Source organism: Jaculus jaculus, unplaced genomic scaffold (assembly GCF_020740685.1).
Source record: "Jaculus jaculus isolate mJacJac1 unplaced genomic scaffold, mJacJac1.mat.Y.cur mat_scaffold_37_1_1805170_arrow_ctg1, whole genome shotgun sequence".
NCBI classification, from domain to species: Eukaryota; Metazoa; Chordata; class Mammalia; order Rodentia; family Dipodidae; genus Jaculus; species Jaculus jaculus.
Genome location: NW_025423493.1, coordinates 801,565 through 873,653, shown reverse-complemented (window position 1 = coordinate 873,653; position 72,089 = coordinate 801,565). Strand labels below are relative to the sequence as shown.

At 41.2% G+C, this 72,089-nt stretch overlaps 2 pseudogenes; one reads left to right on the top strand and one right to left on the bottom strand.

Moving 5' to 3' along the window:
• Nucleotides 1-28,969: 28,969 nt before the first annotated feature.
• LOC123457347 lies at nt 28,970-29,704 on the top strand (annotated as a pseudogene).
• Nucleotides 29,705-40,870: 11,166 nt separating this feature from the next.
• Nucleotides 40,871-42,603, bottom strand: LOC123457345 (annotated as a pseudogene).
• Nucleotides 42,604-72,089: the final 29,486 nt, after the last annotated feature.

The following is a 72,089-nucleotide window of genomic DNA, read 5'->3' as shown; positions in this document are numbered from 1 at the left end:
AGTCCTTGTGTGGGAGCAGGCCTACTGCTTGGTGCTTTTTTTCAGTGTGTTCATGCTGCAGTATTTTTCTCTAGTTGGATCTGTGAAAGGGTTCCAGCTTTTCCCCCCCATCTGTAGAATGTCTCCTGGATCTGTAAACTGAAATAAATCCTGTTCCTCTCCAAAAGTATGTCTGGCTTGGATGTTCATCCTAGCATTGTGAAACTGACTACAACAATATTGGAATTCAATAGGGTTAAAGAGTGTGCCAATGGAACATAAGGTTTTATCAGAATCCTTAAACATATTTAAAAGTCCTACTCTTTGGTATTTACCAACAGAAAAACTATGAAATACAGCTGAAAGTTGCATCTGTCTTCAATTCATGCACTCCTCTAATAATGATACTTTTGGTGAGAGCTATACCTAAGAACCTTCTTCTTCCTAGTGTTTCATAAAAAAGGTCAAGTATTCCACATATGGCATACTGTGAGTATATTAATTCTGCTCCCCTTCTATTGTGGATAGACATGGCTCCTACTTGTGCTTTTTGTGACCTTGACAGGACCAGAATGTGCAACTGACTCTCAGGCCATGATTGGTTTTGATAAGCCAATTTGCTTTAGATTTGATTGGTCATGTCAGCAGCCATCACCTTCATAGCAATCTGAATGTAAAAGGTACCACATGGCCTCATGTGTTCATGGTTACACCTCAGACTTAATTTCAAGCTTTGGAAGGTAGACTCATAGTGGAGGAGGTGTGTTGCTGGGAGGAGCCTTGGGGTGTCACATTCCAGCCCCATTACTTCCTTCTTGCTGTTGTGGAGATGTGTCCCCCAACTTTACTTTTCCTTATCATGCTTTTCCTGTCATGATGAAATTTACTCTCAAAACTGTAAGAAAGACATAAATCCTTTCCTTCCACACAAGCTATTTAGGGTCAAGTGATTTGTCCCAACAATGAGACACTAATGACTACAACTTTGATGAATAATTTTTCTTAGAATTTTAGCCTGTGAACTTTGGAACTGACTTATTGTTGGATATCCAGGCAGACTGATGTCTATCTTGCTTCAAGGTCTGTGACCCTGACTAAACTGCACACATTGTGAACTACCTGGCTCCTAATCTATATCCACAGGATAATGCTCCAAGGAATGCACAATAAACTAGTTGGAATAATGAACTTAGACTGGAAATAGAAACATATTAAGAGCAGTGGATCCAGACCTGGTAGCACACACCTTTATCCCCAGCACTCTGGAAGCAAAGGTAGAAGCATGACTGTGAGGGTGTGGCCCACCAGGCACTAAAGAGTGAGATCCAGGACTGCCTCCAGTAGTGAGGTTCTACCTATATAAAAAAAAAATAGTAGAGAGAGAGATTTGAATGTTAAATGTCCCATAGCTTCAGGTATTGTTGTAGTCAGTTTCACATTGCTAGGATGAACATCCAAGCCAGACATCTTCTCCCTAGATGGTGTAGCTTTTGGGAAGTGAAACCCTGCTGGAGGAGTTGTATTGCTGGGGGTGGATCATGGCATTGATCAGCCCAGCCCTATTGGGTAATGAGACCTGACTCACTCATATGATTTCCTTCCTGCTTTGTGTGAAGATGTAATGCCCCAGCTACCTGCTCTGCATTCTTTCTCCACCATGATGAAACATCCCCTTGAAATTGTAAGACTTAAATGAGTCCTTTCTTCACATAGGCTGCTTCTGCATGGGTATTTTGTCTGTGTAACAATAATATATATGCTAAATTAAGTGAATTGGCCCATGTTTTCTATCATAGACAGATCTAAGCTTGTGATTTCCAAATATACCTAGAGAATAAAAGAAAGTAGATTGCAGGAAATCAGAAACAGTACCATGAAATGAAAATGAATAAATCTCAGTAAATGATATCTGTGCTTTATTTAAAACCATAAAAGGTCATGATTAATTGGATTAACTGCTGACCATTTATGAGACATTTTAAGTTCTTGATTATTTCATATTAGCAATTCCTACTTAAATTGACTTTGAGATACATTTCACCCTCTAATTTGTAATGCTACTAATAGTGCTGTGGCACTCTGTTTTGTTATACTTGTCAATATTAAACAATTTCTACTGAGGCTCATTTTTAATTATTTGATTTACTTATTTGAGAAAGAGGCAGAGACAGAAAGGGGCAGAGGGAATGAACCAGGGCCTGTAGCCATTGCAAACAAACTCCAGATGCATGTGCCACCTTGTGCATCTGGTTTATTTGGGTAAAGATGGCTTCTTAGGCTTTGTAGGCAAGGGTCCTAACCTATAAACCATCTCTCCAGCCCGTATTTCATTTTTACTTGGATAATTTTTATATTTCATTAGTTATCACTCAATAAAATAAAATCATGTAATTAGAACATTAATTTTTTTTAATGTTTTAGCTACTGGTAATTTGTTCATGCTCCAGTAAATAAGTCTCGAGCCACACTCATACACTAATTAAATTGTGTGCCACAGAAAATGGACATTAAAGTAAGAAGAGAAATAGTTGAGAAGGAAATGTGGCAGACAAGCATAGGGAGTAATTTAGCCAGTTATGACACTACATGGCTTCATCAGTAAATGCACCCTTCTCATACGTAATGTACCTGGCAACCTTTTGGCAACATGCCCCCCCCTCCATCTGTACATGTTTTCCACTCTGAACAGTACTAGTTTCATCCTCACCTTAGTGACCATTATTCATGGTCAGTACCTATTCAAACAAGTTCTTAGATGATCCAGAATCAGACCAGCAGGGGGCTATGCAGCCTGTACTGGTTTTGTGTATACATGCATAGTAAGGCAGACTGTTCCCTCTAAGTGAACTTTTAGGAAGAATCCTCTATTTACCATCTTGTTTCTATATATAAATGGGCACGTCTCTCATGAAAATTAGATGTATCATAGGAAGGAATATACTGAATCCATCACAGACGTGACCAGAAGTTTGTTTCCAAGGTGTTTGAGATCTAAAGTTGAGAATTAAGATTAACCATCAGAGATGGGAACTTCAGAAGATATGTAAAGTTAAACCTACATACATCTTCAGTCATGCATTTTGGGCTATTTAATTTACAAGTCACTCCAAAGCTGTGATAAGTACACAGTCATATATGTCCAAGTGGCTGGCTTGGGAAATACTCCCTCTCTTCCATGGCAGTACAGCACCAGGGACAAGTCCTGTGCATCATTCAGATGGTCAGGAATTGGCAGCATGCTCTGAAGCTCAACCTGAAGTATGAGGTGGTCAGCAGGAAACCACCACAGTGCCCACCACCAATAACTTAAGTTCAAAATATCCATTTTCAATTTCCAACTTTGGGTGCATCTGCTTTCATGGAGATCAGCCAAACCTTCAATGCTCATTAATTCTTGTCGATTTTGAGCATCTTGTTTAAATTCTTAATTTTAGTCTGTTCTTTTTTTAAAAAATACTTTGTTCATACTTTTATTCAGAAAGATGTTACTTCGTATAATTAATATTGCTTCTTAATTTTTCATAATAAAATCAGCTCTCAGTTTGGGTAAAACTTAACAACATGTTGTTATGTGATATAGTCAAATGAAGTATATTCCTTCATTACACAGGTAATTTCTGATTGTTCAAAGACAATACTGCAAAATGTATCTGTTGTAGGACAGTGCATGGAAGCATTCCTAGAATCATAGGCACAAATAGAACTTTTAATGCAGTGTAGGAACAAATACCCATCACATGACATTCAGACTTGTTTGTTTTCCTCTGTAACTTAATTTATTTCAAGAATGTTGTGGGCTGGAGTGATGGCTTAGCAGTTAATGTGCTTGCCTGCAAATCTAAAAGGCCCAAATTTAATTCCCCAGGAGCCATGTAAGCCAGATACAGAGGGTGGTACATGTGTCTGGAATTTGTTTGTAGTGGCTGAAGGCCCTGGCATGCCCATTTTCTCTCTCTCTTTCCCCCACCCCTGTGAAAAGAATAAGAAAAGAGGCTTCTGGGTAAGATGGTGGCTTAGGAGCCAGCCAAACCAGCCGAGGGAGGGATTTAAGCAAAACCCCAGAAAAATATACTCTTCTTCTGAAAAGTGAAGGTGGATATGTTATTCTTAGACAGAGCAGAGAAGCCGGAGAGACCAAGATCCACCATAAAGGAGGAAAACTGCCAGAGTCCCACAGAGGCCATTGCGGCTGGTGATCTGTGTGCCCGCCCAGCACAGTCCCACCAGGAGTGCCAGGCAGCAGCAGCAGCAGCAGACACCAAGCAACAGATTTTTCAACTCCATCAGCCTTGTTGCAATGTTAAGAAACCTGAAGGAAAGACAGCTTAGATCAACTAAAGAGCACAGAAAGTACAAGCAACTCCAGAAGTCTGAACTCTCCCATCCCCTACTATCAGAACCCCAAACCTCCATCATTCAGCCCCCAGTGGCAGCACAGCCAGCAGAGCAGATCAGAGGTACAGCTGCACAGCACAACATGGAGGGATCGAGGCAGGCACTCAGCATTGGTGAAATTGGAACCCACCTCAAAAGGTAATGAGGCTGGCTGACAAACAAACAAGTACAGTCCTGCAAGAGCTAATCTCTCTTTCCTTGTCAGGGCAGGTTATAGGGTATATATTTTTGGTCGGCCTTACCATTTTCAAATAACCTGTATTTGGGTGTTGAATATTGTTACCTTTGGTGCTTTTATATACATAGGGCCTTAGTTTTTTGCTTATGTCATTACTGGGGAAAGGGTCTGACCTGGAACCTAATTCAGAACAGAAATCTCTACCTCTGAGCTGACAAGATTAAGGGTATAGAACAATACACACCAGTAGGGATTTTGGCTTTACATGACTATCTGTTTCTTTTAATCCCCACAATTGCATTCTTTGTGATGGTTTTTATTGATTGTGTATGTTACTCCATTGAACTTTAGAATTTGCACTAAATTATTCCACCCAGTCTGCTAGAATACTTGTTTAGCAAACAAACTCAGCACTTACGATTACTTCTGTGGCATGACTGGGGGACCAGAGCTAATCCTGGCAACTTGAACTCATATCATGAGGGTATACAGAGGTGCATTGCAACATCTAAGAACAATGCAGATAAGTAGAAAACCCAAGCATCAAATAAATTCAGGATGCAAAAGTTGCTGCAATATAATACAAGAAACTCAGAGAATCAAGACAATACATTCCCACCGAAAACTCTAAATCCATCAAAAATGATCACCCATGAGACTGTTTTAGATGAAATGCCTGACAAAGATTTCAAGAAAATGATGGTATCTATGCTCAAAGAAATCAGAGAAGAAACTAAGGGAATCAAAAGAAGAAAACAAAGGTATTAAAGAAGAAAGCAAATTTCTGAAAGAGAATACAAGAAACCAGCTTAATGAAATAAAGAGGGCATTACAAGACATGAGTAAGGAAATAGAAATACTGAAGGAAAACCAGGGTGAAATCATGGCTCTGAAGAATACAGTCAGTGAAATAAAAATAAAATAAAATAAAATAAAATAAAATAAAATAAAATAAAATAAAAACTCTGTGGAAAGACTCTGCAGTAGAATGGATGAAGGAGAGAACAGAATATCTAAACTAGAAGACCAGGTGGCAGATCGAATACAGTCCAACAAAGGGAAAGACAAGCTAATAGCAAAGTATGAATGGGAATTTCAAGATATCTGGGACACTATGAAAAGATCAAACATAAGAATTCAGGGCTGGAGAGATGGATTAGAGGTTAAGAGCTTGCCTGTGAAGCCTAAGGACCCTGGTTCAAGGCTCAGTTCCCCAGGTCCCACATTAGCCAAATGCACAAGGGGGCGCACACATCTGGAGTTCATTTGCTGAGGCTGGAAGCCCTGACACGCTCATTCTCTCTCTCTCCCTCTATCTGTCTTTCTCTCTGTGTCTGTCGCTCTCAAATAAATAAATAAATAAATACTTTTTAAAAAAAGAATTCAGCATATAGCAGAAGGAGAAGAATTTCAATTCAGAGGCTTAGTACATGTTTTCAACAAAATTGCAGAAGAAAATGTTCTCCAAATTGGGAAAGAAATGCCAACAAGCTTTTAGAACACCAAACCTACAAACTATTGTGAGAACCTCTCCTTGCCATGTTATAATTAAACTACTAAACAAACAAAGCAAAGAAAATATATTGAAAGCAGTTAGAGAGAAGAAGTAAGTCACCTACAAAGGCAAGCCCATTAGAATAACTGCAGATTATTCAACACAAATTTTGAAAGCCAGAAGGGTTTGGAATGACATATTCCAAGTTCTAAAAGATAACAACTGTCAACCAACATCACTTTAGTATCCAAATTGATGGAGAAATAAGAACATTCCACAACAAAAACAGGCAAAAGGAACTTGTGACAATGAAACCAGCTTTACAGAAAATTCATGAAGGAATTCTTAAAACCAAGGAGAAAGCAAAACACACACAGGAGGCAATAGGAAAAAATAAATCACACTCAAGTAACAATTAAAAAAAAAAGCAAGACTTCCAGTTAAGATGGCGGCATACGTACCATGCCAAAGCAGCCTAGGGGGGAAAAAGGCCAAAAAAACTCAGCAAAATACACACTTTTATTAAAAGTGAGGTGTATAGGAAATTGAAGTGGCAGCAGAGAAGTAGAAGAGATCCAGAGCTTCCAGAGCCCACACAGGCCGGCAAAAGTGACCCGGGAAGCTCCGCCAAGGCGGCAGCGCAACAGAAAGCAGCCAGCTCGGCTCCAGCCACAGGAAAAGCCAGGTGCAGGAGCTTCCCTTCACACCGGAGCTCTCCGCAACTCAGGAAACATGAAGGGAGAGTGGCAGAGAGCAATGGAGGAGCAGACCATGAGGTAGAAGAACACGTGGAACAGCAAGAGAACCAAAGCAGCTGCAGCTCCCTCCCCTCCCCCACTGCCTGAGCCCAGCTCTGAGAACAGAGCAGCGGTCCCGGGACCCGGCCACACCAACTTGAGCCAACAGCGGGACCTAAGCAGGAGCAGAGTTTGGCAGTAACAAAAGTGGCTCGGGCACCGGTAACAGCGGCCCCAGCAGTGGCAGCTCCAGTCACGGCAGCAGCGGATGACCCAGCAGCAGCAGACTCAGGAGTGGCAGCAGTGGCAGATCCCGCAGCAGCAGATTCAGTGGCAGCAGCGGCAGTGGACACAACAGCAGCAGCTTCATTAGCAGCTTCAGCAGCAGCTTCAGCAGCAGTGGTGGCTAGAGCAGTGGCAGCTACAGCAGCAGCAGAGGCAGCAGCAGGGGTGGGCCCAGCAGCAGCAGCTTCACCAGCAGCGGCTACAGACCCAGCAGTGGCAGCTTTTAGCAGCAGCAGTCCCAGCAACAGGGGTGCTGATCTGCAGGGCCACACTTGCCAGGCTCAGTTTGCCCCACAGGAAAAGCCAGTGCCCAGCCCCAGAAATCAGAACAGCAGCCCGACAACCCAGGCAGCAACTTGACTGAGACTAAAATCATCCAAGGTAACTGGGATTGCACCGGGGAAGGGTCTCACTTGGTCACAAGCTCAGTTGGATCCCTCAACAGACCAGAAATCTCAACCTGTTTGTTGATAGAGGATCTGGTCATTATAATAACTACTCTTGCATACAACTGGGGGCTGTTTTTGATTGAATGTGTACAGCGTTTAGTTAAATTTTAGAATCTACCTGTATTTTATTCCACTCAGCCTGCTTGAATACTCCCATAGCAGAGACACTCAACCCCTAGGAACACCTTTGTAGATACTCTGAGAGTCTTAAAAGCCACACCTAACACGTTAAGCTCCTACCCTGAAAATATATAACATCAAATCAATTGATACAGCTAAGAATACCCAGCTAGCTAGAATCCAAGCATTAACTTAATCCAAGATGCAAAAATATATACATTATAACACAAGAAACACTAAAAAGCAAGACGATATAAATCCACCTAAAGTATTAATGCATCAGAAATGTCCTCCAAGGAGAACAAGTTAGAGGAAATGCCTGAGAAAGAGTTCAAAAGAATGATTATAAATATGTTCAAAGAGGTCAAAGAACAAATCAAAAGAATCAAAGAAGAAATCAAAGAGGAAATCAAAGGAATCAAAGAAGACGTAGGACACCAATTTAATGAAATAAAGAAGGCAATACAAGACATAAATAAGGAAATAGAAATAATTAAGAAAAACCAGTCAGAATTACTAGCAATGAAGAACACAGTTAATGAAATAAAAAACTCTGTGAAAATCTCAAGAGCAGGATGGATGAGGGAGAGGACAGAATATCTAAGCTAGAAGACCAGGTGGCAGATCTAATACAGTCCAACAAAGAGAAAGACAAACTTATAGAAAAGTATGAGTGGGAATTTCAAGATATTCGGGACACTATGAAAAGATCCAATATAAGAATTCAGGGCAAAGTAGAAGGAGAAGAATTCCACTCCAAAGGCATAGTAGGTGTCTTCAACAAAATCATACAAGAAAATTTCCCCCAAATTGGGAAAGAGATGCCAATGCAGATACAGGAAGCCTTTAGAACCCCAGCCAGACAAAACCCGGAAAGAACCTCTCCTTGCCATATTATAATCAAACTTCCAAACACACACACCAAAGAAAAAAATATTGAAAGCAGGTAGAGAGAAAAATAAAGTTACCTACAAACGCAAGGCCATTAGGATTACAGCAGATTATTCCACACAAACTTTTAAAGCCAGAAGGGCTTGGAGTGATATATTCCAAGTTCTGAAAGATAACAACTGTCAACTAAGGTTACTTTATCCTGCTAAGTTATCCATTCAAATAGACGGAGATATAAGGACATTCCATGACAAAAGCAGGTTAAAGGAGTTTTTGAAGACAAAACCAGCTATACAGAAAATACTTGATAGAATCCTCCATGCTGAAGAAAAGGAAAAGCACACATATAAGGAACCTAGAAAAACCAAGCAATACTCAAATACTAGTTAACAGAAGAGAGCACAGGTAGAACCGGAACCACACAAAAAATAGCAAACATAAATACACACCTTTCAATAATATCTCTTAATATCAACGGCCTCAATGCCCCAACGAAAAGACATAAGTTTGCAGACTGGGTAGAAAAGCAGGATCCTACAATTTGTTGTCTCCAAGAAACTCACCTTTCTACAAAGGATAGACATTATCTTAGGGTGAAAGGTTGGAAGACGGTGTTTCAAGCAAATGGGCCTAGAAAACAAGCAGGGGTTGCTATCCTAATATCTGACAAGGTACACTTTAGTGCAACATTAGTCAAGAAAGATAAGGAAGGTCGCTTTATATTGATTAAGGGCACACTCCAACAGGAGGATATTACAATCCTAAACATATATGCACCTAACATGGGGGCTCCCAAATTCATCAAACAAACACTATTAGAACTAAGGTCACAGATAACACCAAACACAGTGATGGTGGGTGACTTTAACACCCCACTCTCATCAATTGACAGGTCATCACAGGATAAAATAAACAGAGAGGCATCTGGACTAAATGAGGTCATAGAAGGAATGGACCTAACAGATATATACAGGAAATTTCATCCAAAGGCTGCAGAATATACATTCTTTTCAGCAGCACATGGAACATTCTCTAAAAAAGACCATATATTAGGACACAAAGCAAATTTTAACAAATTCAGGAAAATTGAAATAATTCCTTGCATTCTATCTGATGACAATGGAATTAAACTACAAATCAGTAGCAAGAAAGGCTGTAGAACATACACAAAATCATGGAAACTAAACAAAACACTACTAAATGATGAATGGGTCAATGAAGAAATCAAGAAGGAAATCAAAAAATTTATAGAGTCAAATGATAATGAGAACACAACATACCAAAATCTCTGGGACACAATGAAGGCAGTTCTAAGAGGTAAATTTATAGCCTTAAGTGCCTATATTAAGAAATTAGAAAGGTCACAAGTAAACGACCTAATGCTTCACCTTAAAGCCTTGGAAAAAGAAGAACAAGGCAAACCAAAAATCAGTAGACAGGAAGAAATAATAAAGATTAGGGCAGAAATTAATGAAATAGAATCAAACAAACAAAAAAACAACCCAAAGAATTAATGAAACAAAGAGTTGGTTCTTTGAAAGGATAAACCACATTGATAAACCCTTAGCAAATCTGACCAAAAGAAAGAGAGAAGAGACACAAATTAATAAAATCAGAGATGAACAAGGTAACATCACAACAGATTCCAGAAAACATTCAAAAAATCATAGGGACATACTATGAAAGCATATATTCCACAAAGTATGAAAATCTGAAAGAAATGGATGATTTCCTTGATTTATATGACCTACCTAAATTAAATCAAAATGAGATTAATCACTTAAATAAACCTATAACAAACATGGAGATCCGAACAGTTATCAACAATCTCCAAACTAAAAAAAGCCCAGGCTCCGATGGATACACTGCTGAATTTTACCAGACCTTTAAGGAAGAGTTAACACCATTGCTTCTTAAGCTTTTCTATAAAATAGAAAAAGAAGGAATTCTACCAAACTCCTTCTATGAGGCCAGCATCACCGTGACACCAAAACCAGGCAAAGATAGAACAAAAAAAGAAAATTACAGGCCAATCTCCCTCATGAACATAGATGCAAAAATTTTCAACAAAATATTGGCAAACAGAATACAAGAGTATATCAAAAAGATCATTCACCCTGACCAAGTATGCTTTATCCTAGAGATGCAGGGATGGTTCAACATACGCAAATCAATAAATGTGATACATTACATAAACATGTTGAAGGACAAAAATCACATGATCATCTCCTTAGAGGCAGAGAAAGCATTTGACAAAATCCAACATCCCTTCATAATAAAAGTCCTACAGAGACTGGGAATAGAAGGAACATATCTCAATATAATAAAGGCTATTTATGACAAGCCTACAGCCAACATATTACTAAATGGGGAAAAACTGGAAGCTTTTCCACTAAAATCAGGAACAAGACAAGGGTTTCCACTGTCCCTACTTTTATTTAATATAGTTTTGGAAGTCTTAGCCATAGCAATAAGGCAAGAGACACACATAAAAGGGATACAAATTGGAAAGGAAGAGATCAAGTTATCATTATTTGCAGATGACATGATTCTATATAAAGGACCCTAAAGACTCTACTAGCAAACTGTTAGAGCTAATCAAAACCTACAGCCATGTAGCAGGATACAAAATAAATACACAGAAAGCAGTAGCCTTCATATATGCTAACAACAAACACACAGAGGATGAAATCAGAGAACCACTCCCATTCACAATTGCATCAAAAAAATAAAGTACCTTGGAATAAACCTAACCAAGGAAGTAAAGAATCTCCAATGAGAACTTTAAAACACTCATGCGAGGAATTGCAGAAGACACGAGAAAGTGGAGAAACATCCCTTGTTCCTGGATTGGAAGAATCAATATTGTGAAAATGGCAACCTTACCTAAAGCAATCTACACATTTAATGCAATCATCAAAATTCCAAAGGCTTTCTTCATGGAAATAGAAAAAACAATTCAAAAATTCATTTGGAATCACAAAATCCTTGAATATCTAAAATAATACTGAGCAACAAATATAAGGCTGGTGGTATCACCATACCTGATTTTAACCTATACTACAGAGCCATAGTAACAAAAACAGCATGGTACTGGCACAAAAACAGACATGTAGATCAGTGAAACAGAGTAGAGGACCCAGATGTACACCCAAGTAGCTATAGCCAGTCCTAAGAGGGAAATTTATAGTTCTAAGTGTGTATATTAATAAATTAGAGAGTTCACAAATAAACAATTTAATGTTCCATTAGGCCGTGGAAAAAGAACAAGGCGAACCAAACATGAGTAGATGAGAACAAATCATAAATATTAGGGCAGAAATTAATGAAATATAAATAAACAAACAAAATAAAAACAATCCCAAGAATCAATGAAACAAAGAGTTGGTGTTTTGAAAGGATAAACAAGATTGATAAACCCTTAGCCAATTTGACCAGAAGAGAGAAGAGACAAAAATTAATAAAATTAGAGATGAAAAAGGCACCATTGCAACAGATACCAATGAAATTCAAACAATTATAAGGATATTCTTTAAGAATAAATATACCACTAAAAGTTAAAAATCCAAAAGAAGTGGATGATTTCCTTGATTCGTATGACCTACCAAAATTAAATCAAGTTGAGATAAACCGTTTAAATAGACCTATAACAAATACAGAGATCCAAGCAGTTATAAAAATTCTCCCAACTAAAAAGCCCAGGCCCAGATGGGTTCACTGGCAAATTTACCAGACCTTCATGGAAAAATTAACACCAATGCTTCTCAAACTTTTCCATAAAATAGAAAAGGAAGGAATTCTACTGAACTTGTTCTATGAAGCCAGCATCAACCTCATACCAAAACCAGGCAAAGGCAGAACAAAAAAAGAAAATTACAGAGCAATCTCCCTCATGAACATAGATGCAAAAATTCTTAACAAAATATTGGCAAACAGAATACAAGAATATATCTAAAAGATCATTTACCCTGACCAAGTTGACTTTATCATAGGGATGCAGGGATGGTTCAACATATGAAAATCAATAAATTTAATATATCATATAAATGGTCTGAATGACAAAAAAAAATTGCATGATTGTATGCATAGATGCAGAAAAGGCATTCGAGAAAAGCCAACATCCTTTCATTGTAAAAGTATTACAGAAACTGGGAATAGAAGGAACATATCTCAACATAATAAAAGCTATTTATGACAAACCTACAGCCAAAATAATACTAAATGGTGAAGAACTGGAAGCTTTTCCACTAAACTCAGGAACAAAACAAGGATATCCACTGTCCCCACTTTTATTTAATATAGTCCTAGAAGTCTTAGCTATATCAATAAGGCAAGAGGAACTCATGAAAGGGATACAAATTGGAAAGGACAAGATCAAGTTATCACTATGTGCAGATGATAAGATTCTATACATAAAACACCATAAAAACTCGATCAGCAAACTGTTAGAGCTAACAAACACTTTCAGCAATGTAGCAGGATACAAAATCAATACACAGAAATCAGTAGCTTTCCTATATACTAACAACAAACTTACAGAGAATGAAATCAGGGAATCTTTCCCATTCACAATTTCCTCAAATAAAATAAAGTACCTTGGAATAAACATAACTAAGGAAGTGAAGGAGCTCTACAACGAGAACTTTAAAACACTGAAGCGAGAAATTGCAGAAGACACAAGGAAATGGAAAGATATCCCATGCTCTTGGATTGAAAGAATTAATATTGTGAAGATGTCAATCTTACCAAAAGCAATGTACACATTTAATGCAATCCCCACTAAAATTCCAATGGCATTCTTCACAGGAATAGAAAAAAAAAAAAACCTAAATTTCATTTGGAAACACACATAAAAGAAGCCCTCAAATAGCCAAGAATAAGGCTGATGGTATCACCATACACAATTTTAAGCTATATTACAATGCCATGGTAACAAAAATAGCATGGCATTGGCACAAAGACAGACATGTACATTAATGGAACAGAATAGAGGATCCAGATGTTAAGACAGGCAGATACAGCTATCTGATTTTTAACAAAAATGCCAAAAATATTCATTGGAGAAAATACAGCCTCTTCAACAAGTGCTGTGGGAAAACTGGACATCTATATGTAGAAAGATGAAAATAGATCCTGGTCTTTCTTCATGTACAAGACTCAAATCCAAGTGGATCAGGGACCTTAATATCAGACCTAAAACTCTGAAGTTGCTAGAGGAAAAGGGAGGGAAACCCTTCAACATATTGGCAGAGGTAATGACTTTCTGAATATAATCCCAATTGCTCAGAAAATGAAACCACTAATCAATTACTGGAATCTCATGAAATTACAAAGCTTTTGTACAGCAAAGGACACTGTTAATAGAGCAAAGGCATAACCTAGGGAATGGGAGAAAATCTTTGCCACTTACACATCTGACAGAGGATTAATATCCAGAATATACAAAGAACTCAAAAAAAAAAAAAAAACAGAACAATAAGAAATCAAACAACCCAATAAAAAAATGGGCTATGGAAGTAAATAGAGAGTTCTCACAAGAAGAAACACAGGTAGTATATCAACATCTAAAAAATGTGTTCTACATCATTAGCCATCATGGAAATACAAATTAAAACTACCTTGAGATTCCATCTCTCTCCTGTCAGAATGGCTGCCATTAAGAAAACAAATGACAACAAATGTTGGCGAGGTTGTGGGAAAAGGGGAACCCTTCTGCGCTGTTGAATGAAATAAATGTACAGCCATTGTGGAAATCATTGTGGAGGTTCTTGAGACAGCTAAAAACAGGTTTGCCAGATGATCCAGTTTTAGCACTTCTAGGCATATATCCTAATGACTCTTCTCACTACCTTAGAGATACGTGCACAACCATGTTTATTGCTGCTCTATTCACAATATATAGGAAATGGAACCAGCTTAGATGTCCATCCACAGATGAATGGATAATATAGATGTCATACATCTACACAATGGAGTTGTATTCAGTGGTAAAGAAAAATGTAATGAAATTTGCAGGGAAATGGATAGATCTGGAAAGGATTTTACTAAGTGAGGTAACCCATGCCCAGAAAGCAAAACGCCACATGTTCTCTCTTATTTGTGGATCCTAGCTACAAATATATAGACTTGTGTGTGATCTGGAACCAATAATTACTAGCAGAGGCCCATGAGCTAGAAAAAGGCTATAAGGAGAGAGGAGAGGGAAGGTCTTAAGAAAATGGTATTGTATATATGTAACTAAAACAGATTACAGGGATGGGAAAAGCCTAAGTGAGGTCAGGGGAAAAAAATGTATAAAAGAATGGTGGGGGGGGGGAGGATCAATCAACATTCAAGATAGTCTGAATAAGACATATGAAAGTCTAGTTTCTTAAATAATGGTACATCCAGAAGCCATAGATTGTTACTAGAAAATTTTCCTTACCTAATATGGGATACCTACCAGTGAGTTGTTGGCCAGGAAGGTCCCTGTTGCCTCCCAAACATTACAGGCTATTGCCAAGGCCCTTGGTTCCCTATGAGAAAGAGATGGTAAGACCCTATTGCTGAAGACTTCACATGCCTGAGCAGCAAAGTCACTGAGAAATCAAGTTGTGGCTGAGCAGGAAACCTTCTCCCTGTAGCCCAGCCACTTGAAAGCTGGAAAAAGCTGTACTGTATGCAGTCTTATGGGAGACAGAAGGCGTCAGAGAAAAAGAAAGAAAATAATGAGTACTGCTTTAATACTACAGGTACATATGCGTCAAAAAACTCCAGAGGTTTTTTTTGGTAGACAGTGGGCCACATTAGAAGATCACAAACCTGCCCAGCAGACAACTCCAAAGGAAGCTGATGACTATATGTAGGAGACTAATGGAGAGTGGGAGGAGATATGATGGAGAGTGGAGTTATGAAGGGAAAAGCAGTGGAGGGGAGGGAAATACCATGGTTTGTTATCTGTAAGTACAGAAATTGCCAATTAAATATATAATTTTAAAGAGAAAAAGAAATGAATAGGAAAGGGGAGTGTCCCAAGCTACACAGGGTAAGGGGAGAGTGATGCATGAGGAGAGGGACAGGCAGTCAATACCCAACACAAAGATCTGTGAGGAAAATGTCTTATTATAGTAGGATGGCAGGACTGACCAACTGGACCCTGTATGGATGACAATTGAGATAGGCCTTCCTTCCATCTGGACTGTGACCTGGAGCTCCTCCTTTGTGATATGGAAAGTGTTGGTGGGTGTCAAAATCCCAGGGCACTGTCAATCTTCAGCTGCCAGTCCCAGAAGATCAACAATTGCCTTTTGTGGTTGACAAGTGGAAGGGGCTGGCCTACCTTGTCAAGGCACAGGACAATCAACTCTGCATAAGTTTGGAAGGGACCCAAAACACACCTTTGGGCTGGGTCCCAGGATATGCTTCCAGTGACACCTTCTCCAGCCAGGGGACTAAATATCCACATTGCAAGCTTTGAAGAAACACCTCAGTCTATGTGGAACATACATTCAAACTAGCTCAGATTGCTTATAATTTCATTTAAAATGATCATTTTGTAATTATAGTTTGATCAGTTCATTTTATTTATGAAGTCACTAATATTTGTTCCATTTTCATGGTCTGTGAAACACTGAGAGTATGAGGTGAACAAAATGACACTGTCCTGCTTTCCTGGAGAACATATTCTAAGGTGACAGGCAAGCAGCAAACTAATCAGCAAGTAAAATGCAGCACTAATAAAGTGATAGCCAATTAGTGTGAAAGATGAAAATAGAGGGATGCGGGGTGTTAACAAGGCTCCTGTGCTTGGCTGCTCAGGGTCTGACACTGTCAGCAGGTGGCATTTATACTGACCCTGCCAAGGGGAAGCAGTGAACATTGCAAGAGATAAGGTGAGTCAGCAGATGATGTTGCTGCTGAGTGGTAAGAAAGGCCAGGTGAGACATAACCATTGCATGAGAAGGTATAAAGCCCTGCACCCTCTAAAGGTCAGTCAGTAGAAGCATGGAGAAGGCTTTGGGGAAGTCAAGTAATACAGCTATCAGCAGCAGTACTTGGTAGAAGCAGCTCAGAAAGAGAGGTTTGATGTGGTATCTAGAGGACATGGAGTTTTAGGTAGAGGTTTTGTTTGTTATAGGAAAAGAAAAATAATCACTTGAACGCTCTGTCTTGTGCATCAGATGGCACACAGGGAATGTATTAGATTTCAAGATTTCCCCTTCTCTCTCTCATAACAGCTGTGTGCAGACAAGGCCCAAGATATTTGAATAAACAACTTGCAATTTTCAAAATTGATTAAGCCCTACTGCACCAGAGCTCAAAGGAGAAATGTTACTTGCCCCTAGTGATAGATCCCCTCCCTGGGTCTTTCTGAAAAGCCTCTGTATATCAAAGCATTTCCAACTCCATTCCCTTACTAGGGAACCTGAATCCTCCTGCCTCACTCTCATTTCCACCATTCTCTTACCTCATGTTAAGCAATCTCTTAGGCCTAGGAAACAGACTGTCTAAATCCTTTATTCTCAGGCCCAAAACTTTTTCTGCTATAATTGTCCTTAATTCCTCACGAGGTACTTAGTAATTTGGCAGAATGAATGAAATAGACCATCTCATAAGTGATCCCTGGTTTTCATCATTTAAAAAAATGGCTACTTCCCTTGAAAATAGATTCTTCTTGGCACTCTGGAGAAGTTGAGGTACTCACAATTCCTGGGGTTGGGATCCTAAGGAAATGGGACCAGAGTAGTGTGTCATGGCGTGTTAGGTGACCATTTTTATGGGGTCTAGGTGAGGGAATTGTACACTTTACTAGAATTGTGTCCAGTATGCTCTTGGACCTGGTTTTCCTGATATGACTTTACTATTCTCATATGCCTGTGCAGTCCCAATTCATTGCAATAAATGTACAGACTAGTACCATTTATACTTCCAGGAATAATTTACTTGCCATTTCATAATGTACATGTGATAGCAGACAGATGATACAATTTATGCATCCACCCAAACACACAGATATCCATAAGAGCAAGTCAAAAAGTGGCATGTAAAATTGAGTTTCTCAATAAAGGTAAGTCTAAAAAAACACAATTATTTTACAAAATATGAAATAACTGAAGTCAGGGCACAGTATTATTTCAATATAATTACAATGTATTATCAGTATATTTAGTCTACTTTAATCTTTTATAATAATCACTTGGGTTTGAATTTTACACATAGGATAATAGTTTTAAGGCATACTAACTTTCTCAAAATTTCCAGTAACAAACAAATGGGTAAACCCCTGCCAGTGAATACTTTAAAAAGCTACTTCATTTACTAGTGATAAATAAAGTTCAAGATTAAGTCAACCCTATTGCTAGTGCTGTTCATGACACATTCTGGTACCTCTGCCCCCTGAGGAAGGACAACAGACACAAGGAAGGTCTCTTTCTTACTGTTCCCAAATGTCTGTTAGAAGTCCACCTACCCAAGGACATGGGCAGTTGTTGATTGCATTATGGACTTGTACCTTCTTTGAAGACATGATGAACTGAAATAGGAGCAACTAGTGACTCCTTTAGAAGATTGATGACTGAGTCTCATATCTAAAGAACTGCTTGGCTCTTCAAAGATAAAAGCAAGGTGGCATTAGCTATTTGTGCATTGTCAGAACATGTTGGGCCTTGAGAGGCCTGGGTGTGAGGCCTAGTGAACTTCCTGAGTCTAGCTAAAGTTTGGTGACCTGTCTCCGGCCAGCTAGGACTCAGCAAGAAACCTAATGGCTTCTTACCTGCTACTTCCATGCAGGAGTTGGAATTATCATTTCAATAGTCACAGTTAACTATTGGCCCTTACCTCTTCCCCCATCCTAAAATCCCCGCCTTCGTCCCCAACATTATATAGGCAACTGCTTGTAACAATAAAGCAAGTTCCTATGAGTTCCTGCTTCCACAAGACTCCCGACTCAGTGTGGTTTTTCTCCGGAGAATAGGAGAGGTTTTGAGTTGTCTGACATCCACCCTTCTCCTCACCCCCTTGGGAGGAACCAGCTGGCCTGGTCCCTCCTCAGAACTACCTGCCCACTGGGGAGGAGCCCGGCAAGAACATTTTTCCAGCTTATTTTATAGAACACACTCTACTGGCTTTTTTATTAGTTTTTTTTTTTCTCTTTTTGTTTTATATTCTATTCTTAGTTCTTTTTACTTTTCTTTCCTTGGTTCCCTTTCATCTGCCTGTGCCTCACATGCTGCTGTCCATGGACTCCACTGATGGACAGATTTAGATGGGTTTTCATCAGCATGGGGAGGGGGTGACCATGCCATGTCAGAAGGAGGATAATGACTGGAAGTTAGATGAGCCACCTCAGATTCGCTGGGAGACAGGATGTCAGTAAGTGGAAAATGGTCAGTCACCATTTGTTGCCATCCTTTTAATATTAACATTTACTGGGCTATGAATGCAAATATGTGATGTTTTGAGAGACACAGATCCAGAAGGAGAAATGACCCTTAATTTATTGACATTTTGTTATATTTTGAACTCCAACCCAAAATAATATGCATTATTCCAGGCTGCTTTGTGAAAAAAGTATAATAGCAATGCATTTTCCTTTACTTTGATGCATGGTCTTCAGTTCCTTGGATGTAGCAGAATACAGCTCCTCAATTACATCATTCCACATTGTGGCTCCTGGGGAAATTCACTTTATTCTAATAATATTTGGGCTACAGTGGGAGCTAGCTTAAGATATAATTTTGTTGGATTCAAAAAGAGTGTTTAATTAGTAAAATATGAATTACAGTTTCATAGCGACCCTAAGTGAAGATTTTTTCCATTGCCATGCTTTTTAATGTTAAATAAATATTTAAAATAAAAATATGCTATATTTGTGAATGTTTCCTTTTCTCTAATTTTAAAATTTCTATATTGATGATCCATAATCAGTCACCAGAAATGAAGAGATGGCTGTTAAAGTGTTTTATGTGCAAGCCTAAAGAACAAAATTCAGATGACCAGGACCCATGTAAAGCCAAATACAGTGGCACATGCTTCTGCAATCCCAATATGGCAAGAGGAGGCAGAACTGGGTAAGTCCAGAAGCTTGTGGGTCAGATATCCTGGCATACTCAGAGGTGAACAAGAGAGATCCTGCATGAAGCCAGGTAAAAAGCAAGGACCAACATCCTGAGGTTGTTCTCTGACATCCCCATGGCACACACATGTTCATATACACAAACACTCTTTTTAAAATGTCATTAATGGGTTGGTGTTTTAGCTCAGAGGATGAGCACTTCCCTAGCAAACACAAGGCTCTGGGTTTGGTCCTTATCACCAGAAAAAAAAAAAAAAAAAGATAATATGTCATTAAGCAAATGGTATTCTAGCTCAGGGTACAGAGCTTGCCTAACAATGCAGGGTATATATTATGCTACATGGAAACAAAATTAATTGACATGAACATGAAGTGTGTTTACAAGTGGCATTCATTCGTAACTTAGTAGAACACCTTTCTGGAACTGTATATCCACCACAAGCAGCAAAACCCTAGCTCTAAAATGCTCTTTCGAGTAGTTTCTCCTTCTCAGTTCATCACTGTCCTGTTTGGGACAGATAAAATAGGCATTAGGGGGCTGGAGACATGGTTTAGCAGCAGTCGCTTGCCTGAAAAATCAAAGGACCCAGGTTCTTCTCTTCCCCAAGACCCACATAAGCCAGATGCACAAGGTGGTGCATGCATCTGACTTTTTTGTTGGTGGTGTTGTGGCTGGAGGCCCTCACGTGCCCATGTTCTCCCTGTCTTCCATATTTCTTTTGCCTTTTTCACAAATAAATAAATATTTTTTTTTAATAAGAAATAGGCATTAGGAGTCCTGAGGGCTTGAAGAAGCTAAAGGAGAAAATATGGGCGAAAAGTGCTGCAGAAAGCTAGATCTTTACTGCTATGTAGCGATTAAATTGTATCTTTTCCTTTATTCAGTGACTCCATTCTAGGCTTTATCTACCAACATTTCCAACATTGATATAGAATTTAGCTATATTATCACCAATATGTCAAGTTAAAAGTGTCAAATAAAGTTGAAAATATGACAAATTATCATTATTTTATTTATTCAGGTGCGTGTATGCATGTGTCAGGGAGGCACACATACCATGGTGTATGTATGAAAGTCAGAGGACAATTTCTAGGTCTGTTTTCCACCTTCTTTGAGACAAGGTGTCTTGCCACTGAGAACAAACTTACAGATTGCAAAGAACTTTTACAGCAGCTGGCCCATTAGCTCCTGACTCTGCCTCCCATTTGCACAGGCATCGGGGCATCACAGTTGCTTGCATCAATTTCCATCTGGCTTTATGTGGGTGCCAGGGAACTGAACCTGGGCCAGTACACTTTGCAAGAAAGCACCTGAATCACCTCCCAAGCCCTTATCCATATTGTCTTTATAGAATTTTACTTCAATCTTTTTTTTTAATTGTTTGTATGTTTGTTTCAAGGTAGGGTCTCACTCTAGCCTAGGCTGACCTGATACTCATTTTGTAGTCCCAGGCTTGTCTTGAACTCATGGTGATCCTCCTACCTCTGCCTCCCAAGTGCTGGGATTAAAGACATGTGCCACTATTATGCTCCTATGTTTATAGGTATTTTTATAGTTTATTTTTTATTTATGTGATTTATTTCAGGAAAGGAGAATGGGTGTGCTGGTGTCTTCAGCCAATGAAAATGAATTCCAGATGCATGCACAAACTTGTACATCTGGCTTACATGGGACCTGGGGAATTGAACCTGGGTCCTTTAGCTTCACAGGCAAATGCCTTTACCACAAATTGATCTCTCCAGCCCTTTATAAATTTTAATAGATAGCTAGCCACATGTTTTAATGCATACAAATAACTGGTGGATCTTGGAATATAATCATGCTCTTTTTTAATAAGCATAAATTTAGTCATACAGAAGGACAGACTACATAAAACATAGAACACACGACATGAGATGGTTGGCCAACGTTAGACATAATAACATGAATCATGGAGAGACATCCTTTTAAGATTATAGTTACATTTTAAATTGGTGAGGAGTTAATCTTAACAGAGCAATAGCCAGTGGTTTGATTTTTTGACTTTTTTTTTTTTTTTTGGTGGCTTGTAATGAAAAAAAAAAGGAGGAAAGGTAAAAGGAAGGAAATACCCTAAATGCTGTTGAATGACTTTAACTTTTAGCAAAGAGAGAAAAATTAGATGTCCATATGTACAAGAAGTTAAAGAGGTGCAGTAAAGACAGTAGCTTCTTTAAGAGAGTAGAGTTTGTATTTGATTTAGTGAGATGGTTTAAATTTGGAGTGAGAGATGCTGTAAAGTCATAGCCAGAAGGCAGAACTGTGTGTGAGAGGTAGAGTTTTAGAAGGGGCAGGATTTTAGAAGGTTTTTGGTGACAAGGGAGAATTTGGTAGGTAGAACAAGAAGTACAAAAGGAAGAGTGGGAACTGAAAGAAACAAGCCCTGAAGACCACTTGCTATATCTTAGGAGGAAGTTATCAAGATCAATAAGAATACTAAAATAAAAAGTACCAAATTTAGGCCAGTGATAGCTATTAATCATGCTCTCTTGAATATACACTCAGGCATGTATATACTACAGACTAAAGACATGTAAATACTACAGGATAAAGTCAAAATAAAGAACATATCATATTTGAGTATCAGGGCCTCCTGGAGCTGCAAATGAACTTCAGTACACACACTACTTTGTGCACCTGGCTTTACATGGGTACTAGGGAATCAAACTCAGGCTTTGCATGCAAGTGCCTTAATGACTGAGACATCTCACCAGCTCCCTCACTTTCAGTAACTAAATAGTTCGTTTGGGGCTGCAGAGATAGCTAAGTGGTTGAGGGACTTGCCTGCAAATCCTAATATATTGAGTTCAATTCCCCAGTGCTCACATAAAGCCAGATGCAAAGAGTGGTCCATGAATCTGCAGTTTGTTTGCAGTGGCAGGAGTCCCTGGCACACCCATTCACTCTCATTCTCTTTTTGTCTCTCTGCACTTGCAAATAATTAAGTAATTAATTAAAATATAGTTTGTTTTCATTAAGGGGTCTTGTATGATGCCAAGTACCATGAAGACCATATTCTCCTTTGTTTTATGTGGGTTCTAGGCAATCAAACTCAGGTCCTTAGGCTTAACAGGCAAACACCTTAACCACTGAACCATCTCTCCAGCCCAGGATGATCTTTCAAGGTATTCCCTCCCATGTTCTGTCCTCTCATTCGTTTTGTACCCTCCATCCTCCTTGTCACAACGTTGATGGGCTCACCACCTTGCTAGCCTTGTGCAGGTTCCAGTAACCATGGTGGAGTCATGAATGCCCCAAGCTACTCCTAACCACACAGGGCTGCTCACATTCTTTCTGCCTAGCAGTGTTCGCTGAGTCCTACAGAGTGTGGGAAAAATCACTTTTACTATTAAGACATTCACAGCCTTGGATTTTCTGCTTTATTGGGGTATTCTTAATATTTTATTTATTTGCAAGCAGAGAGAGACAGGGGGAAGACAGAGAGAATAGGCACCCCAGGGCATCTAGCCACTGCAAATGAACTCCAGACTTATGCACCACCTTGTGTATCTGGCTTATGTGGGTACAGGGAAATCCAACCTGGCTCTTTTGTCTTTGCTGGCAAGCACCTTAAATGCTAAACACATTTCTCCAACCAAGGACCATCTTCTTTAAAGGTGTCCCCTCCTGTGCCACTGAGCCATCTCTCCAGCCCCAAGATTTCCTATTTCTAACTACTTTTCAGAAATTTTCACTCAAATGATTATTCTATGCAATCACAAGAGTGAGGAGTCATTTTTTGAAGTTTTACAAAATAGATAAAAGACGCTACCTCTTCACTACCTCTGTACACTACCTCTGTACTTCATTACCTCTGTAGTTTATTGTGAACAACAACAGAAGGTCAATTCATTATTTCATTCACTTTGAGGTAGAATTTCACTCTACTCTGGACTGACCTGGCTCTCAATTTGCAGTCCTGGCTGGCCTTGAACTCATGACACTCCTGCTACTTCAATGTTGCCAAGTACTCATATCATAATTGTGTGCCAGCATCAATACCAGCTTTCCCTTTATAATCTTAAAGTAATGTAAAACAGAATAGCAGTGAGTTTTATATGTTAATTTAAGAAAATTGTATTTATTGTTAAAATTACTTTATTTATTTGAGACAGAGAGAGTGAGTGTATGTGTATGGAGGCAAAGGCAGAGAGAGAATAGGCATACCAGGGCCTCTAGCCATTGCAAAGGAACTCCAGACTCATGTGCCACCTTGTGCATCAGGCTTTACATGGATCCTGGGAAATTGAATCCAGGTCCTTTTGGCTTTGCAGGCAAGTGCCTTAACTGCTGAGTCATCTCTCCAGGGCCTGATGAAGGATAATAAATCATACATGGATTATTTAAAAATGAGAGGATATGTGTCGGTTTTGTAGAAATATCCCATTTTGCATGAAGGACTTGAACTTTTGTGGATTTTTGTACCAGTGGTATTTTGAGGGGTACTAACAATCATCCTCAGGGAGGGTGTGGTCTCCCAAGTCTACTGCTGTGGTCACTGCGAACTGTCAATCATCCTCAGGGAGGACGTCGACACATGATTCTGTCCCTCATACTTGATGCAGTGCTGACAGGCCCATGATGTGCACAAAAACTGCACCCATGTCCTATGTAGAAGCAGTTCAGCATGAAGATATTAAAGCGTACTTGGGTAATAGCCCTAAATTTTCCACAGACATTGCTCAATGATCAGTGGAGGCAAAAATCGACCTTCCTGGAGTATAAAATAGACATCTCAGGGGAACCACATTGGAATAAGAACTGTTGCATTTTCTGCTTGATATTCTACAAATCTAACATCATAGACAATACACAGGAGTGTCTTGGGATACTTTTATGGTTAAATGAAAAAGGCATTGGAAAGTGGATAATACAGACAATTTATAACAGTATGTCTGATTTACCCCAATTATTCAGCTATCAATACATCCATGTATATAAGAATCGATCTACATCCTTACCCACCATATTAAATATGGCCTGTCTATGATCTACCTACCTATGTACCCATTCAAATGCCAATGCATTCATCCACACATCTATATTCCCATGCACACATCCGTTTTACTATCCATCCTTCTGTCTCTGCCTCTTTTAAACCAATTGATATCTATCTATCTATCTCTCATCTATCTACACACCCAAATGCCAACATATCCACGTACACATCTAAATACCTATGTACCAATCCCTTCATCTATCCACCCTTCTGTCTCTGTCCTGAACCCATTGACATTTATCTATCTATCTGCCTATCTATCTATCTATCTATCATATATCTATCTGCTTATATACCCAAATAACAGTGCATCCATGTACACATCTATATCTATCAATCCATCCACCTACCTGAATACCAATGTATTCATGTACACACCTATATAATCATGCTCCCATCCTTTCATCTATATCTTCTTCTGGCTCTGCCTCTCTCGAACCAGTTGATATTGATCTATCTCGACATCTATCCATGGTTCTCTCTAAGAGAAGGTAAGGCAAGCACAAGGTCACACATGCCCACTAGATGGCACAAGCATCTAGAGTTTGACTGCAATGGCTGAGGCCCTGGCATTCAAATTCTCCCACCCCCATTTCTTTCACACTCACTAAATATATATTCAGGAGGCAGAGGTAGGAGAGTCACAGAGTTTGAGGCCTACCTGAGACTACAGAGTGAATACCAGGTCAGCCTGACCTACAGCAAGACCTGAATTTATAAAATAGAAACAACAACAACAACAACAAAAAGAGTATTTTAATTTTTTCCTTGGCATCATGGTGCATGCTTTTGATCCCAGTACTAGGGAGTCAAAGGTAGTAGGTGCATGGCTGTGAGTTTGAGGCCACACAGAGACTACATAGTGAATTTCAGGTCAGCCTGGGATAGAGTGAAACCCTATCTCAACCCTCCCGCCCTGCAAAAATTAGGAGAGTATCTTCATTTAATTTGTGTTTCTCACTAGAGCCCAACATGTGATGGAGAGACTTGTTGAGTTTTGTGCCTAAGAGCTTTGGAAAATGAGTACTGGGAGACAGTGTGTGAGTATGTGAGGCTGTTGAAATTGCGAGTGACATGTCTCTGGGTGAGGGATGAAGAATGTGGGTGGCATCTGTCTGTGGGCACTGCTGTTATCAACTCACTTTACAAATTATTCAATATTTCCAGGCAAGGCACTGGATCTACACTTTACATTCCAAAATTAGTTACCATTTATCCAGAACCTTACCTCTTCCACAAACTCTCTTAGCATCCAAGACTTTGTTTTTTTGTACAGCCTGAAGCATTTCTGGAACTGCAGATGTCTAGTAAATTTCTAGTAATTCAGAAATAAAATTAAACACACACACACCCCCTCTGAGCTTTGAAGAAAAGAAGAAAATGGCACATTAGATACCAACTTGCTTACCTAGCAATAGCCATGGGGCATTAAAGAATTTAATCTAAGGGCTGGAAAGATGGCTTAGCAGTTAAAGTACTTCCCTGTTCCAGAGACGGCAAGCATGCCATTTCAGGATCACAAGGAATCAAGTGCTGAAGAGTTGCATGACACAGTTCCAGCCCAGTTATCTCTTCCTTGGAGTCCAATGTGGCCCCTCTATAGAAACATCTTTGGCTCTCTGCTCTATAGATATCTATGGTTTTTTGGTATAATGTTTGTCTTTTTCTGTCTTTCACTTGGTGTACCAATCTCTAAGTTTACTTTTCCAGCAAAAATGGATGTTAGAGCCTGGCACGGTGGTTTATGCCTTTAATCCCAGCACTTAGGAGGCAGAGGTAAGTAGATCACTGTGAGTTCGAGGCCACCCTGAGACTATTGCCAGGGTGGCCTGGACTAGAGCGAGACCCTACCTTGAAAAAAAAGAAAAAGATGTTAATGAAGTGTTGGTCAATGTATCTGAAAGATGCTGTGGCATAGAATTGGAAAAACAAGAAAATAGGTCAGAAATAATTGTTTTCTTTAAAGGCCTTAAAGGAAGTTGGGTATGGAGTACTGTACACTGAGGAGGAAACAATGAACCTCCTGGAACAGTATAAGAATTGTTCTATGACTAACTTTTCTGAATTGTGGCAATTGCAGCAAACTATGACTCTTTACAAGAATCCTTACAGGAAAAACAACTGAGGTCAGAAAGAGTTCAATTGGCAGGACCAAGGCCTTAGTATTGGAGGGACATGGATAGGGGAATTCAAAAGAAATGGTGTGTGGGGGGGGGGTAAATGTGTTTATTGGATCAATGGTAGGAACCCCCCACTTTGTGGTTGTTCTGTCTCTCAGCATTAATACAGTCATTGAAAGTAGGAGTTCAGGAAATTGCAAGTTCTTAACTGCATATACATGGGGAAAGTGTGAAAATAGTTAATCATTATAGGGCCCTGATGATTGTACTTGAGGTAAATAATTATGAGATTGTTTGATGTAAAGAAATAGCAAAGTTTCTATGAATTCTGTGGAACTGTACCTTTCTTGAAGTTTGCTGTTGCATGACATGATCAGAAAATAAAAGACTAAGGTTAAGAGCTGTGGCAGAAGAGAGAGAGAGAAAGAGAAAGAGAGAGAGAGAGAGAGAGACAGAGAGAGAGACAGAGAGACAGAGAAACTCAGCTGCTTTCAGCATTAGCCTGTCAGCTTGCACCAGAACTTGACTTCCAGTCATCATTGTACTGTTCCCTTTCACACCTCTCTCCAGGGACCCTCCTACAGGCTGGGGCTGGACCCCGGCATCCCTGCAAAGCTGAAGGCGGCTTGTTCAATTCTCCAGGACCCACGTAATCCACATGCACAAGGAGGTACATGAGTCTGGAGCTCATCTGCAGTGGCTGGAGGTACTGACATGCCCATTATATCTCTATCTGCTCTCTCTCCCTCTCAAATAAGTAAATAATTAAAAATAACAAAAGATATGGACTATTAACTTCCTTGACTTGTAGATCTTTGCCTAAATATTCCCAAGCGCCAATGTTAATATGGTAGTCCTTTCTAAAAACATTGTATTTATTTATTTTTGTTTAACAGAGAAGGTGGGGGGGAGAAGAAGATAGAGACAGAATGGGCACCCTAGGGCCTCCAGCCACTGCAAATGACAATTCTAGACACATGTGCCAGCTGTGTATCTGTCTTGTGTGTGTACTGGGGAATTGAAGCCTGAGTCCTTAGGCTTTGTAGGAAAGTACTTAACCACTAACCCATCTCCCCACTCCCCTCATGTGACACTTCTATCACAATGCCCATGTGTGTTATTCTGATGTTGTTTCCCTGAGCCTTCCTTACCATTATCCAGAAGGTTCATTCTTACAATTCTATCTCTCTCAGTTCCCTTCCACTCAGAATGCAATAAAAACCAATGGACAATAAAAACATAGACAAGAGGGCTGGAGATATTGCTCAGTGGTTACGGTATTTGCCTGCAAAGCCTAAGAACCCAGGTTTGATAACCCAGTACCCATGTAAAGCCATATTCACAAGGTGGTACATGTGGCTGGAGGCCCTGGTGTGCCATTCTCCCTTCCTCTCCCCCCACTCTCTCTCTCTCTAACAAATAAATAAAATATTTAGGAAAACGATATTTAAAAAAATAGGCATAGGTACATGACAAAAAGTCTCCAGGTATGTCCTGTCAACTTGTTTTTCCTTGAAAATGTTTACATAGGTAGGCCAGAACCATGGGGCATGGTAGAGAAGCATCATTAGATGGAAGATAGAGAAATAGACATTTAAGGGATAAAGGACAGGGCATTAGAATGAATCAACTGTTTTGTTTTGAGGGGAAAAAGAGCCATGATTTATTTATTTTTATTTTAGAGAGAAAAAATTTGTGTACCAGAGCCTCAGCCAATACAATCAAACTCCAGATGCTTGCACCACATAGTGGGCATTTGGGAATTTGAACTTGCCTCACCCTACGGTGTCTGCCTTACATGGGATCTGGGAGAGTCGAACATGAGTTCTTAGGCTTTGCAGGCAACCACGTAACTGCTAAGCTATCTCTCCAGCCCAGGAACCATGATTTAGAAAATCACTCCAGGCAAGCATCGAAGGGCCGCGGGAGGGGGGAAGGAGGAGGAGGAGGGAGGAGCGGGGCCACGAGGGGGGGGGGTGAGGAGGAGGAGGAGGAAGAGGAAGAGGCCTGGCGCCCAGGAGGGAGCAATAGAATTTCAAACTCAAAAAACCCGCAGGAGCAGCGCAGCTCCGTGCCCCGCGGGGCCGCCTCCCCTCCGTCCCTACCTCCCATCCGAGACGCTGCGGCAGCGCCGGAGCTCGGGCCGGGGCCACCACCGGATGGCGGAGTGGGGGTAGTACCGAACGATTGCGCTTCGCGCCCTGTGCGGGCTCCGGCAACCCCGCCATGTCACGATCCACCCGCAAAAGGAGTACAAATGCGGGGACCTGGTGTTCGCCAAGATGAAGGGTTACCTGCACTGGCCGGCCCGGATTGATGAGATGCCTGAGGCAGCCATGAAATCCACAGCCAACAAATAACAAGTCTTTTTGGGGGGGACCCATGAGAAGGCATTCCTGGGCCCCAAAGACCTCTTCCCTTACGAGGAGTCCAAGGAGAAGTTTAGGCAAGCCCAGCAAGAGGAAAGGGCCTCCTCTGGTTACCAGTCTTCCCAGAAAATCAGCAGAGTGGAAGAGCCGGAGCTGGAGCCAGATCTGGAAGCCCCCCAAGGGTGATGGCGATAAGAAGGGCAATAGGGAGGGCAGCAGTGAGGAAGAAGGGAAGCTGGCCATCGATGAGCCGGCCAAGAAGAATGAGAAGGGGGCGCTGAAGAGGAGAGCAGGGGACCTGTTGGAGGACTCCCCGAAACGTCCCAAGGAGTCAGAAGACCCTGAAGGAGAGGATAAGGAAGTGGCCACCCTGGAGGGTGAGAGACCCCTTCCGGTGGAGGTAAAGAAGAATGGCACCCCCTCTGACGCCGTCTCTGGCCGGGGGCCTCTGGAGGAAGAGGAAGAGGAGGAAGAGGCTGAGGCACCTGGCGTCAGAGATCATGAGAGCCTGTAGCCACCAATGTTTCAAGAGGAGCCCCTGCCCCGTTCCTGCTGCTGTCTGGATGCTACTGGGGAAACTGGCCATGGCCTGCAAACTGGGAAATCTTTTCCCACCCAACCTGCTTTTGACCTGCCCGCACCCTCAGGTCCCTCCTCTACCCCACGATCCGATCCCAGTCTGGGCCATGCCTTTTGTGCCCTGAGATGAGGTGAGGCCATTGTGTCTCCTGCTTAGACTTGTCTCCCAGGGCTTCTGTTGGGGGTCTAGGCTCCTATTTCCATTTCCTGATTTCTCCCGTCCCACACAGGCATTCTATGCTTTGGGCTGGGTTGGGCCAGGAGTGGAAGTGACTGAGCGTAAACTCCAGTGTGTGTGTGTGGGGGGGGGGTTCCAGGTGGTTTCTCCTCAGCTCCTGTCCCCTGTTCCCGTAACTATTGTCCCGTCTGCCTAGATTCAGGAAATAGGGGACAGGTGTGGGAAAGGGCCTCTGTTCTATAAATTCTTATTGACAATTCCCATTCTTCTTTTGCTGACCCCAGGAGTTCTGGGAGTAGTTTGTCATCAGAAGACTTTGAGGCTTCCCAGTTGTTAGGGCCAAGGACCTGGAGAGAGCTGACACCTGAAGGGCTGACTCACCTATTCTGTGGGAGCTTTGAACATCTAACCCTCTTGAGGTGGGGTGACCTAGGGAAGGGACCCTGCTGCCCTCTTCCTTCTTCCCACAGTGCTCTGCAGTCAGATAGATCACCCAGACATAAAGACACATTTTTTAGAAAATGTTTTTATTTAATAAAAGAAAATTCCAACAAAAAAAAAAATTAACCCCCAGCCCGCTGTGTGCTCCCCATTCTGCTCCTTCCTCCACCATAGCCCCAGGTGCTGGGAGGCACCCTTCTGTTCTGGGCTCAATGTCTTTCTTCTCCAAGCTGAGCTGGGGCTTGCCTCATGCTCCTTCCTTGCTGGCAGGCTGCCCTGCTGTCTGGAGCTTGATGACTTTTCTCCTCGCTGGGGCTTCAATGTTCCTCCAGTCACCCCCACACTTGGTCCCCTTGGTATTGTCTCCCATCCAGTTTGTAGCTCACTGGAAGGAAGAGGGAAAGTGACCCTGCCAGCCTCTTCCTGGTGGCTCAGACATGCTCTTCATCTTGTCTCTTGCTCCTGCCCCTCCCTTGGGCTCTGAAGAAAAATGCTGACTAGCTTTGGACCTTTAGCTCTGAGAACCATAGACAGTTTCAGTTTCAGTAGGAAAATAAAACCTGTTGATTACTAAAAAAGAAAATCACTCCAGTGAGCTATAGGAGATAAAGAAATCAGATGAGGTCATAGAGAAAGAAAACTTTCCCCTGTGCTTTCATCCAAGAGGACTGAAGCTAATTTGACACCAGGAGAGGGAGGATGCTGAAACCCACCTGTGCAAGGGCGGCTGAAGAGAGAAATTGATAAATAAATATTTGTCTAAGAAAATCCCATGTCTTTTTTGCCATTTTGTGCAATGTGGGATATAGAGGTAGGTGCATTTGTGAGTGTGTTCTTTATACATAAATTCCAAGAGCAAAAATGTTACATCTTGGGCTGGAGAAATGGCTTAGCGGTTAAGCTCTTGCCTGTGAAGCCTAAGGATCCTGGTTCGAGGCTTGAGTCTCCAGGACCCACGTTAGCCAGATTCACAAGGGGGTGCGCATCTGGCCTTCATTTGCAGTGTCTGGAAGCTCTGGCACGCCAAGTCTCTCTCTATCTGCCTCTTTCTGTCTCTGTCTGTTGCTCTCAAATAAATACAAAATTTTTTAAAAAATGTTACATCTTGCTGGGTATGGTAGCACATGTCTTTAATCCCACTACATGGGCAAGAGAGGTAGGAGGATTACCATGAGTCCGAAGCCACCCTGAGACTACCTAGTGAATTTCCAGGTCATCCTTGGCTACAGCAAGATTCTAGTTTAAAAAAGAAAAAGAGTTACTACTTTTTAAAAATATCTTTTTTTTTTCCAAATTTTTCTGTTTTTTTGTTTTTTTTTTTTTTCTTATCAAGGTAGGGTCTCACTCTAGCACAGACCCACCTGGAATTCACTATGTAGTCTCAATGTGGCCTCAAACTCTCAGCGATCCTCCTACTTCTGCCTCATGAGTGCTGGAAATAAGGGTATGCACCACCACGCCTGGCTCCATTTTTTTTTTTTTAACTAACAACTTCCATGATTATAAAAAATATCCGATAGTAATGCTCTCCCTCCGGCCCCCACCTTTCCCCTTTGAAATTCCATTCTCCATCATATCCCCTCCCCCCCTCAATCAGTCTCTCTTTTATTTTGATGTCATGATCTTTTCCTCCTATTATGATGGTCTTGTGTAGGTAGTGTCAGACACTGTGAGATCATGGATAACCAGGCCATTTTGTGTCTGGGGGAGCACGTTGGAAGGACATTCTTTCCGCCACCTCTTCTGCAATAGACCATGAGCCTTGGAAGGTGTGCTAGAGATATTGCAGTACGGAGCACTTCTGTCACTGCCATCTTAAAAGAGAAGATTCTCTACCAAAAGTGAGAGTAGCATTAATATAAGGGTATTAAACATTAAGAGAAGTGCTTACTAGTTAGTTTGATAAGCATAGTATATACATTTAGCCAGACAGCAGCAGACATCAGAAAACAATGGAAAGAGTACTTCTTGACTTATTTCAGAAGGCCTGCATAATCTTGTTTGCCAAATCCCTCTCATAAACCTTACAAGAAAAGAAAACTTCTGGTCAATATCTCTCATGAGCGCGCGCGCGCACACACACACACACACACACACACACACACACACACACACACACACCCCTAGGGCTTATGACTAACCCTGTTTTAAGTTTTCAGTATCAGGGATGTATTCCCTCCCATGGAGCAGGCACCCAGTCCAATTAGACGGCAGTTGGTTTCCACCATTACAGACATGCCACTATTGTCCTTGTTGCCTCATTTGGCCTGGCTAGCAAAATATAAGGCTTGCAGTGTCCACTGTTGAAGATCTTCACTGGTGATTTCTCTTTCTCCCATTGAACTGCATGCAGAATGGCTTCTTTCAGCTTTCTGTCAGCTGGTCTACATGGAGGAGGTTATCAGCTCAGTTCCAGCAAGATTTTTCAGTGGCCTTGCAGCCCAAGTATGTGGAGTCTTCAGCAATAGGGTCTTACCATCTATTACCATCTATTCCTGGTGGGAAACCCAGGGCCTCGGCAATAGCCTATAACGTTTGGGGGCATCAGGGACCTCCCTGCCAACAACTCACTGGTAGGTATCCCATCCCCGGCACTGAAAATTTTTTAGCAACAATCTACTGCTCCTTAGTGTTCCATTATCCAAAAAGTAGGTTTCCATATGATTTTTTTTTAAATTCTCTTAGATTTTGATTAGCCTTCTCTCTACCTTTCCTTTACTCAATCTCTTCCCCTGACCTCACTTGGACCTTTTCACCCCCATTAATCTGTTCTTCTACTTACATATATACAACACCATCCTATTAAGTAACCCCTCCCTACCTTTGTCTTCTCTTTATATCTCTTTTCTAGCTTACTGGACTTTGCTACTGAGTTTTCTTCCTACCCATACAGAAGTCCAATCATCTGTAGCTAGGATGCACATATGAGAGAGCACATATGGCATTTGGCTTTCTGGGCCTGGGTTACCTCACTTAGTATAATCCTTTCCAGACCCATCCATTTTCCTACAAATATCATAAATAAAAATTTCTATTTTTATTATTTATTAGATAGAAAATGGGCACACCAGGCCCTCCAGCCACTGAAAACTATCTCCAGATGCAATCGCCCCCTCATGCATCTGGCTTTACATGGGGACTGGGGAATCAGGTCTGGGTCCTTAGGCTTTGCAGACAAGTACCTTAAATGTTCAGCCTTCTCTCTAGCCTAGGATTTTTCTTGAATTAGTTAAATGAAAAAGAAGGTGTGGGAGCAAAATTACTCATCAAGCCACAGCTGTTATCAGCTCCATACCCAATATCCTTAATCATCACTTCTTTGACCTCACATATAGGTGAAAAGGAATGGAATCTAGCATTGAAATCATTCAAATACATGTGGAATAACCAAGTAAGAAATAGCATATGGACTGGAGAGAAGGTTCAGTAGTTAAGGCTCTTGCCTGGCAAGAATAAGGACCCAGTTTCAATTCCCTAGGATCCATGCAAAGCCAGATGTACAAGGTGACACATGCATCTGGAGTTTGTTTGCAATGGCTGAAGGTGCTGATGTGCCCATTTTCTTGTCACTATCTGCCTCTTAATCTCTCTTTCTCTCTGACACAAACATTTTAAAACAGACATAGAAAATGTACATTTTCTGGTATATATATCCTCCTAAACCTTACTGGGATTTCAAGGAAAAATGTGTACCTGAGTATTTGTTGTAGCAACAGGCACAGCCAATGAACATGGAAAGAAAATTGTATATCAACAGATAATTAAGAAAAGGTGGTTTGGTTTGAGCTAGAGAGATGGGTTAGCAGTTAAGGCACTTGCCTGCACAGCCTTAGGACCCATGTTCAATGATCTAGATGCCACTTAGCCAGATGCACAAAGGTGAGACACGTGCAAGACTGCACATGCCCACGAAGTGGCACAAGGTTCTGGAGTTCAGTTGCAGTGACTGGGGCCCTGGCATGCCAATTCTCTGTCCTCTCACTCTAAAAAAGAAAAAGGAGGAAAAAGAAAAGGTGGTTCATCTATGCACTGAAATATAGAAATAAAGAAATGGAGCCGGGCGTGGTGGCGCATGCCTTTAATCCCAGCACTCGAGAGGAAGAGGTAGAAGGATTGCCATGAGTTCGAGGCCACCCTGAGACTCCATAGTGAATTCCAGGTCAGCCTGGACCCTACCTTGAAAAACCAAAAACAAAACAAACAAACAAACAAAAAACCCACAAAGAAAAGAAATGGTTGATGTACAACATGGGTGAGTGTTGAATGCATGAAGTCAAACAGAAAATGTCATGAAGTGTTTTATTTCATTTATATAGATAATATAAAACAGGTATGTTCACTGAGACAGAAAGAACATTTGAAATTAAAATGAAATGATAGCCAGGCATAGACCTTTCATTCTAGCACAGGGTGGACAGAGGTAGGATGATTGTGGCTGTGAGTTTGAGGCCATCCTTAGGGTATACATAATGAATTCCACATCGGCCTTACTAGAGTGAGACCTGAAGTAGAAAAAAATTGTAAAATAAAAATAAAATGAGATGGTCAATAGTGTCTTAGGGGTGGAGGAGGAAAGTCTACATTCTAGAGAGGACATCTACATAATAACAATGGGTTTCTGAAAAGGTCTCTTTTAATATCTTATTTACTTATATGAAATAAAGGAGGAGAGAGGGAGGGAAGGAAGGAAGAGAGAGAATGAGCGGGTGTGCCAAGGGCTATAGCTGCTGCAAATGAACTCCAGACCCATGTGCCGTGTTGTGGATCTGGCTTTATATGGGAACTTGGAAATCAAATCTTGGTCTTCTGGATTTGCAGGTAAGCCCCTTAACTGCTGAGCCATCTCTCCCACCTTGAGAATGTCTTTTGATGTTCATGTCACATATAACATGAAGTTATGAGCCCAGAGATGCCATACCAAGTTTTCAGGTGCAGACAGAACACTTCTTCAAGGCAGAAATGAAGGACACAGTAAGTTTGTAGGCAGAAATGTACAGACATGTGGGTGGGAAATGTGGTAAACCCTTTCTTTTTCTTTATTTTCCAGGAGATAGAGAAAGAGTCAGATAGAGAAAAAATGTGTGCACCATGGCCTCCAGCCACTGCAAATGAACTCTAGATACATGCACTACCTTGTGCATCTGCCTTTAATATGGGTCCTGAGGAAGCAAACCTGGGTCCTTAGGCTTTGCAGACCAGTGCCCTAACTGTTGAGAAATCTCTCCAGCAAGACCTGCAACTCTTGACTCTTCTCCCACCTGCCAAATGCTGAGATTACTGGCACATAACACTACACCCAGATCAGGTGATGATGATGACAGAAGCCAGGGTTTTGTACATGCTAACAAGTATGCTACCCAGGGAGACATATGCTCAACCCAGAATGCATCTTATAAGACTGACATGCTGCCTTGGACATCAGAGCAGATGTCCACATCATTTTCTCCCAACCATACCACTATGGTAAACAGCATAAGGCTCTGCTCATCTCATCTCCTTTTTTTTTTTTTTGGAGAAAGTGAATGAGAGTGAGAGAGACGGGGGAGGAGAGAGAACTGGTGCACCAGGGCCTCAGCCAATGCAATTGAACTCCAGATGCTTGCAGTGCCTAGCTGGCACGTGTGACTCTGCACTTGTCTCACCTTTGTGCATCTAGCTAACATAGAATTAGGAGAGTTGAACATGGGTCATTAGGTTTGTGAGACAAGTGCCTCAACTGCTGTGCCATCTCTGCAGTCCCTTTGTTTTGGACAAATTTGTACCTGTGTTGGTTCTCGTGCAAAATGTTGAGTTTCTGTGTGACACTGTAATTAATTTTTGTTGTTGTTGTTTTGGTTTGTTTGTTTGTTTTTCTTAGTTTGGGAACTCAGTAAAATCCAAGTCATGTGGCACATGGGTGGGTGACAGCAGATGATGGAGAAAATGTGTAAATCGTGCATGATCCTCTCCTAAGACATGTTGGGTGGGCAATCTGGTCAGCTTGGCCATACTACACACTATCTGGATTCTGAGAAGAAGCTGACATATGGCACTCATTTTTTTTCATAAAATTTATGCCTGTCTCTCAGTATGAGAAAAAAAAAAAAAACCCAATTTGTTAAAGTATATTTTCACCTCTCAGTTATTCCATCACAAACCTCTCATCCCAGCACTTGGGAGGGGAATTCCAGGTCAGCCTAGGCTAGAGCTAGAACCTGCCACACACAAAAAAAAAAATCATACCTTCCCAGTCTGGGTTCCATGCAAAAACTGTGGGTGGATGCGGCGATCTGGAGTGAGTAGGCCAGACCCATTTGTCCAGGATATTCCCACCTCCCAAGTCTGGGTTCCCTGCACAGACAGTATGTGGTCGGTGCTGCAGTATGGAGTGAGTAGGCCAGACACCTGTCTCCGGGCTCCTTCCACCTCACTGATCTGGGTTCCCTGTGCCTGTCAGTGTGTGGGCGGACATGGCAGTGTAGAGTGAGTAGGCCAGACCCCTGCTTTGGGCTTCTCCAAACTCCTAGGGCTGGGTACCCTGTGCCAGTCTGTGTGTAGTCAGGCACTGCAGTGTGGAGTAAGTAGGCCAGGCCCCTGTTTCTGGGCTCCTCTCACCTCCTTGGTCTCCATTCCCTGTGTCAGTCTGTGTGCTGGAGTGCACAGCATAGAGTAAGTAAGAAAGATCCCTGTTCACTGGCTCCTCCCAGTCCCCTGGTCCTGGTAGGTTCCAATGTGTCTTGCTTGTGTAGGCTTGTGGTCCCAGTGGGAGCTGCAGAATCAGGCATTTTGCTCTGATATCATGACTGGCAACTGGGTACCAACATCCCTGTTAACCTGAGTCAGAAGGTGCATGGGTTAAAGGACAAATATTTGCTTCCTCCTCAATAAAATAGAGTCTTCCCAAAATGGGTAGACAACAATGCAAAAAAAGCAACAAAAGTCAGAAGACAGAAAGATCTCTACCAAGAATGTCTAGTCTTAACAATGGTAGCAACCAAAGAAATCAACAAAAATTCAATCACAAAATGAAAACACAACAACCAATGAGACCCTGATCAAAAAAAAAAAAAAAAAATCACTGAATTAGAAGCAAACCATCAAAGAACCAACAATTAAATCAATAATATTGAGCAGAAATGTCTCCTAGGGTGTTCAGGTTTTGGAAGTAGGCTTAACTTGATTGAAAAAAAAAAACATTAGAACCCTCCAAATATATATGAATAAACTGAAGGTACATCAATAAATGGAAGCTCTCAATCACATGTTCATTAAAGAATGAACTCCAGGAAGTATCAAGAAAATCACAACTAGAATTGAAATCATACCACAAAAAAAGAGATGGTTATGATGCAAAATAACACAGCAGAAAGCAAAAATCAAAGAGAAATTATAAAAGCCTCTCTAGAACCTCTCACCAACACAGTTACTCATGTGGAAGACAGAACCTCTGACCTGGAACACAAGACATAAGGAATTAATTGGGAGGGCAAAAACTTTGCTAAGTTCAAAAACATCAAGTGAAAGGAATATGATGGAACTGTGGGACACCCTAAAATGGTCAAACCTCCAGATCATGGATATTCCAGAAAGGAGAGTATTCAGGCCAGAGGCAAAGAGACCACATTAAACAAAATTATTGCAAAAAAATTTTCTGAACCTCTCAAAAGAGAGGCCTATCCAGATACAAGAAGCCCACAGAAGATCAGACAGAACCAAAGAAGAAACTCTCCAAGACACATCATCATTAAAACTCTCAACAAAGAAAACAAAGAGAGAGTATCAAAAGCAGGAAAAGAGAAAGAATTCACAACATACAAAGGCAATCCCATCAGAATGACATCAGATTTCTCAGTGGAAAACCTAAAAGCCAGAAGGGCCTAGAATGAAACATTTCAAATATGAAAAAACTATGGCTTCCACCCTAAGCTCCTCTACCCAGCAAAATTATGCCTGAAAATAGATAGTGAAAGACAATTTTTTTCATGAAAAAAGTCAACTCTATGATTATATGAACATAAAGCCAAACCTACAGAGAATGATTGAGGGAATACACACAGAATAAATAGTCAAACAAAGAATCTCAAGAGGCAACAGGAGAAGATCACAATAACCAAAATAGACCAGACTCTACATAGTATAAAACACAAGAAAGTACTAAATGCCATAAAATACCTCATCATGGCAGGGATTAATTCAAACCTCATAGTAATAACTTTATGTGTTATTATGGGTCTTAACTCACCTATCAAAATACACAGGTTATCAAGATGGATAAAAACAATGGAACTTCCTATCTGCTATCTTCAAGAAACTGACCTCACCACTAAAGATAGATCCCTCTTCAGGGTGAAAGGTTGGAACATGATATTCCACGCAAATAGAAATAAAAAACAAGCTGGTGTTGCTATAGTAATATCTGATAAAATAGACTTCAAACCAAAAGTAATCAAAAAGACAAAGAAGACTACTTCTTACTCATCGAGGGAATGATCCAACATGAGCACGTCACAACCATAAATATATATGCACCAAACACAGGTGCATCACAGTTTTTTTTAATCTACTCAACAATAAAACAGAAGTAAACACCAACACCATTATAATTGGATATTACAATACCCCAGTATCATCAACAGAAAGATCATACAAGCAGAAAATCAAAAGGAAATAATAGAGCTCAACAAAATCAAAGAACTAGACCTAATAGATATCTACAGAATATTCCACCCCAACTCCACAGAATACACATTCTTCTCAGCAACCCGAGAAACCTTCTCCAAAATTGACCATGTATTAGGCCATAAAGAGTGCCTTCATAAAGTCAGGAACATTGAGATAACTTCCTGCATCATGTCAGATTGCAATGCTATGAAGCTTGAAATCAACAAGAGACATATCCAAAACTCCCCCAGCTCCTGATGACTAAACAATGCACTTTTAAATAATGAATGGGTCATGGAAGAAATCAAAAAATAAATTATAAAATTCCTAGAATTGAATGATAATGAAAACACAACATAACAAAACTTATGGGGAAAAAATGAAGGCAGTCATAAAGCAAAAATTCATAGCTCTAAATCCCTTCCTTACAGAGAGGGAGAGATCCTAAGTTAATAAGCTGACTGTCACCTAAAGGCACAGAAGAAACAAGAAGAATCCAACCTAAATAGTTCCAGATGGAGGGCTGGAGAGATGGCTTAGTGGTCAAGCCCACTTGTCTGTGAAGCCTAAGGACCCTGGTTCAAGGCTCGATTCCCCAGGACCCATGTTAGCCAGATGCACAAGGGGGCGCACGCGTCTAGAGTTCATTTGCAGTGGCTGGAAGCCCTGGCACACCCATTCTCTCTCTCTCTCTGCCTGTTTCTCTCTCTGTCTGTTGCTCTCAAATAAATAAACAAAAATAAATTAAAATTAAAAAGAGTTCCAGATGGAAAGAAATAATCAAGATTAGAACGGAAATTAATGAATTTGAAACTAGGAACACATTTTAAAAAAATTCAACGAAACGAAGGGCTGGTTCGTTGAAAAAATAAACAAGGTTGACAAAGCTCTAGCCAAATTGGTCAAGCAAAAGAAAAACAAACAAAATAAGTCTCAAATTAACAAAATCAGAAATGAACAAGGAGAGATCACAACAGACATTAATGAAATTGGAGGAATCATCAGGCCATACTTCCAAAATCTCTCCTTCACAAAACTAAATAATACAGAAGAAATGGATGAATTCCTAGACATGTACCACCTACAAAAACTAGCCTCAGAGGAGATTAATCTCCTAAACAAATCTATCACATCCATGAATATTGAAAAGGTAATCTAGGCACCGGCGGGCTGGGGGGCTGGAGGAAGGAGAGGGCAGGTGGTGCGGACGGACGCCAGCTACCCTGGACAGCGCATCAGCACCTGTGTGAAGGCATTGCTGTCCTGGAAGACGTTGTGGAGGGCGTGGACAGCACAGAGCTCCCAGCACTGCTTCTCATGGTAGATTTTTGGGGGTGCCACCTGGGGCAGCTCCAAGGATTCGGATTTGGCCTTGTTGCCTTTCCATGGCATGCAACTCATGTTTTTCGCCTTGGGTTCCAGAGAGGGCTGAGAACACCCCACTCTTCCCTCGTGAGGGAGAGGAAGACTTTTTAGTCTCTTCACCCCTGGTACAGGAGCCAACCACTTGTTTCCTGAGCGTGAGCCATGGACTCTCATTCTGGGAGTCTCCAATAACCTTTCATGGTTGGCCCCCATCTACCATTTCCTCCTTCCCACCCAGAGCCCCACTAGCTCTGCCAATTCACTACAGTCTATATATCCTAGGCAGCCCTGGGTGGCCAAGTAGGAACTGTGAGTTGGGACAGTGGACATTTCAGTACTTCCTTCCCAGAAGCAGGTCCTCACCATCAGATAAGACCACCACCCACTGAGAGTAACAGGCAAGATGCTGCCCAGTCTCTCCTAGACATGGAGCTCCTACCAAGCATCACCTGTCTGTATCTGGGCATACAGCAAACAGCCAGGAGTCAGCTGGGGGAGCCAAGGGCACAGGCTGGACCTCTCAGTTCACTATTGATAGATGACTCAGGAAGATGCACAGGAATGTGCTGGGCACGCCCTCAGGGCTTGCATTATTTGCTCTGCCCCTCCACAGCTGCTGGGGTAGTCCTCTTATTGCAGTGGTGGGGGAAGGTGGGCATGAGCTCTGGCTCACAGGCTGTGGGAGAGGGGCATCTCAGTGTTGTGCTTGGGGATGACTTCCCAGGCAATAGGCTTCCAGGTCATGATGGGGTTCCTCATTTGGGCATGCACTGGGCTAGTCCTTCCTCCCTGGTGACCATTTTGTGTGTCCCTGAGATGCCTGTGTCCCTCTTGCACAGGCCTGTGCTGGAAACCCACACAGCATTTACAGAGGTGCTGGCCAAGCCGTCAAAGAGGAAAGCTTGAAGGGGGTCTGGCAAACTCACGTAGGGGTTTCCCCTTGAAATAGGAGCTCTCCAGGCAGTCCCCTGCTGCTTCCCTGAAGAACAATAGCCCATTAGTGGAAACTATGGTCTCAACAGCCCTCAATTCAACTTCCAATAACTGAAGTCTGGGACCTAGAAACTGATAGGAAGCTCAGAGTGGCTTTAATACCTAAGAGAGCAGAATCCACTCTGGACACCTAGTTGCCGAGTGTCTACTATGTCTGGGACAAGAACACCTATAGCTCATGCTCTGAGAAGCCATCTTCAAAAAATTCCAGTTGAGCTGAGGTACAGTCAGTGGTACAGGGCTTGCTTGGCACACACGAAGCCCTAGGACACCCCTCCCCCAACCACAAAAAGTATTAAGGATTTGGGTTCAAGGTGTCCTTGCACAGAGAGAGGTCAGTGTTCTCTCCTAAGAGGCATATAGGGACCTGTAGGTTAGGTCTGCACCTTTTCTTGGGGTCATACATGAAGAGGAAATTGAGCAAGTGCAGTCCAGCCCCTGAGAGCCATGGGAACTTGTGCTTGAGGTTTTTGTAAGGCTGTTTCCTCAAGCTCTACTGGTCAGCCAGGGGCAGCTTGGAAAAGCCTGGCCAGATGTTCTCACTTGGCGTCCCCAGCAGCTGCACAATCAAGTCAATCTGGTGGGTCTCAAGACGTGCCAGGGAGGAGGGGCTTGTGAGCCAGTAGTTCTGCCAGGATGCAGCCCACAGCCCACATGTCGATGCTGGTAGTCTGGGTGGTAGTTTCCAGCATCAGCTCAGGGGCTTGTTACCACAGTGTAACCACCTTGGGGGTCACTGGCTTTACTGGGACACCATAGGCCCGGGCCAGACCAAAGTCCACTGTCTTCACACAGCCCCTATCCATCATGAGCAAGTTTGAGGACTTCACGTCCCTGTGCATGATGAGGTTGCTGTGCAGGTACTGAAGGCACTAAAGCACCTGCAGCATGATGCCCTTGACCTGGGCCTCAGAGCAGGGCACTGACATATTCTCCAGGAGACTGGCCAGATCTTGCTCACAGTAAGCCATGACCAGGAAGATGCTCTCCAGGTGGTTACCAACCACCACCTCCTTCAGTTCCACGATGTTCAGGTGGCGGAGACGCAGGAGCAGTGTGATCTCCCGCAGGCTGCTGATGGGAATACCATCTTTCTCCTTGTCCATCTGCACCTTCTTCAGGGCAACAATTTCATCTGTCTGAGTGCCCCGGGCCCGATACACTATGCCACAGGTGCCCTCGCCAGTGCATTTCAGCTTCTCAATTCCTTCACGCTCTGGCATCACCCCAGCCTGTGTTCTGGTGGCACTGTGAAGAAACCTTCCTTACGGATACACTTCAGACGGATCTGATCCAACTCGGGGTCTGCCTCCGCCATGCCCAGCGCTGGTGCCCCCCACTCATTGTGTGTCCATGAATAACTTCTTAAGCAAACTATAAAACATGATGCTTAGGCTGGGGCTGTAGCTCAGTATGGCCAGCATGCTTGAGAGGGGAGGGGAAGATTGAACCCCTGCAAGGTGAGGACTTTGAAATGACAGAAGACTCTGTTCATGTCTGCTTTGTGTCCAGAGTTGATGTGGACAGTTCTACAATGAGGGAATCACTTAACCTTCCCAGCCACACCGATGGTAAGAGGAGAACAAGATACACCCAGAGGGAACATTTACCTGAGAGTGTGCTCTCCCTGGTGTCAGAGTCAAGCCTGGAAGTCCAGGATGCTAAAGCCTGGAAGCCTCTTTGTGCTGCCTGCCCACACTGCCCGCTTTATGTTCAGGGGCTGCTGGACCTTCCCCTGGGGCAGGGTGGATGATATAGACGAAGGACCACCTAACAATTTCTGTGGAATATGTAGGTGGGAAATTTGAACATTTGCCTACAACAGACTCACCAGGCTTCTCCCAAAACCTCTCCAAAAAGCCAATCTAGGTCAAAATCCTTCTTGAGTTTTGTACTTTGGTTTTGAAGTCATCATAACTCCACACATGCTGGTTGCTGGTCTTTGGTTGGCGATCTTGACAAATTTGTCACTGTGCCTCCCTGCTTTGAGACCATGGAACAGAAGCTAGAGCAGGAGGGACAGGAGGCTGGGAGGCTCACTGCCACTGCTTCTCTTTGTAAATACTCCATCATGTTTATAGAGGAATAATTCAGTGTAGGAGTATGTCAGTTCTCCCTGTTTGGTCTATAAGTTCACTGTCATCATCTCTTTAAACTACAGAGCTAGGAATGCCCTTGGAGTGCATGTTATTCAATAACAATAAATTCTTGTACAGTAAAAAAAAAAAAAAAAAAAGGAAAAGGTAATCTAAAATCTCCCCCCACTACTCCCCCTGCCATAAAAAGTCCATGACCAGATAGCTTCTCAGCTAAATTCTATCAAACTGCATTCAAGAATTGAAACAAATTTTTCTCAGACTGTTCTGCATAATCAGAGACCAGGGAATCCTCAACAACTCCTTTGATGAAGCTAGAAACACCCTACTGCAAAAAGAGACAGATATGCAACAAGGAAAAAAAAACAACTATAAACCTATATTGCTTATGAACTTAAATGCATAGATCCTGAATAAAATCCATGCAAACTGAATTCAACAACACATAAGGAAAAAAAAAAAAAAAAAACAGTATCCAACTTGATGAAGTAGGCTTTATCCCAGGGATGCAGTGTTGGTATAATATACAGAAATTAGTCAATGTAATACACCACATAAGTAAACATAACCATAAGAACCACATGATTATCTCAATTGATGCAGAGAATATCTTTGATAAAATGCACCACCACTTCATGATCAAAACACTATAAAAATAGGCATGGTGTTTTAAATCTCAACACAATAAAATCTATATATAAATCTCCTAAAGCCTAAATACTACTTACTGTGGAAAAACTCCAGGAGTTCCCACTGAGATTGGGAAGAAGACAGGGGTTCCCAATCTCACCAGTGCTCTTCAACATAGTACTAGAATTACTAGCCCAAACAATACTACAGGATAAAGAAATAAAAGGTATTCAAATTGGAACAGAAGAAATCAAGTTAGCCCTATTTGCAGATGACATGATCCTATATATAAGTGATCTGAAAGTCTCCATCTCAAAACTTCTAAAGGTGATAAATTCTTTCAGCAAATTGGCAGGATGCAAAACCAATGCCCCAAATAAGTAGCTTTTCTATTTGCAAAGGACAAATATACAGAGAAAGAAATCTCAGGTTGTCACATTTCCAATAGCAGCAGCAGCAGCAACAACAACAACAACAACAACAACAAAACCCTTGGAATAACACAAACCAAGAACGTGAAAGGCCTATATAATGAAAACATAAAAACACTCAAGAAAAAAATAGAGGAGGATTTGAGAAGATGGAACCCCCCCCCCCCATGCTCCTGGATAGGTAGACTTAATATTGTGAAAATGGCAATTCTACCAAAAGCAATATACAGATTTAACACAATACCAATAAGAATACCAGCACCATTCTTCATAGCTATTGAAAAAAAATGATCCTAAAATTCATATGCAATGGCAGAGGGCCTCAGATATCCAAACATATCCTCTGGAAAAAAAAAAGCTATATTGCAAAGTTATCATGGCAAAAACAACATGGTACTGGAATAAAAATAGAAACATAGACCAATGGAACAGAATTGACAACCTAGACCTTAGGTCACATAAATACAGCTGCTTGATCTTTAACAAAGGTGCCAATAATGTAGACTGGAGAAAAGACAGCATTTTCAACAAATGATGTTGAACAAATTGTATGACCGTATGTAGAAAAATGAAGTTATACTCACTTATTTTGCCATACACAAAAACAATGTCCAAATGGATCAATATAAGACCTGAAGCTGTTCAACTACTGGAAGAAAAGATTGGAGGCACTCTCTATGACACAGGACTGGGAAAAGACTTCCGGAAAAAAACCCCAGTAGCCCAGAAAATTAAATAAGCAGTCATGCAATGGGATCTCATGAAGCTAAAAAGATTTTGCACAGACAAACATATCATAATCAGAGCCAGTAGGTTACACACTGAATGGGAGAAAATATTTGGTGACTATGCCATGGAGAGAAACCTAACATCAAGAAACTACAAAGAACTCAAAAAAGTAAACAATAAAAAAAAACACCCCACTCCAAAAGTGAGGCAGAGAACTAAATAGAGAATTCCCAGAGGAAGAATTACAGATGGCTAACACACACTTAATAAAATGTTCAACATAACTAACAATTAAGGAAATGCTAATTAAAGCAAATATGAGATTCCAACATACCCCAGTAAGGATAGCGAAAATGTAAAAACTGAAAACAAATGTCCCGGAGGATGTGGAGAAATAGGTATACTCATTCACTGTTGGTAGGAATATAAGCTGCTAAAATGACTATGGAAATCAATATGGAGACTCCTGAAGAGGATGAATATAGAGCTACCAACAGACCCTATTATTCCCTTGTTTGGCATTTACCATAAAAGCTCCACATCTCAGTACAGATATATTTGCTCAAACAAGTTTATAGCTGCTCAATTTATAATAGTCAATACCTGGAATCAACCCAGTTGCCCATCATTGGATGAATGGATAACCAAAATGTGGTATATCTACATGATGGAATTCTACACAGCAGTAAGAAAAAAAAGAAAACGAAATCTGTAGAAAAATGGTCGAACCTGTAACAGATCATTCTAAGGGAACTCACACAATCACAGAAAGACAAACGTTGCATGATCTCACTCATCTGTGGTTCCTAACCTGGATCAACATGAGCAGCTGACATACTTGAATGTCAGACATAGGAAGGGCCCTGGGCTAAAGCAAACCTATGCAGTCTGATATGAAGGCCTCAGACTAGAGAGTGATCACAGCAGCCTGAAGCACAGGTCAAATCTCAGGGACCACTGGCAGGGGAGCTCCAACCCCCATTATCAGGGATTGCAGTGAGCCAGGAACCCCCCATTCTTGGGAGTTGCAGTGAGTCTGGACCCCTGGAAAAATCTTGGAACCCAAGATCAGCAGGAAGTAATCCCACTCCCTCTCCAAGCACAGGATACCTGGACATTCAGATAAGACTTAGGCTTTGTCCATAACCCTGTGACCTTTGGCCAGTTGCCTAGGAAACTCCTTATATGGTATCAGCCAGCACATTTGCACAGCCCATTCCACTGTACCTTATAACTTCCCCCAACACCATTTGCTTATGTGCTGGAATGTATGTCCCCATATATTAATTAGGTATCAGCAAGCAACCTTGTACATCCAATCCCCTTAGGACCCTCAACTGCTTATAAACTCATTTCCCTATTGATTAAAGAGAGCCGTTCAGTCTGTCTCCTAAGAGTGATTCTTGCGTACTCACCACCATGGTTGCCTGGGCACCTTGGGGGACCAACACTGGCCCAAGGACACAGGAAACTACAGCTGGTGCATGAACAGGGACCCTATGAAACAGGACAGGATAGGGGAGTGATCTCCCAGAAGGGCTGGGAGATACCAGCCCATATGGCCTTGCCTCTACATTTTTGAGGGCTGGCAGGTTTCAGCTTCTCCATCCTCCATCAGAGAAAGCCAGGTTTTCTCCATCAGAGAGAAACTATTTTTCTCTTTTTCCTCCTTTACTTTGGGTTTGCATTATAGTCTTGGCTTTTACACCTTTTTTCTATTATGAATAATATTGTTTCCCACCAAAAGGAATCACAGATTCATATATTCAGGGTTTTCCTTACAATCAACTCTACCAGGGAGAGGGAGGCTAGCTCCTTTTGGGAAGAAGCCCTCCAGGTTGCCCCCTGGATGATTTCTGTGGATCCATGTGACCCACACATGTAGCATAGCTTATCTCACTAGGAAATGAAAAGTTCAGGAAGGAAATTTCCCCTCACACCCTTTTCATCTGCTTTCAAGTTTCTCCACTAGGGCAGCAGCAAAACTGCAAGTTAGGTTTGCAAGCACTCCAAAGCAGCTTGGGTCAAGTGGCAGGCTCATGCATGCCCAGACAATGGCACCTCACCCCATTCACATGCCATGTATCCCCGTACTTTTCCTGTGGTCTCCAATAGTCCCAGGAGCTCCTTCCCTTCTTTCCTCTTTGGGTAGCCAGACTCAGGCCAGTGGGCCAGCTGTCATCTTGGCCATTACATCCACATGTACCAGACCAGACCCTGGGTGAGTGCCTGGGAACTGGGTGGGGCTGAAGCAGGGAAGGGATGATCTCTGCCTAGCCACTGCAGCGCCTGCACCATAAGTGGAAAAAAAAAAAAAAAAACATGTTTAACTAAAGCCTATGGTGAACTGAAGTTTTATGTAAACAATGTCACATTTTGTTACATAATATCATAAATATAATTAGTAAGTTTATGTTCTAGTTCAACTTCAATTTACATAGAGGATTATTGAAAACAACAAAATTCTCTCTGAGGTGGTGACATAATTTGTCAGGTATTTTAAATTTAAAAAAAAATGTAATGTCTTGTTACTTAAAAGGAGGAGGCAAGCTGGGTGTGGTGGCATACACCTTTAATCCCAGCCCTTGGGAGGCAGAGGTAGGAGGATCACTGTGAGTTGGAGACTATGTAGTGAATTCCAGGTCAGCCTGACCTAAAGTGAGACCCTATCTTGAAAAACAAAACAAAAAAAGGAGGAAGCAACTGACCTGACTTCTAGGCCAGCCTGCCTAAAGCAAGGGACAAAATCTGCCTTAGTTACTCCTAATAAAATCATTTCCAAGTGTGTTAGAGGTATTGATGTCATTAAATTGTCTTTAATCTATACTAGATGCTTCTTTGTTGTTGAGTAATAGGATTAATCAGTTTATTGTTGTTTTTCTTAATAGTCTTATAAGAAAGATGGTTAATTCTGGGGTGAGATGAGTTGACTAAAGGAAATGGGAAGGAAGTTTTCAATGTTTGGCATAGAAATCTCATTGAATTGTGTGTGTGTGTGTGTGTGTGTGTGTGTTACTTAGATCAAACTGTTAAGGTATGTGGATAGTGTGTAGGAAAGAATTTTCAGGCTAAACCTAAACCCTATGCCTAAATTTAAAGATATTTCAACAGTTTACAAACTTTTTGTTTGTTTGTTTTTGTTTTGTTTTGTTTTTCAGGTAGGGTCTCACTCTAGCCCAGGCTGACCAGGAATTCACTATGGAGTCTCCGGGTGACCTCAAACTCACAGCAATTCCTCCTACCTCTGCCTCCTGAGTACTGGGATTAAAGGTGTGTGCCACCATGGTCGGCTTCAATTTACAAACTTTTAAGAAACAAAAAACTAATTTTCAAGCTAAAATATGTTGGTAGCTTGCTTAAGCTTTATCAAATTTAAGTCATGGATAAAACAAAATTGTTCTATGCTAATAAAAATTTCTATGGTACATAAAATCAATGGCTACCAATTAATCTGAAATCACTGGTTGTCAAATGGGGTTTGTTCTTTCAAAACCGATTTTTCAAAGGTTGTATTACAATTTATCTGGCTGTTTTGGCTCAAATAAGACCAGATTCTGCTCTATTATATGAAAAGCAACTGTCTCTTTTCTGGCATCTTAATCCAGTGCTTATAACAAAATTAACTCTTAAGACATATTCCCTAATTTAGGGTAGAGTCTCATGCTGAAACTATGGTCCTCATCTGAGAAAAATAATTGCGAGTTCTCCAGTTCTGTTTACAATGTTCTCTGGGTAATTGGTACCCACACAATTATCTAAACTAATGAAAGATATTTATATACACAGGTGCTAAGACTTTATACTGTCTTACTTGTCCTTTTCTGAAAATTTCCAGCTTAAATTAATTAGGTTGTTTGTAAATTAATTTGTGTTGTTTTCAAGACTGGTAACAGGTGCTGCCTGTATTTATAGCCATGAGATGAAGTATAAGATGTGCCTACCTTCTATGCCGCAGATAGGGCTTATGCCGCCACAGTACAACAAAAATTTAAAAGGCTGGACAAAATGATTTTAAAAAGCTCTTGCGCCATTTGTTAACTAATTCTATTACAGTAATCAAATGTCCTCTATATCTATATCTATTCAGGCTGGTGTAACTTCCTTTCTAAGTGTGTTAATCACCTATGTAGAAGCCAAAGCCAATAGGAATTATCACAGCAAATAGTGCCAATATTTTGGCCTGTGCTCCCAGGTCATGAGGCCAATGGAGATGATGGGATACCTCTACACTGGCTCCCTGGTAAGTCACCTGTCTTCCTGAGCAGAGGGGATATGGAGACCCAAGCAAAACTGGTGTACAGTCTGAAACAAGAGAGTCACAGTTGAGGAGCAATCACTCCTCCTGGCTTCCCAAAGGGAAAACTACTTGGCCAGCATGACTCTGACTCATCCTAACAGACAGAAAACACAGACAGAATAAGATATAGGGCTACTCCTGGGTCCCTAAAGTCTCTTTGGAGAGCCATTAGTGTCCTCCAAAATTAATCCTTAATAAAATTTTGGCTATCTGCATGGTCTTAAACACTCAGAGAGAAATGTATAACTAAAGATGAAAAACCTTAAACATATAAATGGCCTACTAAGTAATACAAGAGCTTTCCAAGAGGAGAAACAAACAAAACCTTAAGACATTGTTCCCCATCTCTAATAGTTCTAATTCTATATAATAATAATAAAAAAACTATAGATGTCAGAGGGTTATTTTCAAATCTAAGAATAGATAAGTAAATTCTGAAACCAAATATATGTATATTTTCATAACCAGGACCTTTTGTGTCAATACTCCCACTCTCCTATGGTGTGAAGGGATAACCACCCCATGAATAAATATTTCCTCTCCCACTTATTATTCCCCAGAATTGATTGTTTCACAGGTGTATCTCTATGAGAAAAAAGTGGCCTGTAAACTACTCCTGTGCCAACTGAAAGAAATTTTCATCCCTCGTCTGGTGGCCTTGGTGTGATGCTCTTTCTGTGTGTCTTGGGTGACCAACAGGTTCAAATCTCTCCAGAGACAATTAAACTCTCTCACAGGTGTGGTACTTCAAAACCATCTAGCCTTAGACCTCATTACTGCTCAACGTGGGGGCATATATGTGGTCTTGGGAAAAAAAGAATGTTTTTTTATTATCAGTCTCTCTTTTATTTATTTATCTTTTAAAATTTTTATTAACATTTTCCATGATTATAAAATATATCCCATGGTAATTCCCTCCCTCCCCACCCCCACACTTTCCCATTTGAAATTCCATTCTCCATCATATTACCTCCCCGTTACAATCATTGTAATTACATATATACAATATCAACCTATTAAGTATCCTCCCCTCTTCCTTTCTCTACCCTTTATGTCTCCTTTTTAACTTACTGGCCATGCTACTAAGTATTTTCATTCTCACGCAGAAGCCCAGTCATCTGTAGCTAGGATCCACATATTAGAGAGAACATGTGGCGCTTGGCTTTCTGGGTCTGGGTTACCTCACTTAGTATAATACCTTCCAGGTCCATCCATTTTTCTGCAAATTTCATAACTTCATTTTTCTTTACCGCTGAGTAGAACTCCATTGTATAAATGTGCCACATCTTCATTATCCACTCATCTGTTGAGGGACATCTAGGCTGGCTCCATTTCCCAGCTATTATAAATTGAGCAGCAATAAACATGGTTGAGCACGTACTTCTAAGGAAATGAGATGAGAGTTGGGTGTTAAAGTCACCCACCACCACTATGTTTGGTGTTATCTGTGACCTTAGTTCTAATAGTGTTTGTTTGATGAATTTGGGAGCCCCCATGTTAGGTGCATATATGTTTAGGATTGTAATGTTCTCCTGTTGGAGTGTGCCCTTAATCAATATAAAGTGACCTTCCTTATCTTTCTTGACTAACGTCGGACTAAAGTCTACCCTGTCTGATATTAGGATAGCAACCTCTGCTTGTTTTCTAGGCCCGTTTGCTTGAAACACCATCTTCCAACCTTTCACCCTAAGATAATGTCTATCCTTTGTAGAAAGGTGAGTTTCTTGGAGACAACAAATTGTAGGATCCTGCTTTTTAACCCAGTCTGCAAACCTATGTCTTTTCGTTGGGGCATTGAGGCCGTTGATATTAAGAGATATTATTGAAAGGTGTGTATTTGTGTTTCCCATTTGTGTGTGTGTGTGTGTGTGTGTTTCTGGTTCTACCTGCGCTCTCTTCTGTTAACTAGTATTTGAGTATTGCTTGTTTTTTCTAGGTTCCTTATATGTGTGCTTTTCCTTTTCTTCAGCATGGAGGATTCTATCAAGTATTTTCTGTGGAGCTGGTTTTGCTTCAAATACTCCTTTAACCTGCTTTTGTCATGGAATGTCTTTATTTTTCCATCTATTTGAATGGATAACTTTGCAGGATAAAGTAACCTTGGTTGACAGTTGTTATCTTTCAGAACTTGGAATATATCACTCCAAGCCCTTCTGGCTTTAAAAGTTTGTGTTGAATAATCTGCTGTAATCCTGAGGGGCTTGCTTTTGTAGGTAACTTGATTTTTCTCTCTAACTGCTTTCAATAATTTTTCTTTGGTATGTGTGTTTGGAAGTTTGATTATAATATGGCGAGGAGAGGTTCTTTCTGGGTTTTGTCTGGCCGGGGTTCTAAAGGCTTCCTGTATCTGCATTGGCACCTCTTTCCCAATTTGGGGGAAATTTTCTTCTATGATTTTGTTGAAGACGCCTACTATGCCTCTGGAGTGGAGTTCTTCTCCTTCTACTATGCCCTGAATTCTTATATTGGATCTTTTCATAGTGTCCCGAATATCTTGAAATTCCCACTCATACTTTTCTATAAGTTTGTCTTTCTCTTTGTTGGACTGCATTAGGTCTGCCACCTGGTCTTCTAGCTTAGATATTCTGTCCTCTCCCTCATCCATCCTACTGGTGAGATTTTCTACAGAGTTTTTTATTTCATTAACTGTGTTCTTCATTGCTAGTAATTCTGACTGGTTTTTCTTTATTATTTCTATTTCCTTATTTATGTCTTGTATTGCCTTCTTTATTTCATGAAATTGGTGTCCTGCATCTTCTTTGATTCCTTTGATTTCCTCTTTAAGTTCCTCTTTGACTCCTTTGATTTGTTCTCTGACTTCTTTGAACATATTTACAATCATTCTTTTGAACTCTTTCTCAGGTATTTCCTCTAACTCTTTCTCACTGGAGGACATTTCTGATGCATTAATACTTTTAGGTGTGTTTATATCATCTTGGTTTTTAGTGTTTCTTGTGTTATAATGTATATACTTTTGCATCTTGGATTAAGTTAATGCTTGGATTTTCTAGCTAGCTGTGCATTCTTAGCTGTATCAATTGATTTGATGTAATATATTTTCAGGGTAGGACCTTAAGGTGTTAGGTGTGGCTCTTAAGACTCTCAGAGTATCTACAAAGATGTTCTTAGGGGTTGAGTTTCCCTGCTGTAGGAGTATTCAAGCAGGCTGAGTGGAATAAAATACAGGTAGATTCTAAAATTTAACTAAACACTGTGCACATTCAATCAAAAACAGCCCCAAGTATGTATGCAAGAGTAGTTATTATAATGACCAGATCATCTATCAACAAAGAGGTTAAGATTTCTGGTCAGTTGAGGGATCCAAGTCAGCTTGCGACCAAGTGAGACCCTTCCCTGGTGCAATCCCAGCTACCTTGGATGATTTTGGTGTCAGTCAAGTTGCTGCCTGGGCTGTCGGGCTGCTGTTCTGATTTCTGGAGCTGGGCACTTGCTTTTCCTGTGGGGCAAACCGAGCCTGGCAAGTGTGGCCCTGCAGATCAGCACCCCTGCTGCTGGAACTGCTGCTGCTCAAGCTGCCCCTGCTGGGACTGTAGCCACTGCTGCTGAAGGTGCTGCTGGACCCACTGCTGCTGCTGCCTCTGCTGCTACTGTAGCTGCCACTGCTGGAGCCACCACTGCTGCTGAAGCTGCTGCTGCTGTGTCTACTGCCGCTGCTCCCCCTGAAGCTGCTGCTGCCGAGTCTGCCGCTGCTGCCACTCCTGGGTCTGCTGCTGCTGGGGCCGCTGATGTTGCTGCTGAACTCTGCTCCTGCTTGGGTCCCGCTGTTGGCGTGGCCGTGTCCCGGGCTGCTGCTCTGTTCGCCGGAGCTGGGCTCAGGCGGTGGGGGAGGGGACGGAGTTGCAGCTGCTCTTGTTCTCTCGCTGCTCCAAGCGTTCTTCTACCTCGCAGTCTGCTCCTCCGTTGCTCGCTGCCGCTCTCCCCTCACGTTTCCCGAGTTGCGGAGAGCGCGGTGTGAGGGAAAGCTCCCATACCTGGCTTTTCCTGCAGCTCGAGCCGAGTCTGGCGGCTTTCTGGTGCGCCACGGCCACGGCGGTTGGCCGAGCTGCCGGAGCCGCTTTTCCCGCCTGTGCAGGCTCTGGATGCTCTGGAACTCTTCTACTTCTCTGCTGCCGCTTCAATTTCCTATACACCTCACTTTTTAGTAAAAGTGTGTATTTTGCTGAGTTTTTTTGGTCTTTTTCCCCCCCTAGGCTGCTTTGGCGTGGTACCTACGCCGCCATCTTAACTGGAAGTCCTCAAAAAAGAATTTTTTTAATGAATCAAATGTTGTTGAACAAGACATTAAAACTCTCAAAAAACTCCACAAGGATCTGCTTGACTGCTACAATCCTGAGTACCCCATCACCTGGTTTTCTAACCCTTTTGTCATTTGGCTTCCCCCCTCCTTAGCCCCCTCCTTGCTATAGGAACACTATTACTTGTGGCCCCCTGCCTCATCAAATTTCTCAGACAACACATAACTAATATTGCAAGGTTGCTAGAAATCAGGGTCTCATGCACCACTATCCCTATCTGAGCCTATGAGAGACTATAAGGATTTCAGTCAATATGATGACACCTTCCCAGTACAAAAACAAAGGGGGAGCTGTTGGATATACACAGGTCCTGGGTTAAGCAAACCTGAGCTGTCTGACCTGAAGGCCCCAGGCTATGGAGAGGTCAACAGCAGCCTGAACCACCAGTCATATCTCAGTTATATCTTGGGGACCAGACAGGCAGAGGAACTCACTCCCCCCCACATTCTCAGCTGTTGCAGTGATCCAGGGTACTCCTCCCCATCCTTGGGGATTGCAGTAAGCCTAGACCCCCAGACAACATCTCAAACCCCAAGATTAGCAAGAAATAAGGCTACTCCCTCTCCAAGCACAGGATAACTTGACATTCAGATAAGACTTAGGCTTTGCCCATAACCCTGTGGCCTTTGGCCAGTTGCCTATGAAACTCCTTATATGGTATCAGCCAGCACCTTTACAAAGCCCATCCCCCTGTACCGTTGCCTATGTGCTGGAATGAATGTCTCCATATGCCAGTTAGGCAACAGCAAGCAACCTTGTACATCCATTCCCCTTAGGACCCTCAAAAGCTTATAAACCCATTTCCCTGACAATAAACTGAGAGCTGTTAACTGAACCTGTCTCACAAGAGTGATTCTTATACACTCACCACCACAGTTGCCCAAGATGCCTTGGGGGACCATTGCCAGCCCAAGAACCCAGAAACCCACATTCCTCAAAATGAAACACAAAAATTCAGTTTCATTGAGTCTGGCCAAGATGCATCTCTAAAACACCCAGTGCACGGCTTCACTTGGGCTCAATCTGGAGTCTACAGGGGCTAGCCAGCTCCCTGTTACAGGCCAGTGCCCCCATACTTGGCAAGACATTCCAGTAGGGATAAGTAGGCACAGTTCCAAGTTGTTTCTCCTCATTCTTCTGAACAATAATTTTTATTACAGCATTTAATATATGAACATTACTGCAAACTCATTATATTCCTATCAGTGTCAACCTTTTCTCCCCATTCTGCAATATCCCCAGTGCACTGAAGATTTAACCTAGTGGAGGTACTGGTAATCACTGTGGATCGTCAATGCACAAGTGGTTTCCTGTGGGGTGGATAATGCCTCACAGTATGCCTTTCCCTTGTGTCTCTAACAGTCTTTCCTCACAGTATGCCTTCCCATCTTGTGGTTCTTGTATCCTGTACCTTTTCTTTTCAATGTTCGCCAAACCTTTGAGGACATGGTAGAAGTCTCCTTTCATGGTGAGCTTGTAGCAGCCTTGTATTTTCTTTGCTTTTTGATGAGGTTTTGAATATCTTCATTGTCTACTGCCATCTCCTTGGAGATGGTTCTGTGGCTAGAAATGAGATTAGCACTCATTTAATCCACTGCTTTATAATGTTTTCTGGACTGTGTCTGTCAGGTGTAATAGAGACTATTCGCCCTATGCTTTCAGTTCCTGACATTTATTTTTAGTTCCTGTCATTCTGATGTGTCTTGGGTGGCCCAGGTATTTGCTACCATCTGGAACTTGATCATTCTAGTCCACCATCAAGAGAGCTTCTTTAACAAATGAAGAATGCCAAAATTTCTCACTGAAGAAAAAACTGCCTCTGTATCAAATGGTGCTGGAAAACTGGAAATTCAAAAGCAGAAGAATGAAGATTGATTCTTTTCTCTCACATTGCACAGAAGTCTACTACAAGTGCATCAAAGACCATAATGTGAGACCTGAAACAATGAAACTGCTGGAGGAAAATGTTGGGGAAGCACTTCATAATGTATAAATGGGTCAGACCTTTCAAACTTGGGTTATTTTTTTATGCCAAGAAAATAAGGTCAATATTTGACCAATGGAAAATCACAAAATTTAAAAAAAAAAAAAAAAAAAAAACACCGTTTTACAGGAAAGGAAACAGCCAAGCAGGTGAAAAAAGCAGCCTTAAAATGTGAGACTATCATTGCTTGCTATATGCCTGACAGGAAGCTCTTACCTTAGGTATACAAAGAACTCAATAACTGAAAACAAATAAAACTACCCAATCAAAATATAGGCTATGGAGTTTAACAAAGTATTCTCAAAAGAAGTAAAAATAGCAATAAGTGTCTGAAAAAGCATTCCAGATTTTTATGTGACATGGAATACAAATTAAAAATACTTTGTGATTCCACTTTACTCTGGTTGGAATGGCTATGATCAAGACATCAAATGAGGAGCCTGGGAAGATGGCTAAACAGTTAATGTTACTTGGTTGTAAAGCTCCTAAGTCCAATTTCATTTATCTAGTACTCATGTAAATCCAGATGTACAAAGGGGTATATGCATCTGGAGTTTGTTTTCAGTGACAAGAAATTTTGGCATGCCCATATACACTCTCTACCATTGTTCACAAATAAGTAAATATTTGTGAAAAGGAAATCAAATGACAAACAATGCTATTGAGTATGAGAGGAGGAACACCTGTGCACTCCTCATGGAACAAAACTGGTGTAGCCATTTTGGAAAGGCCTGTAGAAATTTCTAGAAACCTAAACATAGAGCTATTATGTGAGCCAACTATAACTCTGCTGAACACATTCTCAATTGACTCTACACCAACTACAGAAACATTTCTTTCAGCCATGTTTATTGCTGAACCCCTCTCAATAGAAAGGAAATTGAACCAGCCTAGAGAAAATCAATTGAGGAATTAATAATGAAAATGTTATAAATATACATAATGAAATTCTATTCAATCATATAAATATAAAATCTTCTAGGGAACAGATGTAACTTGAAGATGTTATAGGAAGTAAGATAAACCAGACATCAAACTGTAAGCACTGCAAGTACTCTCTCATATGCTGAAGCTAGCTGAGTACCACTGTGTATGTGTGTTATTGTGGGAAATAGAATGTAGGTTACAGAAAATTAGAAAGGAGCCTATTAGAGAGGAAAAATGAAGTCTCAAGGGAATAAGGTAGAGAAAGTAGCAGAGGGTAAGTAATCTGAAAGGCAAAGGCAAAATACTGAATGTAGAAGTGTAAAATCAAGGTAGAAGAGGAACAACAGAACTGATAAGAGATAGGAAAAAGCTAAGCCAAAATGAAGTATGTTTATAAATAGAGAATAAAATATTTCAAACAAAATTGTACACATTAAACAAAATAAAATGGAAAAAAATCAAGAAAAAACTGCATAAATTCTAAACTAAAGCATCCTCTCAAAATTATAACAAAAAGTAGTAAGACCTTACTGCTGAAGACTCCACATGCTTGGGCTGCAGGTCACTCAAAAATAAAGGTGCAAGTGAGATGAAAACTTCTCCTCTGTAAAATAGCTGACAGAAAGCTGGAAAAAGCTTATGCTTCATGCATTCCTATGGGAGAGAGAAGTCATCAACAGTGATAAACAGCAGAGGACAATGCAAGGCTTAAGACTAATCAGACAGGCTAAATATGCCAACTGGTACAAGAGTGGCATGGCTGTTATGGGAAAAACTAACTGCTCCACAGAAGGGAATATATGTCCAGTACTGAAAACCTTGTCAGAAGTCTATTGAGGGGGGATGCCATGAGCCCTAGGGGAGTAATGCTTGCTATTGTCTGGTTAAATGAATATATTATGCTCATAAAACTGTTGTTTACCACTATTTTAATATTTATACCCATATATTAATACTACTCTCACTTTTGTTTACAGAAGCTTCTTTTTGCAGATGGCAGTGACCACTGGAATGAGTCAAAACTTACAATAATTCTGACAAGTGACAATGGAGTGTTTAGCACTAAGACATGTCTATCACATCTTCTAAAACTCGGGGTTCATTGCAGAAAAAATGGTGGAAAGAATGAGAGCCAAAAAGAAAAAGAAAAAAGGTAGGTCTACTTTCAAGGCAATCTTCCAGACACGAAATGGTCTGAATATCCATTACCTCACAGTGCCTAGTACTACCTACACAAGACCTTTATCACAGGAGGAAAAGATGATGACTTCAAAATAAGAGAGTAGCTGAGCATGATGATGCATGCCTTTAATTCCAGCACTTGGGAGGCAGAGGTAGGAAGACTGCCATGAGTTCAAGGCCACCCTGTGACTACATTGTAAATTCCATGTCAGCCTGGCTAGAGTGAAACCTTGCCTCAAAAACCTAAACAAAACAAAAGACTAATTGAGAGGGGGAAGGGAAAATGGATGGTAGGTTTTAAGGGAAAAGTGCAGGTAAGAAGGGAATTATCATGGTTTTGTTGTCTGTAATTATGGAAGCAGTCAATAAGAATTAGAACTAAATAAATCAAAAACATATAAATTGTTTAGAAAGACCCATACCAAGCATTTTTTTTTTTTAAATCAGTACTTAGAAGTTTTTCAAAGTGAAAATCCTGTGGCCAAACAAATTCACTGACAAATGCCACCAAAAATTTAAGAAAAAAAATCTATCACCATTACCTGTTCCACAAAACAGAAAGGAAGGGAACCATACCAAGCTCATTCTAATGAAGCTGGTATTGAGCTCAGGCCAAAATGAGATAAAAACATCAGAAGGAACAAATACTAGTAGATCAATTTTCCTAGTGAATACAGATGTAAAAATACTCAACAAAGAACCAGCAAACTTGGCTGGAAAGATGGCATAGTACTTTAAGCACTTGCCTGCAAAGTCTAGGGACCCAGGTTTGATTCTGAAGTACCCACATAATGCACATGCACAAGGTGGCACATGCATCTGGAGTTCATTTGCACTGGTTGGAGGCAGTGGTGTACCTACTTTCTCTGTCTGTCTTCCTTTCTGCTTCCTTTTCCTTCTGTTATCTCTCAAACACAAAAATGTGGCTGGAACTTGCCTGTGAAGCCTAAGGACCCAGGTGCTGTTAAAAACAGGATTATAGACCAATGGAACAGGATTGAGGATCCAGACTTTACATGAAGTAAATACAGGTACTTGATCTTCAGCAAAGGCTCTAGTAATGTACACTGGAGAAAAGACATCATCTTCAACAAATGGTGCTGGACAAACTGGATAACCATATGCAGAAAAATGAAACTAAACCCACACATCTTGCTATGCACAAAAATCAAGCCCAAATGGACCAAAGACTCAATATAAGACTGGCAGCTTGACTACTAATGGAAGAAAAAATAGAACTTTCCACAATATAAGAACGAGAAAAGACTTCCTTAACAAAACTCCAGTAGCTCAGAAAGTTAAACAATCACTCAATCATTATCTCATGAAGCTGAATAGATTTTTCAGACATACAATAAGCAGGGCCAAGAGACCACCCACAGAATTGGAGAAAATTTTGCTGGCTACACAACTGACAAAGGCCTCATTTCTAGAATCTAAAAAGAACTCAAAAACGTATAAAAAAAAAAAATCAAACAACCCACTCACAAAGTGGGGCAGAGAACTGAGCAGTTCTCTGAACAGAGGAAGAAATACAAATGGCAACACACACTTAAGAAAATGTTCACCATCCCTAATCATCAAGAAAATGCAAATGAAAACAACTATGAAATTACACCTTATCCCAGTAAGGATAGCAAGCATTAAAAAAAAAAAAAAATCAAATGAAAACAAATGCTGGTGAGGAGGAGAAGAAACAGAAACACTCATTCACCATTGGTGGGAATGTAAGATTGTACAACCACTATGGAAAACAATATGGAGCCTCCTTAAAAGGTTGACTAGAGACTTAACAACAGACTCCGTTATTTCCTTCCTGGGCATTTACCCTAAATGCTCCATGCCTCAGTTCAGAGCTCAACCATGTTTACAACTACTCAATTCATAATAGCTAAGAAATGGAATCAACCCAGGTGCCCATCATTAGACAAATGGATAACCAAGATGTTGTATGGAATTCTACACAGTAGTAAGAAAAAAATGACACAATGGAATTTGCAGAAAAATGGTCTAACTTGGAACAGATCATATTCAGTCAACTCACCCAATCACAGAAAGACAACTGTTGCATGATCTCACTCATCTGTAGCTACTAACCTGGATCAGCCTGCCGCGGACTGACTCTCGGGGAGATCAGGACCGAGGGAGAACAAGGGCGAAGGCTCAGGGAGAACTCGGGATTCGGCGAGGAAATGACAGACAGACACACTCAAGTTGAATATGCTGCTGCAATTTACTGAAGGTTTCATGAAGATTTTATACAGATTGAACAGAGAAACTTAGCAAGCCAACAAGTGATCTCAGAAATTATTAATCTAAACAATCTTGAGTATTGTTCTATTGTAAGCATACATGTAATGTTGATCAGGCAGGAACTGTACCCATTTTTTAAGAAGGGCGTCTTGTATCATTGACCACAACATTATACAAACAGAAACTAGGTGTAAGGTGAATAACAGGTTACTTATTTCTTATACCCCAAGGACTGTATAAACACCAAGGCTTACGCTTCCTTGTTAAGCGTTCCCGTAAATGGAAGAGAATGCCATAGCCTCCTTTTTACTTCATAATTCACCCATCTATTACCGAATTCATCATATCCTCCCTCATAGGGGAGTGGAACTAAGTAGATTCCAGCTCTAGGAGTCCACCATCTGCCCTTGATCAAGTACTGAACATATCCCCCAGGAAGTTTCCTGGTGGGAATGCCTAAGTTTTGTAACTCCTTTTCTGCAGAACTGTCATGTTTCTTATGAACACTACCGATCAACATTTCTACTTTCATATTCTCAGGCTCAGTATCGTTCTCAAACATCATAAGCTGTTTTTACTTTACACCATCTAAAAACTGTTTTAGAGTTAATTTTTTATTCCTAGTAGAGTTATACATTCTCTCCATTGCCCTAATCATAGGAGGGGCACATTCAATACTTAGATTGTTTCTTGTACTCTGATTGCGTGCATGATTACTAATAAGTGTTGAATTAGCTGTTCTTAGACAAACAGCTAGAAGAAAGCAGGAAAGAAACAGCATTGGCGCCAGCAATTAGGTCGTCGTGACTTCATGGGCAGCAGGAACCTTTACAGTAACTGACTGCCAAGGGGTCACCGGGGGCATCCCTCCGAGGAGTGCTGGCCCTCTGTCCTCAGCTCTCTTCCAGTGCAGAAGCATTTCTGCTTGCTACACAGGCGAGGTCGCCGTGGACGTAGCAGTTCCCCCTTTTTTGTTTTTAAAATGAAGCTCAAAGACTTCCTGTTTCACGGCAGCCACAGTGCTGAAAAGGCATTTAAGAAGAATAGGAAACAGAAAGACCACTAAAAGTATTAATAAAAGCAGCACGCCAATCAAAACAAAGTATTGAATCCAATCTAGAGGATTAAGAGAGCGAACTCGCTGTTCTAAATCCCTAGCTAAGGTTTCTAAACCTCCCATTTGTAGATGAGACTGACTAATGGCAGAAATATCTTTTTGTAATGTATCTATATCATGAGTAACATCATTATCCTTCCATACTCCTTGCAAATGAGCCTTTACCTTATCCCATGTTTCTGATGAATTATATGGAAGAGGTGTAACACAAATTGATTGAAAACTAGCATGACACCTAGTAGATAATGTAGTTTTTAAATTAGCTAGGTCTTGTCCTAGAGCCAGAACTACTTCCTCGAGAATATTTATTTTTGCTTTTAATTTAGTATCTATGGCAGCCTGTTCCATCAGGGTGGAAGTAATGTTTTTATTTAAAGCATTAACATAATGAGCTGTATGGATTTCCTCTACTAATGCTGTAGTAGCAATAGCGAAAGTGGTGAGTATCGAAATTAAAGCTGCGATACCAAGAATCAAAGCAGCAACAAACCTCTTTGGCTGCAATAGTGCATTAAATGTTTTTAACACTTGAAGAGCAGAATTATCATACCAAGGATCATCACCTAATTCTACTGGCAACATCACATAAGGAGGCCGTCTAACAATGAGCATTACTCCTAAATTCTTAGTGTCTCCTGAGGAGATACAATTAGTAAGTTTACAAGAATAACAATGAATTTGATAAGATTTTCCTACTTTAGTAATATTAACAAAATTTTGTTGAGCAATCAATAGAGCATTAGGATAAGCAGCACAAGCTTTAAGCCCATAAGGTATAGGTTTTGTAGTATTAGGCTTTCTCTCAAAAAGCATATTTGCAGCAGTAACCAACCTGAATAAATCTGAATGGATTCTAGATATATTTCCTTTTTTAGCTACCCAGGTTGGTTCCACATAACCTCGAGAAAACCATCTTTTTATTTTTTCCCCTAGCATATCTCCTAATTCAAACCCATTAAATTTATCCTTATTATTTTTAATATAGTTCTCATATTTGCCTTCCCCTGAGGAAGCAGAATAATCCCATATTTTAACATCAGAGCTTTTTGGATTATAATATGTAGCAGCATTTGGGAAGCCGCAAGTTAACCAAGCAGGATATTTTGTGAGAGAAGAGTCCCAATACTGATTCCTGTCTCTATATTTTAATATACAGGATGGTAAAGGCAATTCTGTAACTTGTTGATGTGTCTCATTATAATTAGGAAAACCTAAAGTCTGTATTTGTAGAACCCACATCCATCTCTTACCACGATCTGTTCTATCTGGAGCGTCCGTTAGGAACGTCCGATAGCTGGTGCGCAAACAGCCTACTGGTACCCCTCCCCCTTGGAGCACAAGGCAGATTGGTAAAGAATCTGCTCTGCCCTCAAAGTTAATAAAAGAGGAGGTACTCAGTCTGACTTCCGAGTCTTGAGCTCCGCCTATGCGCATAGAATCATTGGTTAAGATTTTAATAGGCTCCTGATCCAACCAACCCACAGGCTGTAACAGAGGGGGGTTGGGAACATATGCCCAATAGGGAATTCCCTGAACTTCAGCCGGCGCGGAAAGCAGAGACAAAAAATGCCACAAAATACATGTAAGCAGTCAGGGGTTTTCCCTGGCTGATTATTAATTCTTTTGCTTCTCGAGTGAGAGTTCTTATCTTTGTCCATGTCAAATTATGTCCCCGTGTCGTTTTCAGTTTCAGTTTCTCCATCTGTCGGAGCAGCTGTTTGTTGTTCCTCTTTAGCCGTCTCCTGCGCCTGCGTAAAGTGTGGCCGGACGAGCCTGTCAGGGATCCAGATGGGAGAGTCCGCATCCTGTGGGAAAACACAAGCATACCCTCGTCCCGAGGTTATTAAGACATCCGGTCCTTTCCAGGAACCGGTCAGCAAGTCTTTCCAAAGCACTTTTGGTAATGGAGCCGAAGGCTCTTGAGACCAATGCAACATTGCTGGAGTTTTCTTTTGCTCATTTGTATTTAGATGATTTATAACAAACAGACTGTGGGAAAGAATATGATGAGGAGAAAAATATTTATTAGCAGCTTGCAGCCTTTCGATTTGTAATTTTAAAATTTGGTGAGCTCTCTCAATTATAGCTTGTCCTTGAGGGTTATAAGGAATTCCTGTAGTATGAACAATTTTCCACTGCAAGCAAAAATCATTAAAAGCTTTTGATGTGTATGCCGGACCATTGTCTGTTTTTATTTGTGAAGGAATTCCCATTACCTGAAAACATTGAGTTAAATGTTGTATTACATCCTTTACTGCTTCTCCTGTCCTTGCAGTAGCAAAAATAAAATGAGAGAAAGTATCTATAGTCACATGTACATAGCCCATTTTTCCGAAGGATTGTAAGTGTGTGACATCCATTTGCCATAAAACATTGGGCTTTAATCCCCTGGGATTAACTCCAAATTTTAGCGGGTGGTGGACAGGGGGACAATGTCCACATTGTTTAACTATTTGCCTAGCTTGTTCCCTAGTAATATTAAACATTCTCTTTAAAGCTAAGGCATTCTGATGATGAATTCTATGACTTTCTTGTGCTTCTACCACTGTACAGATAGCTGACCTAGTCAGCATATCTGCCATAGCATTCCCATAAGCCAGAGGTCCTGGCAAATTTGAATGGCCCCTAATGTGGCCAATATAGAACTTTTCTTAAACGAATTAAGTTCTGTAAATCTTTTAACAAAGGTAAAATTGTAGAGTTCCCTGCTAAAAGGGCAGTCTCTACTGCTGGAAACAAATTTACTACGTACTTTGAATCTGAGTACAAATTAAAAGGTTGAGAGAAATTTTTAAATGTTAAAATTACTGCTCTAATTTCTGCCTGTTGAGCAGATGTTTGGCCTGTTTCCTCTATCAAAGGCTCACTTTCAGGTACATAAACCACAGCTCTTCCTGTAGAAGACCCATCTGTAAAAACAACCAAAGCCTGTTCAAGTGGCTCTAAAGAGCAAAAGCGAGGGAAGATAAATTCTACAGATTTTGTAAATTCTATAATAGGATGTTTTGGATAATGATACATAATTTGTCCTGTATAACCCTGTAGAGCCAAAATCCAATCTTCATTATTTTGTATTAACTGTTCTACCTGACTCTTATTATATGGGGTAATGAGAATTTGTGGCTCTTTTCCAAATAACTCTCTGGATCTTTGCCTGCCTTTAACAATTAACAAAGAACACATAAATGGGTAGTCTGCAAGCATTTTTGTTTGTGTATGTGGTAAATGCAACCATTCCAGTACCCCATGCTGCCACAAGCAAGCAGTGGGTGTATAAGGAGTAGCAAAAATGAGCAAATGCCAAACTAAATTATAAGATATTTGCTTCACCTTGGCAGCAGTAAGAGCGTCTTCCACTAATTCCAATGCTTTTAATGCTTCTGGAGTTAGAGACCTTGGTGACTTTGGATCAGGATCCCCATGTAAAGTGTTAAAAAGAGGGCTTAAAGCTCCGGTGGTTATTTTCAAATGTGGACGAATCCAATTAATGTCTCCCAATAATTTTTGAAAATCATTTAAAGTTTTTAACTTATCCCTTCTGATGGTAACTTTCTGTGTTTGAATATAATCATTATGAATCCATTGTCCTAAATAACTTAATGGCTTATTCCTTTGTATTTTTTCAGGTGCTATAATTAAACCATGAGCAGTTAACTGTGCTATGGTATCTTTAAGTAAGTTTTCTAATGTCTCCCTATTAGGGTGTGCTAACAAAATATCATCCATATAATGTATTATATAAGCTGTAGAATATTTTTTCCTAACTAATTTCAATGCCTGATCCACAAATTTTTGGCATAAAGTGGGGCTATTCTTCATACCTTGAGGCAATGTTTTCCATTGATATCTCTTATAGGGCCTCTGAAAATTAGGTGATGGCACACTAAATGCAAAACATGGGCTGTCTGCAGGATTTAGCTGTATAGTAAAGAAGCAATCTTGTAAATCTATGATAATTATTTGCCAGCCCTCTGGAACTGCTACCGGAGAAGGGAGGCCTGGCTGTAATGCCCCCATATCTTCCATAACGGCATTAACAGCTCTCAGGTCTTGCAATAGTCTCCATTTACCAGATTTCTTTTTTATAACAAAAACTGGAGTATTCCATGGGCTATTAGATTCTATAATATGCCCTCTTTCTAATTGTTCTTGAACTAATTGCTCTAGAGCCTGTAACTTTTCCTGAGTAAGGGGCCACTGACTAACCCACACAGGCTCAGTCGTTAACCATTTAATCTTATCTGCAAATAAATTTTCTGCAGTGGCCCCTATATAAAATGCTGTTTGCTCAAATGTTCAGCTGTAACCAGTCTTAGATCCATGTCTTCTAACATGTCTCTTCCCCAAAGGGAGAAAGGCAGGGAAGGTAAAACATAAGGCTGTATATAACCTGATTTTCCTTCATCCTCCCACATTAACAGGGCTGTACTCTGCATGACTCCAGAGGCTGAGCCCAGGCCCAACAATGACGATCCTGTTTTATGCACAGGCCAACTTGAAGGCCAGTCAGAGGCTGAAATGCATGTCCTATCAGCCCCGGTATCTAAAAGTCCTTTAAATTTTCTTCCATTTATTTTAATAACCTTAAAGGGCCTTTCATTTAATTCCTGCACCCAGGCTACCACATCTGTGGAGCCAAACTGACCCATACCCCTTTCCTTCTTCAGGAGAGGGTTAGGTAAGTTAACATAAGGTAGCAGCAATAACTGTGCTATTCTTTGTCCTTTATGTATTTGTATTGTTTCTGATAATGGTCTGACCATGATCTTTATATCATTCTGAGAATCAGCATCTATAACACCTGGTAGGACTTCAAAGTTCTTTTGATAATTAGAACTCCTTCCAATAATCAGTCCAACTGTTTGAGGCAATAATTGTCCTGAAACAGCTGTAGGGACTAATGTTATTCCATCCCATTTAGAGAGAATCATGTCTTTACTACTTGCAAGGTCTAGCCCTGCACTCCCTGGAGTAGCTCTAGGAATTTGATGAATAGTAAACTCTGGAGCAAGAGGATCTAATTTTAATTCCTTCTGCTCTTGAGGGGGAGCTCCCTTTTGTTCTGGGCTAGGAGCTTGCCTTCCTCCTAGTTTTTTGACTCATTTTCCTCTTTTTCTTCCCCATTCAGGGAGGTCCCATCCTTATGGAACTTAGACTTACATTCATTTTTCCAATGCTTTCCTTTCTTGCACCTGGGACATAATCCAGGAGCAGGTCCCTTGTTATTAGGGCCTGAACTTTGTTGTCTGCAGTCCTTCTGCAGATGTCCTGTCTTATTACATTTAAAACATACAGGACCAGGTCCTTGTGGGGAGGCTTTTCCTCCCCCATAAGTCTTTTTTACATAGGCGCTGAATCTCTGTCCCTTCATGGCTGCAGCGTAGGCCATTCCCTGTACCACCGCTGGTGAGGCATCCAAACAGGCTTTAATGTAATCTTGTATTTGTCCTGTCTTTCTTATTAAATCCTGGCACAGCGCATTAGCATTTTCCCAAGCCAATTGTTTAAGGAGAAGATTAGTTCCTTCTGATGGAGGAAGCATCCTATTGATAGCCTCCTCCAACCTAGATATAAAATCCTGATAAGGTTCCTCATTGCTTTGCCTGATGCCTGCTAGGGCACCTCCCTTGGTTCCCGGAGGAGGAAGTTTTCGCCATGCCAGGACCGCATTTCTAGTAATGACCTCAAGAATATTTCGAGGAATTGAAGTTTGTGCTTGTGCTGTAGCATAAGCATCCGTGCCTAGGAGCATTGCCATGGTAGGTTTTGGACCCCTGCGTTTTATAGAATCTGTAATAGTATCTTTTGATCTATCTTCATATTCTGTCCTCCAGAGGATATAATCCCCGGGAGTAAGAGTTGCCTTAGCTGTTTGATACCAATCATAGGGTGTCAACCACAGACTTGACAGCATATCTACCACTTGTAATGTATAAGGAGCAGAAGGGCCAAATGTCCTAACTGCATACTGTAATTCCTTCAATGTTTTAAGAGGAATGGGCTCCCATACAGGTTTATCATTTTCTGTTAACTGTTCAGACACTGGAAAAACAAGAGAGCAATCCCCAGTTGCTTGAGCCTCCTTAACTGCTCCCTGGAAGCCCATTGGAGGCAGAGGAGGCCTTTTTGTCTTTTTTAATGGTCTAAATTTACCCCGTATTGCCGGAGGATGGCCATGTGTATGGTCCCTAAGTTCATCATCAAAATGCATTCTCTCTATTTCATCATCCAGCCCCCAATCATCATCATTGTCATCATCAGATTCTATCTTTCCATCAGTTAAGATGGGGGCAGAAGGTTTTAAATTAGAATTGTTCGGAATCAGGGGTCTTAGTTCCCCGTCCTCAACATTATCAATAACTACCTCATCAGGCTCCTCGGAGGCGGTTTCTTTAATTAAGCCTTCAAAGGGTTTTTCTGTAAGAATTTCCCTTACTTGTAACCACAATGGAAATGCCTGGGCAGGTAGAGTTTTTTCTCCATTTCTTTGGACGTACCTACGCATTTCACGTCCCACTCGTTTCCAATCCTCATAGGTCATGGCACCTTCCTCCACGAACCAAGGGCTAGCTTGTTTTAAGAAAAGCATAAATTCTTCTAAAACTTTTGTGGACACATTAAACCCATTTTTTGCCAACATGCGCTGTACCATGACCCCCAACATCTTTTCATTTCTACTCATTGAATGCCCCATGATTTCCTTGTGATTACTCACTCTTAACCGGTGATCCTTTACCGGCGGGACTGCAGTTCCCTGGTGAGAGCCGATCCTAAGTTCTGAGGAAAGAAAGAAAGAAAGCTTACCTGTCCTTCAGGTCCCTGTTCGGGCGCCACCTGCCGCGGACTGACTCTCGGGGAGATCAGGACCGAGGGAGAACAAGGGCGAAGGCTCAGGGAGAACTCGGGATTCGGCGAGGAAATGACAGACAGACACACTCAAGTTGAATATGCTGCTGCAATTTACTGAAGGTTTCATGAAGATTTTATACAGATTGAACAGAGAAACTTAGCAAGCCAACAAGTGATCTCAGAAATTATTAATCTAAACAATCTTGAGTATTGTTCTATTGTAAGCATACATGTAATGTTGATCAGGCAGGAACTGTACCCATTTTTTAAGAAGGGCGTCTTGTATCATTGACCACAACATTATACAAACAGAAACTAGGTGTAAGGTGAATAACAGGTTACTTATTTCTTATACCCCAAGGACTGTATAAACACCAAGGCTTACGCTTCCTTGTTAAGCGTTCCCGTAAATGGAAGAGAATGCCATAGCCTCCTTTTTACTTCATAATTCACCCATCTATTACCGAATTCATCATATCTTCCCTCATAGGGGAGTGGAACTAAGTAGATTCCAGCTCTAGGAGTCCACCATCTGCCCTTGATCAAGTACTGAACATATCCCCCAGGAAGTTTCCTGGTGGGAATGCCTAAGTTTTGTAACTCCTTTTCTGCAGAACTGTCATGTTTCTTATGAACACTACCGATCAATATTTCTACTTTCATATTCTCAGGCTCAGTATCGTTCTCAAACATCATAAGCTGTTTTTACTTTACACCATCTAAAAACTGTTCTAGAGTTAATTTTTTATTCCTAGTAGAGTTATACATTCTCTCCATTGCCCTAATCATAGGAGGGGCACATTCAATACTTAGATTGTTTCTTGTACTCTGATTGCGTGCATGATTACTAATAAGTGTTGAATTAGCTGTTCTTAGACAAACAGCTAGAAGAAAGCAGGAAAGAAACAGCATTGGCGCCAGCAATTAGGTCGTCGTGACTTCATGGGCAGCAGGAACCTTTACAGTAACTGACTGCCAAGGGGTCACCGGGGGCATCCCTCCGAGGAGTGCTGGCCCTCTGTCCTCAGCTCTCTTCCAGTGCAGAAGCATTTCTGCTTGCTACACAGGCGAGGTCGCCGTGGACGTAGCATCAGCCCAAGATGCTGACATACCTAATAGGCACCTCGAGGACTGGACAATAGGGAGAGAGGGGCAGGAGGGGAGAGTTAGGGTTGGGGAGACACAAAACTGGACCCAAATGAAACTGGTACCATAAAATCCTACAGTCTGGGGCTGGAGAGATGGCTTAGCGGTTAAGTGCTTGCCTGTGAAGCCTGCGGACCCCGGTTCGAGGCTCGATTCCCAAGGACCCATGTTAGCCAGATGCACAAGGGGGCGCGCACATCTGGAGTTCATTTGCAGTGGCTGGAGGCCCTGGAGTGACCATTCTCTCTCTCTCTCTCTCTATTTGCCTCTCTCTCTCTCTCTGTCACTCTCAAATAAATAAATAAAAATGAACAAAAAAAATTTTTTTTTAATCCTATAGTCTGGAAGACACACCAATAGGCTGAACCCTCATCAGGACCTTAGAGGGAACATTTGAATCAACTGGCCCTAGAGAGGGTGAGATGAAGCCTAACCTTAATTTCCTCCTGTCTGTCTGTCTGTCTCTCTCTCTCTTTCATATTTTCTTTCTTTTCCTGACCAGAAGGAAATGATTTATTTCAACTTAAAGTTTTAAGGAAAAAAATTACCATAGCAGGGAAAGCATGGCAAGAACACACAGCATGTGACCTTTTGTCACCTCAGCTTGGAGGAAGCAGCAAGAGTAAGCTAGCACTGGCAAGGTGGATAGAGGTTAAAAATCTCAAGGGCCTCTCCCAGCAGTACACCATCTCCAACAAGACTCTACCTAGCAATAGCTCTATAACCTGGGGAGAAAATATAATGCTTAATCCCAAACACATGTACCTGTGAGGGACATTTTACATTCAAATACCAGAGGATATGACAAATAAATGTGAGCATTACTTTTAAAATAATGGGAACATATCAGTCATATCTGGTATAATGGCCACTTTCTCAGTTTCATTATTTAATGCCTTCATTTCATTAGAAAATATCTCTAAGATGTTCAGAGTTTAATAGCAAATAAAGTGCTCACAAAATCCATTCTATTACTATTATCCCATGCAGAAGCTAGAGAGATGGCTCCGCAGCTAAGTCACTTGCCTACAAAACCTAAAGACCTAGGTTTGATTCCTGTGTCTGCATAAAGCCATCAGCAGAAGAAAAAAGGTGGAGGACAAACAGCAAAAGAAGCCACATGAGGAGGAAGACAAGAGATGGAAGAGAAGGAACAGAAAGAGAAACAGGGGAGTGAGGAGGAGGAAGAGGAGAACTCAGAAGTTCACCAGGAGTGGTGGTACACATCTTTTATTTCAGCACTTATGAGGCAGAGTTGGAGGATCACTATGAGTTTAAGGCCAGTCTGGAACTACAGAGTTATTTCCAGGTCAGCCTGGGCTAGAGAGAGACCCTAACTTGAAAACCAATCCAGTTGTTCACCATTATTATTAATCACAGAAATTCAAATTCAAATTACATGCCACTGAAGATTATTACTATGCAGACCTTTGGAAGAATTACATGACCAAAGGCTGGCAAGAATATGGATCAACAGGGGCTGGAGAGATGGCTTAGCAGTTAAGCACTTGCGTGTGAAGCCTAAGGACCCTGGTTTGAGGCTCGATTCCCCAGAACCCACGTTAGCCAGATGCACAAGGAAGCACACACATCTGGAGTTCATTTGCAGTGGCTGGAGTCCCTGGCATGCCCATTCTTTCTCCCTCTCTATATATGCCTCTTTCTCTGTCATTCTCAAATAAGTAAATAAAAATAACAAAAAAAAAAAAGAATATGGATCAACAGAACGTAAAAAGATTGCACTTAGTGTTCTTAGGTTTACAAAAAAAAAAAAAAAAAAATTCAGGGTACCGAGATGGCTTAGCAGTTAAGGCACCTGTCTATGAAGGCTAAAGACCCAGGTTCAATATCCCAGATCCTACTTAAGCCAAATATACAAAGTGATGTGTCTGGAGTTTGTTTGCAGTAGCTAAGGCCCTCCCTGGAACACTAATTCTCTATTTCTCCCTCCCTCTCCCCCTCTCACTCTTCCTCTTTCTCCCTCTCTCCTAAATAATAAAAATAAATAAGTTTTTAAAATGTTGATGGGTCTTGATCTGTGCATGAATAGACCACATTTGCATGGCTTGGTAGGAGACCTCTACATATTTTCCACCTGAACCTGCTCTGTAGCTGAAGACCTGCTCCACAGGAAACTATGGTCAATGCTGGACACACAGGAAGGCACTGCAAGGCTGATGGTGGGGGTGGAGTGCAATGTCACCAGCAGGGGACACCATCTTCATGCAGTGTGCTTACTTAGGAGGAGTGACCAAGTTATTCTTAGGCCACATTCTCAAGAGTCATTTGGGCATCTCCTGAGGGGTGAGGCAAAGCCTCTGTCTATCTTACTCTCCTTCTCTAGGCAGGGGCAGGCTGTTCCATGAGGGTCTTCTTATAATACATTGCTACAAACTTTGTAGGACTTGTCAGTATTTTAAATGTTTATCTTTTAATTTTAATAATAATGGTCTACAGAGCCTTTTGTATCTTTCTTTCTTTTCATTTGAGAGAGAAAATGGGCATGCCAGAGTCTTCAGCCACATCAAATGAACTCCAGATGCATGTGCCACTTTGTGCATCATGTCCCAGGAAATAAGTACAGCCGAGGATCCAAGAAAGTTGGAAAGCACAGGACTACTGCTTCTGTTTCTGAATATAAAATCCTCTGAGATGTGGGGGTGCATGGAGCCCCACTGCTTTCTTCAAGGGCACTGGTACTGTGCACATGATCCTTGATCTTTCATCATGGACATGCCCCTCAGACAGTCCCCTCCTTGCTGCCAGTCATGCCATTAGCTTATAAGACAGACTTCTCTGAACTGTCAGGTTCAGAGAGCTCCATGATTTTAAGCAGGGACAGTAGCT